This window comes from Pogona vitticeps, chromosome 3, assembly GCF_051106095.1.
Source record: "Pogona vitticeps strain Pit_001003342236 chromosome 3, PviZW2.1, whole genome shotgun sequence".
Lineage (NCBI taxonomy): Eukaryota > Metazoa > Chordata > Lepidosauria > Squamata > Agamidae > Pogona > Pogona vitticeps.
This window is the reverse complement of record NC_135785.1, coordinates 32,958,398-33,018,375: the sequence shown is the minus strand read 5'-3', so window position 1 is coordinate 33,018,375 and position 59,978 is coordinate 32,958,398. Positions and strand designations below refer to the sequence as shown.

Below are 59,978 nucleotides of genomic sequence, written 5' to 3'. Positions count from 1 at the left end.
TTAAACAGAGTTAAAGCCCCCTTTCTCCCATATATACACAGATTTCTGTATATAAGGTTGTGTACATGCAGAGAATTTAAAGCTTGTACACTGGCTTTGACCCATGCCTCAACACTCATGGAGCGCAATACCTAATATGGTAGGCTTAGTTGTTCCACTGGTGGACAGATAACTTACAGCCCTGGATGCCCACATACAGTTTTAAGTTTAAGTCCTATGTATTGCACCCCATCCACTTTATAGGCTATTAAGGGAACAGCCTATGTCAGAACTGGGGAATGCAACTCCCATCTACCCTTCAGCGCCAGCAGTGAAGGATTTTGGTTGTCCCAGTCTAACAACATGTGATGGCCACATATTTGACATTCCTGGGCATATGCATAGATATGAAAGTGGGTGTCCTGTCTCCATGTGTATAGGAGGGAGGATCATACAGCAGGACCAAACTGCTAAGTGCTTCCAGTATTTTTATGGTTAATTACCTGCTTGTAGGGAAGAATCTAAGTTCTTGATTGGAGAGAGTGCTTTTCACCTTCCAAAATCCAAAAGAGATCCAACATAGGACTTCTTACCATCTAATTTCATTTCAAGTCAAACAAAGTCACAATAATCAACAAGTTATCAGTTATGAGGTAATTGTTCTAAACTGTCTCCAGTAATGATGTAAGTAGAGTGGATAGGAAATCTCAGATCAATTTTTGTTCAGTTTATGACTCATCATCCCTATTAGAAATTTATTATTTCAATAAAACAATCTCTGAAGAGTTATTTTTCTAATTATTTTACATTTATGAGCAAATGATACCACCCTGATTTAGCATAGGCATCCTTCAGTCTCGAGAGACTATGGTAACATGCTCTGAATCGAGGAGTGTCCTCTCCAGAGCATGAAGCCCGGGTAAGGTAATATGGAAGACAGGCTGTTACCCAAGCAGCAGATCCACCCTCTCCACATTGCTGAAATGGTCCAATGGAAAGGCAAGGGCCAATACAACTGGTTCCAGCAATGATTAAGTACAGGAAAATGGTTTAACCTTTTCCTACTCACCCATCTCCCATCTTCATGTCAAAAAAGGATGATGTAGGGCTTATTGTCAGGCAATAAGACTGACACACTTTTACTGTTTTGGAATAATGTAGTGAGGTTATTTTTGAACAATTAATAAATCCATCAATTAGAAACATGTAACTAATCTTCAACTGAGCACTGAAATGTACCTGCATGTTTTTTCAGCTGCAAAGTGAGGGGCTTTAACTTACTATAAATGCTCTTGTTTTTTCACCTTTTTTTCTGAATAAAACATTTAGCAAATTAATAAAATATGAGGCTTGAATAAGACTTTAGCGCTGAAAAAACCATTAGAGTTACCACAAGGGTAAAGTGCTACCAGGAACCAATTTGGAACAAAACACCAATACTGTTTATAAATATTTTTAGTTTCAAGGACATACACATTTATTTTAAGTGCTTTGAATTTTTAAGGTGCTGCTTTTGTGATGATTTCATACTTGCATTTCCTGAATAGCTGCTTATTTCCCTCAAATCCATGCCATTAAGTCTATGGGAAGATCTCAGAAACTCCTTAAGTCCCGATATATTTTGCTTTCACAAGCAATACCTATGGTATTAGTTGCTGAGCTGGCTGCATAGCTCAGAGAGTTACGGTTGGGAATTTGATTCCCCACGATGCCTCCCAAGAGAACAGCCAGCTTATGTAGCCTTGGGCAAGCAGCACAGTCCCAGAGTGGCCCCAGAAGAAGGGAACGGTAAACCATTTCTGAGTATCTGAGACCTGGAAAACTCTGGAAACCATCAGTCCTCCTAAGCCTGAGAGGTTGATCAGACAGCCAAAAAAAGAGAAAAAAGTATGTGCTAGATTACATTAGAAAGTGTTGCTTTAATGGGAGCAATCTCTGTTAAAGCAACCTTTCTATCTGTTGAGAATTGCTCCAGCCTGGCACCCCCTACTACTGGATCATTAAAGTCCAGCTTGTGCACACAGAGGGGTCATGTTGGAGTGCTAGTCCCGATAATAATAATAATAATAATAATAATAATAATAATAATAATAATAATAATAATTATTATTATTATTATTATTATTATTATTATTATTATTATTATTATTATTATTATTATTATTATTATTATTATTATTATTATTATTATTATTATTATTATTATTATTATTATTATTATTATTATTATAGCTGATTTATGACTCAGCAATTGTTTAAACCCAATTATTTCAATGATGCTATTCCAGTTAAGGAAAGCATACTCTGGATTTGCATCCCCAGGCACCTGAGAATAACAGTAAGGTAATGAGAAGACCAGATTCCCAGTGTGGTGTAGAGCAGTGGTTCTTAACCTTTTTGAAAGAAACGCCCCCTTGAGCCATTGAGGAAGTTATCATCGCCCCCCTCCCCGTGATGATGATATCTTATTTATTTATTTATTTATTTATTTATTTATTTATTTATTTATTTATTTATTTATTTATTTATTTATTTATTTATTACACTTAAATCCAATGACCCCTGAAAACAAAATTAAATTCCAAGAAAATGAAATGCCCCCCCCCCAAAAGTAACATTTAATGATTTAGTTGCAAGTGAATTTTAAGATGCAAAAAGAAATATAAAAAGGGCATAAAAACAAATGCAGGAACTAAAAATGTCAAGACAAAAAGTCTGAAACTAAATTAAAATTGGAGGAAAATATATATTCATGCACACTGTAAAAAGGCTGCAGCCATCTTCACAGGTTTGGCTTGCTCCAGTGCCCCCCTACCGCCCCCTTCTGCTCCAGCGCCCCCACGCCGCTCCTTTTCGATCTACCGCCCCCCTGAAAAATGAAATCGCCCCCTGGGGGGCATTATCGCCCACGTTAAGAACCACCGTGTTAGAGTATTGAGAATTTTATAGGCCTGAACAGGTCCAGACTGTAATATTAATGAACTGCCATGATGATCACCTGTGCAAGTGCTGAGTCACAGTGACTATGAAGAAGATGATGCAACATCTGTGGATGATGCAACACCCATGTAAAGGAGATGATGCAATACATGAAGTGATTGGACAGAGGCATCAGTTCAAGAGTACGGTGGTGCCTTGCATGACGACGTTAATTCGTTCCGTGAAAATCGCTGTAAAACGAAGACGTTGTCATGAGATTTGAAAAAGCCCATAGAAACGCATTAAAACCCGATTAATGCGTTCCTAGGGGTTTCAAACTCACCGTCCAGCGAAGATCTTCCATAGCACGGCCATTTTCACTGCCCGTGCAGCAAAGAATCCATGCCAGAAAACAGCGGGCGGCCATTTTTTAACCCGGCAGCCATTTTGAAACCGCCGATAAGCTGTGCGAAAATCATCGCTTTGCGATTATTGGTTACCAAAACAGGGGACCGATCATTGCAAAGCGAAATTCCCCCATAGGGAACATCGTTTTGCGATTGCTTTTGCGATCGCAAAAACATTGATGTAAAGCGATTTCGTCGTCAAACGGAGCACTCGTAATGCAAGGCACCACTGTATATAAGTGAACATTGTGAATGTAAATGTATCTCCTTCTCTTTTCTCTATGCTACTATCCTCTATGCATTTTGACTCTATTTTTGCTGCCATGCCGAAGGTCTGCTGCTTTGTATATATGTATAGATTTTTGTTAATACATGTGTCTTTTTGTAGAAGAAGAGAGAGTGTGTGTTTTTCTTCAATCAGAACTCTGCACATTAACAGCAAGAAGCTGACAAACTAGTAAAACTAGAAGGAACAGCTGCAATGAGCTCACTTCCCTTCATCCAAGCAGAAAAAAATCACAACACTACAAGACATGACAACATGTCTTGTAACGAAAACATACATGTGCCATTCATAGGCTAACCAACAACAGTGGTTATTTAATAGTAGAGCATAAGCAAGGAAAGATCAGCCTGGCCCAGACTAGGATATAAATACTTGCATTTAACTTACCATTCTTTTCTGATGCTGAAGAACTGACCATTTTCCCTTTTCTTTAGACTTCACTTCCCCTACGTGCCTTGTCTTTTTGGTTTTTGAGTCCTATGGCACAGCCAATCTTATTCTCTCTTTTCATTGATAATAGCTACCTTGGAAGACAAAAATTTTCTGAATACTCATTCAGTATCCTACCTTTTTTCCAAGTCTGGCACTCAAGGCTATTTACAATGAAAAAGAAATACAAGTAACACTAAAATAAATTATAAAATTAAAACACAGTTGGACAGATGATCACACTGAAATAATGAATTAACAGCAATATTAAAAAATATGAAAAATGAAATACAAATACAGCACATCTGTTGAAAGCCCCTTCCTCAGCTGTCAGCCAGTAATGTGGAATTAAAATATAGCCAACAATAACAATAATAAAATTTCAAGTGTCTCTCCTTGCTCTTAATCTACAAGTTTAAACTATTCCCTTGGAAATGTTAGTAATTTTGCAGATCAGAAAATCCAACAGTTTTATATTTTTTCTGCGTTTTGGTAGCTACAGATGTGCTACTATTAGGATGTCTGTTTCTCCTTCTGCTCTCCTTTGCCCTTGTCCCTTCCATATGCTTGTTTTCTGTGAAAGGGCATCATCTGGTAGAAGGTCTGATGCCCCTGCTGCATGCAAAGAACAGCTAAAATGTTCAGCATAAGCACATCTTCTTTCAATAAGCAGCATCTGGGCAGCTGAGTTGTAATAAGCTGACTTCAAAAAATTGAAGCATTTGAACATCCACGTGGCCATGGATATTTAATTGTTATACACAGTTATTAATAACAATGTACAGTATTGTAAAATGCATTTCATGAATGCAGACTGACAATGCTTAGCCATCCAAAGAAGCCATCTTTCATACCAGTAAACTGTGATGCACGTCTTACAGTTAAATGGATAAATCTAACAGAGAACAACTCATGCCAGTGGCTTATTCAGTACACTGATCTTCCTTCTGAATTGGCATAAAAACTACCTTGCACCGATTAAACCCTTGTTAGGGATTCTTGTATGCACACAAGGTCTATTAATAGGCCCACATGATTCACAAGCATTCATTTAGAGTGCCACTGGATAGTATTGCAAAAATAAAGCATTGCGAAGAGAGAATATTTGACAAGCTAAATTGCATGTTGTGTATTTCAAACTTAATTATGTGCATATCCTGTACAGTACCATGACATATCATTTATTACTCGTATTCTAACCAATGTAAGAATTTATAGAGCTATGTACATCATTTGGAAACGTGTCTACTTCTTCCTCCACATTTTTATTTATCACTTAAATAAGCATCCAGAGTACTTGACAGCATTATTTGCCCTAACAACAATCCTATGAGAGCTGGGCTTTCTATTGACAACCCAGTTCTATCATTGTTCTACCATTGCAAATATAGCTAGGACCAGTATTTCAAAGAAAAATAATCATCACGTTCCAATGCGTTTCTGAGCCAACTATTCTCTCAGATACACAGCTTTCTCACCATTGTCCTGATGCCAGAACAGGACCTTGCCTTAGTGCAGAGGGAGTATTTATGGGAATTTATACAATGCTCTATTTTGTTGTGCACTACTCATCTGATCTGGTGGCAGTCAGCCAGACCTTTGCAGTTGTATTCCTTTCATACTGACAAAGAAATTTACATCCTTGCTTTTGGCTTATAATGCAAGATCTTTCATTCTTTTGGAGAGACTGTGAAAGAAAGCATATGGCTTATAACTTTTGGGTTTTTCATACATGCAATAAAACAAAATCTTCATAATTTTCATTGTCATCAGAGCTGTTCTAAAGCTAATGCTTTCTGTATTTACCATCCGAGTACTGTCTGAGCTCCTCCTTACAAGACAGCAAGGATAAATGTTTATATTTATATAGGAAAGCCATATATTACTCAAAACTGAGGTGGATCTACTATGAAATTAAATGAAACCTAAGCTTTAGGGTCCCTAACCTAAAATGGCTCCAGAAGCGAATTTAGTCCATTTTTTAAAAATTGGTGGAACAATCACAAATAACCTATCATGGAACTACCACACTAAAGAAGATAACAGTGGTTATTCAGACGTCATTGCTGGTTGCAAAGGGCCCCCTGTAACAGAACAAGGTTCAAAGCCCAAAACTGTAGGCCTGATACTGAGTAAAAGTGAGGAAAAATACATCGTGTAGATCAAAGTTAGGGAACCTATGACCCTCCATCCTTTGCTGCACTTCATTATAATTAGGGCAAGATTTTATTCTGATTTTGAATTTTAAAATATATCTTCTATTGTAGTGACTTTCTCCTCTGGCTTGAGCTCAAAATCTCTGGAATTATATAATGTTCTGTGGAATATCATTGACTTGTTTGTGTGTACACATCTGTATTCCTATTTCCTTTCACATGCTTTATTTTCTCCTTCATTTTATCCACAATACATTATTGTAAAGGAATGGGGTTTAACTAATGATTTTTAAAATCTCTGCTATGCTGCATTAGAACTAATTTAATCACGATGCTATTTTCCAGAACTCTGGATCTTTTATACACAACGTTCTCCTACAAGTTCTCGTGTGAAAGTCACATCCTCCTTCTAGTCATGCTGCTATATGTTGTTCTTTTACTTCTGTCTCTGTCTTTTAGATCAGATCAGCATTTACTGTGTTCTTTTTCTCACCTTGTTTCTAAATATCTCAGATGAAGCCTTATGGGGGACAAGCTTCATAAGAAAGTGGTGTATTGAATACATAATAGTATACTACACGGAATACATTTTAAGCTTCTACGGTGTTTTGGCAAAACTCTAGAGACTTGCCTACAAAACTGTAATATTAAAGATCACTTTGTTCATACCATCAATGAAAATCTGATTATTGGGTCTACATCTAGAGAGGTAAAGTAATTAACTGTATCATTAACTGTCGTAACTTCTTTAGTACTTAGTCTCCAGGGTACTTTAGAAGTTATGACAGTTAATGGGTTTCCAGGGATAATAAGAATTCTGTACACAGAAAGAAAATTTGCACAGTTCTGTGACAGATAAACTGTCATAACAAAGACCAAATGTGATATCCATTACTGATGTTTGTACATCTAGTTGACACTAATAATGTGCTGTTACCACAATTTGTTCAGATATGGAGCCTTGATTCTGAATTGTGACCTTTCTCTTACGTCTGATGACAGCTGGCATCCAACCCAATCTTAGCACCACATCCTAAGATAAAATATTTCTAACTCTAACTTGGTATACAAGCTAATAGGGTCTGAGCTGGTGGTGACTGATTAGGAAACTGATTTTGGATAGATCTTGGAAGTGGATTGTTCACCCAGAGGACAACTGGCTATAAATGTCAATGCAGTATATCACAGCTGTGAAAGAAAGAAAGAAAAAGCAAAATTCATGCTGAGAATAACTAGAAAAGGAAAAAATAAAACTGTCAAGTATCATAATGCTTTCTCACAAATCTGTTACCCAGCTATGTCTTGAAAATTGTACAGTTCAATAACTGCAACTCAAACATTGTATTTGTAAAGCTGGAAAAGGTGCAGAAAATGATAGCCAAAAGTATGAAGGGACTGGAGGAACTTCCTTATCAAGAAAAGTTAAAGCATTTGGAGCTTTTAACTTTAGAAAAAGCAAGTAGAGGAAGACATGATGGAGGCACATGAAATAAAGTAAGGTTTAAAGAAATTTTTTCCCTCTCTCATAATATTGCCTATGGTAATATACTGAAACTTAGTAGCAGAGATTTAAGACAAATAATAATAAGTATGTTACAGACGTCACAGAGCCTGGATGCAAGTAGTAACTAGAGATGACAGTTTCTGGAAGTAATTAATTACAATTAACTAGTTCTGTGTAATTTGTTCCTTTGCACAATAAGAAATTATAATTACAATTCAGAATCTTAATGAGGGATACTTTTTTGCAATGTTACGGTAAATTTTTAATTCCTGTTATAGACTGTAGCCTCCGTAAATAGTGAAGGAAACCATATCGTTCAATTGCTGACTCATATTGTGCCTTGTGCTGCTGTCTCATGCACCCATTGAGGGTTATGAAGCAATAGTAAAATAGACAAGGGTGTTTTGTATCACAGGCCAGAGGCTTGCAGCATTAAGATACAAGAACTAAATATTCCAGTTACAGTGGTGCCCCGCTTGACGATTACCTCATTAGACGAGGAAATCGCTTAACAATGAAGTTTTTGCAATTGCTTTTGTGATTGCAAAACTATGTTTTAAATAGGAAAAATCGCTTCACGATGATCGGTTCTCTGCTTCGGAAACTGATTTTTCGCTTTACGACGATCAGAAAACAGCTGATTATCAGTTTTCAAAATGTCCCCCCACTGTTTAAAATGGCTCCACGATGTGCTTAGGACAGATTCCTCGCATTACAGGCACCAGAAAATGGCCGCCCTATAGAGGATCTTCGCTGGATGCTGAGGTATTTCGCCCATTGGAACGCATTGGGTGGTTTTCAATCTGTTTCAATGGGCTTTTTCATTTCGCTTGTCGAGGATTTTGCTTAACAGCGATTTGAACGGAATGGATTATCCTCGTCAAGCGAGGCACCACTGTACTTTTGAGAAACTTAGAAAGGAATACTTCCTTTTAAAATAAATAACTATGTTGTTGTTTAGTCGTTAAGTTGTGTCTGACGCTTTGTGACCCCATGGACCAGAGCATGCCAGGCCCTCCTATCTTCCACTGCCTCCCAGAGTTTGGTCAAATTCATGTTGGAGCTTCGATGACACTGTCCCACCATCTCGTCTTATCTTATAGAAATAACTATAAGAATAACTAATTACCAGGTGCTGCAAACATAATTTTAAAAAGTAAGCTTTCAAGATTTGGAACTTCCCATTGTTAGGTGTAGTGATGCCTAAATGGCAATAAAGTAGGAAATTAAGACAAGTTTGTAGAGGATAAGGCTGTTCATGGCTGTGAGAAATGATGGCTTATATTGTCTCCTGTATCAGAGGTAGTACGCCTCTGAAAACCAGCTGCTGAAAAGCATAATCTGGATGGCGCTACTGCATTCATGACCACCTTGACAGCATCTCATAAGAATATGAATGGCCAGTCTGTAAACAGCATGCTGGATGAGATAGGTCTTTCATCTGATCCTGCATCATTCTTGATCTACTCAAACTGGATGCTAATGAAAGATGAAGCAAAAATGGTTGTCAGAGGAAAAATAGCTCCAATATTGCATTTTTTTGTTACTCCTATAGCACATGAACATGCAAAGAACTTAACTGTGATTTCCATGCATAGTTATGTGTAGTATGAATGTCCTGGCAGGAAAATTCCTTGAATATATACTCAACTCATAGGAAAATGCACAGTAGTCTACTTAAATGTGCAGAAAATCCCAGAGATGTGTTTCAATTATATACAGCAACAATTTTTGGCTGGGTATAAGTAAAGAAAACTGAGTTCAGATGAATGGTTAATCTATATCAGAATCAAGGAAACACTGATAGAGGTCAAGATTGCTCTGTCCAAACTTCTTTATAGGCTGGATGGCATCAGGTCGTGGTGCCCAGCTACGTACCTTCCCTAAAACCATCTCATACTTCTCATACCCCTTTAAACCTTTTTAACATGGAGGAAGTGATTTGGATAGTGTCTGGAGAAACAGCTCCTGATATAAGTGGCTGAGTCAGGCAAGGGGTTGCTATCCCTCCAAGGGTATTGCTGTAGCCTAGGAGAGAGGATCGGGCGTGTGAGTTGGCCCAGGCCAGATTTGGAGTCTCTGAGGGCTGGAGTTTCCTCATCCCTCATCTATGTGCTTCCCTGTATCATGATTAAATGTAATAAAAACAATTTCTCGGGGCGCATTTTACTAGTATAGAAACCAGTGATGTTGAATAAATATTAATCCTATGGTTCCCCAAGTGTGTGATGAATTGACTGATACAATTCATACAAATGCCTATTGTTCATCTTTTTCTAAATAGTTAAAGAATAGGGGTATTTTTTCTGTGTGCTTTTTAGAATAGCCATTCTCAACAGGGGCCATATGGCCCTGAGGGCCCTGACATACAGTATTTGAAAGGGGCCACAGACTGAAAAAAGTGAGAAGTTTCTGGAAGGTATCTGTTTGTATCTTGTTTGACAGGGGCCCTGAAACCTGAGAACAGCTCCTAAAAGGGTTGTGACTTCCCCAAAAAAGGTTGGGAATGGCTGCTTTATATGACCTATACTGTACAGGTATTTGGAAAAATATCTTTAAGTGATGAGACCATCAAACTGTCATAGCAAGAGCTATTCAGGTTGTAAATTAGCTACTTTGTATTGTGATACAGGAGGTAAACAAGGCTTTGTTTGGAAGTATGACTCCAAAGGGCAGCTATGAAGGAACTATCAGAGATAATCAAGTATAAAGATGTGTCACTGGAAGTGACACTATTTTAGTTCCAGTTACTATGTATGAATGTGAACGCTGTACAGGGAAGGAAGATAGCGAGGTGAATCAATTTGTTTGAAATATGGTGCTGGAGGAGAGCTTTGTGGATACCATGGGCCACCGCGAACAAGTGGAGGTAAACAAGGCTGAACTGAAAGATCGAATAAAGCCTGAACTCTCTATAGAAACAAATGTGTCAAAACTGAGGGTGTTGTACTTTGGGCACATTGTGAGAAGACAAGATTCACCAGAGAAGACAACAGTGCTAGGAATAGTTGAAGGCAGGAGAAAAACATGGATTGACTCAATAAAAGTTTGGCCTTGAGTTTGCAAGATGTGAGCAGGGCTGTTGATAACAGGACATTTTGGAAGTTGCTCATTCATGGGTCACCATGGGTCAGAGGCTACTTGACGGCACATGATTGCTAATTTATTATCATCTACCTGAATCATTAAACTGGAACACTAATAGATTTCACCCTCTGATGATAAACTATCTGCAATACTGTAAATTGTTTGGCCTCAGTATGTATTTATTTCAAACAGTAGTAGCAGAATGTCAGTCTGGTCTAATTTCTTTAAGTCCTTTTCCACAGAGTTATTTTGTAAGTAGGCAGGCAGAGTGAATACCACCCTGTATATGTTTTTTCTCAAAGCTAAGATGCTCCCAGTATGACATTGTCATTTAATTTAGAGAAGTCCTTTAATCACAGCAGGTTGTGATACTTTATGCCACATGTAATTCACGTGAATATGTATTCGCGAAGGCTTTCACGGCCGGGATCTAATGGTTGTTGTGGGTTTTTCGGGCTCTTTGGCAGTGTTCTGAAGGTTGTTCTTCCTAACGTTTCGCCAGTCTCTGTGGCCGGCATCTTCAGAGGACAACAAACAAGAGCTCTGTGCCGGCCACAGAGACTGGCGAAACGTTAGGAAAAACCACCCTCAGAACATGGCCAAGAAGCCCGAAAAACCCACAACAATCACGTGAATATCTTTATTCTGCTGCTGCCAAATTCCTGATTTCTGTATGATCTAAAGTTAATCCAAACCAGCTCCTCTATATGTAACTGTGGCTAAAAAATCTGCCAGCTAAGGAAGATACCTACTGATTTGTGGATGGTCCCTGAGTATTTTCATCCATTGGTTCAGAGAGAAAGGTGCAGGAGACACGCATGCACCTAGATGGCAAGGATATCAGCAGTTCGGCTAAGGAAAATGCCTTCAACAACCTGACAGGAAATCACCTGACTGAATTGTAAGAAATAAGAGGTGGAAGCCACCAAACAACTTATTGAAAACTTCTAGTGATTGACAGGGGCACTCTGAGGCAGTTAGACTGGGGTCCCCAATCCCCGGTCTGCATCCTGGTGCCACTCTGTGGCCTTGGCAGGACAAGGCCATGGAGACAGATTTCCTGCCCCCTGAACACACTCCCCCCACGCACGCCCACCGACCCACACGGCCTACCCACCTGCACCATGGGTGCCCCGCCCATCTGTGCATGTATGTGAGTGTGCCCCCATGAGTGTGCTCTGCCCACCCATGAGTGCGCCCTGCCCACCCGCAAGTGAGGAGGTGCCCTTTTGCACACAGACCCCACCCCCCAACCAGTCCATGGTTCAGAAAGGGTTTGGGACCACTGAGTTAGACAATCTGTTAGAATCTAGTACTGTAAAGGCAACGAGAATGAAGGAGAGGCAATTATACTTAAGGAAGAAAGAGGATTTATTAATCAAAATAAGCATAGGAGACTCTTTTTAATTTTTTCTTAAGAGTTTCAATTTGGTTTCCATTATTATTACTACAGCATAGGATTAGTGGCTAATACAGAACAAGTTCACTCTTTAGTTCCTCAACAAGTGACAAGGTCTTCAACAACAATTTTGCCACCTCTATGTATCAAATTTTCTGTCTGCACCTTTCCTAGGATATTGAGACAAATCTAATACAGGAACTAAATACTGTATAAGATAAAGTATGGGGGTTAGTTTTTAGAAAGTGTAAGGACAAACTAGCTTTAATTTGTATCCAGAGTAAGAAGAGAATAAATTCAATTGATAAAAGGACTGCAAATCCCCATGGATAAGGATGAAATGAAAAATGTGCACAATAGACTTGTGACTACCTGTCTGCCATCTATAGTTTATGATAGAAAAAAGCACAGGAGGAATCATTTATTCTGTTCCTTAAAAACTCACACACTGTAAACAAAAAGCAACTTTCCAGTATTTTAATTTTGTTCCTAGTCTTGTGCCTTGAGCAAATATTTTAGTATTCTGTGTGGTTCTTTATTTTTTATCTTATTCAGTACGTAATTGCCATCTTGAGCAATACTTCCAAACATGGAAACCCCAGGGGTAGATGGGTTTGTTAAGCCCAGCTAATCTCTTGGAAATCTCCTACCAGGGAAAGGAGAGTGGATAAAGTGAACAAATATGTTTCAAATAGAATTCAGATGAAGGCAGGAATATACATCTGAATGGTACAGCCTCCGCTTTTAAAATGATGGCTGTATCACAGGAGATGAAGGCGTCCAGTGCCCTGCTTCAGCCAGCACACTATCTTGGCTCCAGGGTGGATTTAGAAACTTACATTTAAAAGAGAAAGAGACAGAGAGGTTTTAACCTGTGTGAATGGAACAAGTTCTTCTGTATCACAATTACAAATATGGAATCTCTCTGTGTCGGCTATGTAATGAAACTGTTACATTATAATGGCTAAATACTTGAGAATACAGTACAGTACGTATAAGCTGCTATCTTATACTGGAGTCTGATCATTAGTCCATCTAGTCTAGAATTGTCAAAGTTCTGCAGATTTCAGGCATGATTCATTCACAGCTCTACCTACCTGGTACCCCCTGCTGGTCTCCAAAGTAATCAAAGCCAACTCTGCTTACATATTAACAATTTTACACATTGTACTACCATAGCAGGGAAGGAGAACTTGTGGCCCATACAAATGTTGCTGGACTGTTAACTGCCAACATCTTTCACAGTTGGTTATGGAGATGTAACCTAACATGGCTTGTGCGAACATGTTCCCTTTCACCACTATGTGAAACTATTATAGATTTGCCAACTTTTCTTTGGCGAGAGAGCTCTTCTTACAACTGCACATCTGGCAGATTTCTACCCAGAAGGAAGGTATTTAAGTGTTGAACTGTGGCAGATTAATATTCAGGGCCCCTGCTTTTTTTTTAAATCAGAAACTAACAGACTCAGAGTATGAGTTGAACCCATAAAGAGAAACTCCGGGGTAGATGTATATGAAGTAACTTGAGGGCAGCCAGCGTGTTTCTTCACCATTTATTATTTAAATTGCATTTCACAACATTCTGAACTTGGAACGTACGTGTGTGTGTGTGTGTGTGTAAAAGTACCATAATTTGGAACAATTCATACAATACCTTATATGGCCATAGCAAGGGAGAAGTCCCTCAAAGTGTGAGACCCCAAAAGCTCCCCCTCCTCACCCGTCTTGTCTCTGGCCTACTTATGGCACCCAGAGTCCCTCCCCCCGCCGTCTGCTAGGCACCCACACGAGCTACCCCTGCCGCCATCTCGTGCATGTGCACCCCGGTCGTCTTCCCTTGAAGACCCGTGATTGGAAGAAGGAACGCAGGGGCGGGCTTTTAGGTTCGCCTCCTTTCCGACTCGCCTCCGGCCCTCTGCCCTCCCCACAGAAGAAGACGCGGGCGCTCGGGTGCCGCTGTTCAAGCCCAGGCGCCTTCGACCCGCCTGCCTACCTTCCGTCGCCTCCTCACTTGCCCAGCAGGTGGCAGTGCGAGGGGTCGGGGTGGGCGGCTGGGCTCCGAGGGGACACGTGCGACGATAGGCTCCTGAGACCATTGACGTAGGCGCCGGGGTGGGGAGAGGCGGCGAGAGCAGCCCGCTCCGCTCAGTGCGTGTGAGTGAGTGGCCCTGCCCCTCTTTCCTTTTCCTCTCTTCTGCTCTCCCGCCGGGCGCCTGAGGGAAGAGTTACTTAGCGGTTCTCAGGATCCGCGGTGGTTTCAACGAGGAGCCCATTCCGGCTGCTCGCGTGCCCGGGAACCAGGCGCCTCCACTTCGCCCTTGCTTGCCTGCCTCCGCTCTGCTAGCTATGGCCAAGGAGGAGAAGAAGCCCTTCAGCCAGTCTATGGCCGAGTGGCGGCGATTCATCTACAATCCGAACAGTGGCGAGTTTCTGGGGCGTACGGCCAAGAGCTGGGGTAAGGGAGAGCGGAGGGGAGCGGGCACCCGAGGAGGAAGGAGCTGAAGGGGAAGGGGAAGGGGAAGGGAGGCGCGGCGTGGCGGCAGCTGCCTCGCCTCGCTCGGGCTTGTGCCACCACCGTCTCTCTCTCTCTCCCCCCCCCTTCGCCAACCTGACGGGGGGGCCCACGAGGCGGGCAGCGGCGCTGGGAGCTCTCAACACGCGCCTTATTGGCGTCTAAAAATAGACGGGACATGACAGCGCGGGGCGGGAAGAGGAGGAGGAGGAAGAGGAGGAGGCGGCGGCATCTCGAAAGAGGCGCCCCCAAAGAGGTGGCTTTTCCCCCCTCCGCTTCTGAGGGAGGGGAGGCTGCCCGGCCGGAGTCCCCTATGCCAGGAGGGGTCCATTATGGAAAGCCGGGGTGGGGGGGGGTGAGAAGAACTGGTTCCTTAAAGCGTGTCCCCAGCTGACTCTCGCCGCCTTCCTGCCTTCCTCCCCCCTTTCCCTCCGTCGGCGTTACAGAGGGACCACCTCCTACCCCCGTCAGGGCTCCTCCTCCCTCGCCAGCTGCGTCGGGGGGGGGGGAACGGAGCGGGGTCCTGGTAGGAAATACCCTCCCTTCCCATGTGAGGGACTCGGAGGGCGAAGGGAAGGGTCGCCACACACACACACGCCGAGGGCAGATGCTCTTGGCTTCGGGGGGCTGAGGCGGCTCTCGTTGCCGCCGGCGCCAGGGTGCCTTTTCCCTCGGCTGCAAAGAAAGAGAGGGTGGAGGGAAAAAGCCTTAAAACCCCGATAACGGGGGACCCATTTTCTCTTCTCGCTCGCCTTCTCGTTGTTGCCATGTGTGCTTTCTTCCTATTAGGAGGTAATGCCATCCGGCGTCGTTATCTGCTCGGAGTGTTTAATAAAAGAAGCTTAAAAGGGACTTTTCGGGTGTGCCTTTTATCATTCCGAGGCAGACCTAACCAGAAAGGCTTGATGAATAGCGTTCACATTTCCTATTGGCTCCAAGGGGATCCCCCGACCTTTTAAGGGCGAGGTTTCCTTCGGGTTGAGCAAAGTGTGAATTAGGAACTTGTACGTAAGAACAACGGCGATAAACGTGCATGTCAGGTGACTCTGGCAGTCATCCAGTGTTTTGCTGGTCGACTGAAACGCAGCACAAGTGGTGCTCGGGTGGATTTTGATGATATACGATCCTTGGGCTTAGGCTCTTGAAAGGCAGAGGCAGAATCTTGTGTAGCATGCCTATGTGTACTCTGTTGCTAAGGCTATTTGTCAGAAGAGAGCTTCCTGTAATGTGAAGTTGTCTTCATTCACGTGAAAGTAAGATCCTCCTAGTTACTTTGCAAATAGAAGTCTAAAGAGGAAATTTCCATTCTGCCCCCTGTCTTTAGCTTGCAGTCCAGTCACTAAGTTCCCTTAAAGTGGGTGGGTTGAACAAAGGGGAAGTGGCTGAAAAAGAGTACATCATGTTGCTGTGCCTCCCACTAATTGTGGAACTGCTTAATTTTCGTCTAAATTCTTTGAAAGACAGGTCATTTATAGTAAATGGGTGTTTTTTTTTTCTCCAGCTAGTGGGCTGAACTTTTAAAATTCTGACAAATACAGTGTTTAAATGCCTTATTGTTGTCTTATTTAGTTAAAAAAGGGTGTTTTCTAATTTCAAGAATGAATTTTTGTAACAGTTATTTGTGATATTGCTTAATTGCTCTTTGGTGAACATCCTGTTGATTTATATGTAGTTTATATATGGTTTATATTAGGCTTATGATAGGATTGGCTAGGTTTTCAGATTGATACTAATACCCTGTTTCCCTGAAAATAAGACCTAATCTGAAAATAAGCCATAGTATGATTTTTCAGGATGCTTGTACAGTAATATAAGCCCTATCCCCCAAAATAAGCCCCAGTTAAGTGAAACTCCACCCTCCACCATTGAGCAGCAACCAGAAGAAGATGACATGACTGTATTTGAATAAATGTAGATAGTTGTACATGAAAAAATAAAACATCCCCTGAAAATAAGCCCTAATGAGTTTTTGGAGCAAAAATTAATACAAGAACCTGGCTTATTTTCGGGGAAACACGGTATTTCTGTAAAAAACTGGGGTGGCTTTATTCATGCTTCTTGTGTATTTGTGTAAACATAAAATGTCTGCATGACTTTGTTGAGCTTAGCATACTATATCTTTTATATACTGTAGAATGACTATGTTTTTGCCAAATTTAGTTTGATTTTAAATGGATGAGTAAAATTGAAGTTAAATTGAATTTTACAACAAGATAACTCTTCTCTACCTGATAGAGAGAAACTGAGGAACTGAGAGCAATGCAAATGTATATGATAGCGTTCATGTTTAATATCACTCATGTTTAATATCACTCAATTTCTATCTGATTGCTGCTTGTCAAGTCAGACTGTTCCTATCTTAATCCATAGGATCAGACTTTGAAAATATGATTTCTTTATTTAATTTATTTTCTCTGTCAATACATAAAAAGGTCATGAGGCCATTTATAATACAGTCATGCGCATGTCTGCTCAGAAGTAAACTTCATTGAGTTCAGTGGGACCAGAGAATGAGTGTTTGCATATGATGTAAGCGTTGCAGTGATAAATAATATACCATTACTTGCAACTATGTGGTGTGCTACAATGAAAAAAAGTCCTAGGATTATAAACATGCAGGTTGTGTGTGCTGTATTAGGAAGTGTGAAAATATAACCCTTCTCTCTTTCCAGTATAGAAGGGTATGCACAGTCTTGTTTTCACTCACCCCCTTAAATTACTGCACTTTTCTTAGCCAATCTTGGCTCATTCATTAAGTGTTTTAAGCTTTGAGAGAGAATAGCTGAGAGAAAACAGTTTTTGTATATAGCCTTAATATTTGAGGTGAAGAACTCAAACTAACCGACTTCATTCTTCATCATTTAATGTTGCTGTTTTGGATTCTGTGCAAAGTAGAAACACAGAAGAGTCCATTAAGAAAGGGAAAACTCCCAAATTGGTGGTCAGAAATTGAAACCTAAGGAAGTATGTATGTTGAAATGCTTTGGCCAGTATGAGCACATTGTCCAGTTTTGAAGCATTAGAGTAGACCAAATCACACAATTTTTTTGGTCTTTTTCCTTTAAGCAGTATCTAGTTTTGTTCTGACCATGCTGTTACAGAGTGTGTATAGTGTTCGGCAGACCGCCGAAGAATTGATGCCTTTGAATTGTGGTGCTGGAGGAGGCTCTTGAGAATCTGCTGGACTGCAAGGAGAACAAACCTATCAGTTCTAAAGGAAATGAACCCTGAGTGCTCATTGGAAGGACAGATCCTGAAGCTGAGGCTCCAGTACTTTGGCCATCTCATGAGAAGAAAAGACTCCCTGGAAAAGACCCTGATGTTGGGAAAGTGTGATGGCAAGAGGAGAAGGGGACGACCGAGGATGAGATGGCTGGACAGTGTCTGCGAAGCAACCAACATGAACCTGACACAACTCCGGGAGGCAGTAGAAGACAGGAGGGCCTGGCGTGCTCTGGTCCATGGGGTCACGAAGAGTCGGACACGACTAAACGACTAAACACACACAATAGTGTTGCTGTGTTGTGGTGTTGAAGAAGGGTTAGTGAATAGTGAAACACTATGTATACAGTAATTTTATCTCCTTGCAGGAAATCTTGCAAGAAATAAAGCTTATGCTTCAGCGCAATAACTTCGCTGGTGTGCTCTCAAGTTTTGTTTGTTTGTTTTTTATTGGAAAGGCTGTTGAAGTGGTTCAAGTGTGGTGTTAGTATGATCATTAAGAAATCAATGTGAGTCTTTAGCTTAGATACAGAATTGTATTTGCATGAAGAAATGCTGAGAGTTGGAGTGACCCCTGCCTTATTCACTCATCCAAACAAGAGGAGATAGGTACTGTGTTCCATATAGGCAGGAGCCTTTAGCTGCCCAACTCTGGGAACTTGAAGGAAATGAAGGACCGCATGAGGCTTGCCTGAGACTAAAGTGACTGAGGCAAGCTGAGAGGATGCATGTCCTTTGAGCTGGTCTTAGAGTGGAAGGAAATAAGTGTTGACAAGTCATTTACCTGCAAGTAATTTAAGAGTGGCTATCATATTTCATTTGAAGTTTCATTTTTTCCATCTCAAGGGAAAATGGTAATCTGCCTGCTAAATTCTTAATTTTTGCCTCCAGAAAATTCTGTGTCAATTCCATAGTAACAGTTCTTTACTGTTGTTCTCTAAGGAGATAAAATTATACATAGCTGAAGCTGGATGGACAAGTTGAGCAAATGTTCTGGGGAAGGATAGCTGCCTTATAGGTGGTATAATAGCACCGTTTTATTGATTTCAATTGACAGATAAGAGTCAGTGAGTGTAGTGGATAGAGCTTTCACTAAGTATCAGTAGTATAAGTTTTCCAGAAAATATTGATTGGGAAATTCTCCAGTGCCCAAAACCAGTGCAGTATGTTTGAGCATCTTCATTTGACTTGTATTTACTAAGAAAAACTTTTAATGTCTCACTTGTCCATTATATTTGAACAGAAATATTTGATATAGTCATTTGAAGTGTCAAATAAGAGTACAGCTGGGGCCTGGGTTCAAATTCACTTTGGCCCATGAGCCTCATCCTGTGATTATGGTTTAGTCACTCTCTCTTACTCACATATTGCTCACAGGAAACCTTAGCATGCTTGCATTTTTTGCCTTGTAAGTCTAAAACACATTGGTGGGCCGAACAAAATCTTAACTGGAGAACCAGCATGGTGTATTGGTAAGAGACTTATAGGATTGTTGGAATGCTGTGTTTATTGAAAGTGGAACAATAATTAATCTCTGTTTCAGTTTTTGTTTTTATTTGACCTGCACTTCCAACAGTTCAATTTTGATATTATTTTGTTTATTCTGTCTGTGTTTTATTTCTTACCCCTTCATTGTTCACAGATCACAATAACATACATACATTTCTTAGCATAATCACCTCAAATATCTTAATCTTGTCACAGATAGAGTTCAGGTATTCTGGTTTTTGTTTTGCTTAAAAATATGAGACTGACGTTGATGGCTCAGATAACTTTGAAATTGTTAAGCTTGCCTAATATTGTAATGGTCTCAGCTAGTTTGGATTATTTGACTTTTTTTAAGAAATGAAAAATTTGGAATATCAAAATAAAGTACTGGAGTTTTTATATTAAATGTTACATTCTTGATTTTTTTCCTGTGGCAAGTTTTGCATCCTACATTACTGTTCAGTATGTGTAAGAAAGAGCACAGGTTCATCTTATGATTTAAACTGCTGCTTTGAATACACTTCCATAAGTCTAACCATTTGTTGGATATTTCCAGAAGGGTAGCCATGTTAGTCTGTATTTTGCTATAACAAAATCAGCAAAGAATCTTATGACACTTAAAGATTAACACTTTTATTTCACGTCAGCTCTTATGGCTGTATCTAAAGAAAAGGACTGCAGTCTGTGAAAGATTATTTCAGATATAGCTTGTTAGTTCAGATGCCACAATACTTTTTGTTGGTTTTCTCCTGCAGTGTCTTTGGAAATGTGGTTTCCCTGTGGTTGAATCTATGGGGAGCTGCATTTATACTTCCTATAAACTGATAAATATTGCACAATATCCTGTGCAGTAAGATTCATTTTAAAAGGCTCTAAAAGTATGTGCTATTGGGTGTAATGACTCTTGTGATTTTGCTTGAAGCTAAAATGTATCATAGCAGTCTTTTCAATTCATTCTCCATGGCTGTTGAAATAAAAGAGATAACCACAGAGTAATGACTCTGTTTAGTAATTCTAATATCTATTCTGATATGCTTACTGCAACTTTGGCATGGAACTTGAGTGACTATGTAAATTAAACCTGGAGTTAGTCTTTAATCTGTTTGGGATGTGTGTAAATAAATATTTGTTTCATTTTGGATTGTTTTATCATAGGGTTTGCAAGATACTGTATAAGATATTCAGAGGCTGTTTACCATTGCTGCCTTCTTCATATTACTGTACTGATAATAGTTAGCTTGAGCGTCACTGCCGTTTTCTATGAAAGATCTTCCCTAGTGTCCTCTACTGCTGCCGCCCCATAGCTGTCCTTCAGGAGTACATAACAGCAATAGAACTATTATTTCTTCTGCAGATGTTAGCATTAATTCCTGAAGAGGGCTGATGCCTCTGATTTGGCCATTTTGCCTTGGGTCCAGACTTATAATAGAAGTTTAGACTAGAAGTCCAGACTCATAATAGAATCCAGCCTTCTGATGGCATTGCTGCCAGCTTCCATGACTCATTCAGACTCCCTTTTCATTTTAAGGTGTGTATCCAGTTTAGGATGAAGGCAGGAGAAAAAGAGGAATATTGAATATGATGTGAATTAACTCAATAAAACAAGCCATGGTCTTGTATATGCCAGATCTGAGCAGCATTGGAGGTCACTATTCTTGGAGCCTCTGTAAGCTGGAAGCAACTTGATGGCACATAACAAAAACAACAAATATTACTCGCCAAAGAGTTTTTTGTATAAAGGAATGATCTTATTTGTGATGTTTAGGTACCACTAATTGGCCGGAATCCAATTTAAAATTTATATCACATGATCATCAGCATAAATTTCAGCTGTGAATTGCTGCCTGTTAAGAAGTCAACATAGGCATTTCTGTTATGCAGAGAGTCATGTGACTGGTGTGCTATAACAACTCTCTATATAGACTTTAAAACTTGCTGCAATTTGCATATGAGATGTACACTGATGAAGTTGAATTGGCAAATGTAACTTGACACGTTTATGGCCAATATATTAAAATCTTTAAGCAGCTATATTCACCTATCAAGTACCAAACGAATCAGCTTAAGTATTTTCCCACACAAAATCCCTGTCTCTTTCAGATCATCTTTCTCAGAGGCCTTTTTATAGGTCCCACATCACCATCAGGTTGGTGGCAGGGTCAGGAATGTCCTCATGCTTTTTTAGAATTCTGGGTTTAATTTCTGTTTTGTGTTGGTTTTCTAGTATACTGTGATATTTTAACTGATTGGTTTTATTGGTTACTGAAGTGTTGATAGTATCTCTTATTATTCACTATAAGACGTTGTAAGGACAAATCGTAATGGAATAATTCAATATAAATGTTGGTGTTTTCAAGACTAGACTAAATTTCATATGGGACACATTTGTTTATACATTTAGATACATTGGCTTTGTTACAGAGATTTATTTCTGATCTGTATTCAGCATTCTGTGTTTACTTCTGTAAATACAGGTTGTAAATTCTGATTTTGAAATGAGAATGCTAGGGACCAAAGCACTCCACAATGGCATGAATAGAAAAGAGTGTTCCAAATATGGCTAGTAGTGGGGGTGTCCTTGGTGTGTTTTAGATTTAGAGCACAAGGTAGGCCCTGTGGATTTTGGGTACATGGAATGGAGTTTGCAGAAGTAGCTGTAGTGCTAGCTGGTTAAAAAGTCACATGACCAGCTTCTCACCAAATAGCCCTAGCTATTTCTGCAGCTTCTATTCCATGCATCTGAAATTCAAAAGAATCCTGACTGTTGTGTTTGAATATGCATATTTTGTGGTGATGTCTTTTAGGTAACTTTGATGTTTCCGTGAATGGTTTGAGTGACAGGTGAGTGCTTTGTGAGTGATAGGTAAGACAGTTATGGCATTTGGATGGTGTGAGGAATAAAGAATCTTATTTTCATTTACTATTGTCCCAGCCCAGTAAGAACACAAATGAGTGTATGTGTGATTGAGTATGTGTTTTAGTAGGTCAGAACTTAGATTAGGGTTAGACATAGATAAATATGTACATAGTAATAGGTAGATAGGGAGTGAGATAAATGAGTGTTGTGATGAATAGGATGAGATAGGAAGAATGCTAGATCAAGCCTGTGACTAACTGGCAAGCCAAATCACTCTGATTCAGCTTTATTGTTATTTGATTTGCAGTCTATATTATGATTGATTCACCATCAGTGATCACACAGGGGCTGCTTATTTATTCAGAAGTTCAGTGTTCACACTCAGTGTGATGTGATTTGCATTTTAACCCTCAGCCACCTTTCCTTCCTCTGGTCCTGCCTCTGCCAGTCCTTTTAAGGTTCACTGTCAAGCTGCTTGGTTTTGAAAAGGTTGCACAATTTTCTGGAAAAGGTGGCAGCATTCCAAAGTTCTCCTTAATGTGTACAGAAACAACCACATACCACAATGATGTATTTTATTTCATCTGTCTTATCTCTGTTTTATTTGTAATTTTAATTTTTTTCTCATCTGGAGGTGATCTAGCACTAAATTATCAATCCTAGTGACAAGGTGATCTAGCACTAATCTCATATACTTTATATATATAAAAAGGAGGAGGACTGGGAGAAAGAATGTGGGGGCAGGTGTTCCTGTGGTCCTGAACATTGCACCTCAACTTCTACATCACTGAAGCATCACCCACATGCGGCCTATCATTACAAGAATGAATCAGCTGATCTCATGTGGAAAACTTTGTTTCCAGCTTGAAAAAAGTAGAAGCTCCCTTAGGCATCCTTCAGTCTCGAGAGGCTATGGTAATGTGCTCTGTATCGAGGACTTGGAACAGTGTCTAGTGTGGCTGAAAAGGCCAATTCAAGAGTGACAATCCCTTCCACACTGAAGACAAATACAATCTGTCCCCTGTCCAGCTCCCTGATTTTGCTGCTTCCGGGACTGCCTCTTTGATTTGGCCTGCTGGATAAGGGTCTCTTCAAATTGGGAGAGGCCGTGATGCACTGCCTGCCTTCAGGCTGAACGGTCAGATGTCAAGGTTTCCCATCTGTTGAGGTCTGTTCCTAAGGCCTTCAGATCCCTAGAAGCTCCCTAGCAGCAAAGAAAAAAAAGCCATGTTGAGAGCAACAAGATCTGGACCAATTTGAGTTGGGCTTTTTGTCTTGTGATTAGAAAAATATGTACTTTGAATCAACCTATACTATAACTGCAGTAGGTTTGGAGGTAAATTGTGAAGATAAAATTAGGTTTAAGTAGATAAAAAAGCAAGATGAAGTATCTTTAACCTGTGTTTGTTGTTTGCCAATTCAATTCTTTTCATTTTATTTTTTCATTTTAAAAAGTTTGCATATTAAACAAATCTTTATGTAAAGGGACAGTCATCACATAAAAATACTCATGTTGGCTGTTTTCCATTTTAGGGATTGGTGGTGATAGCATTAAGGTTTAATGTTAATAAAATACTTAAATAACTTCTTCCACAGAGTGAAGTGGAATGGCAAGCCAACTGAGAGAGGCTTGAGGGTGTCACAGATGAAATGTAGTTCTGTTCATTTTCTAAAATCACGATGCTAATTCCATTAGCAGAGAACGTTCCTTGCCTATTTGCTCCACTTTTGATAATGGCTGACTTAGCATGGACGTAAGAGATTTTTTCCTCTTGTCTTCAACTCTCCTGTTGCTTATTGATACCATTGTCATGGGTTTTAAAGGCAGCTCATCAAATCTTTGTTTTTCTACCACAACCTTCAAGAAAGTTCTGTTTACATATGCCTGCATGTACACTAGATGTATTTGGAAATTGGGTTCTTTACTTCGGCTGTTGAACCCAACTTGTGGGGTGTTTGAAAATATACTCCCCCTCCTTTTTTTCTTAATATGTCTCTTCAGAGGAGGCAATGAAAGAACTTTCTTTTGTTACCTTGTGAGAGTGAGTGTTTGTTGTGGCTAGAGATGATGACCACTAGTCAAGTATTGTGCTTGCGTTTTCTCCATATAATTCACAGCTGCTACATTGTATGGGACAAGATAAAGGAGCATTTGTAGATAGTAGGGCAGACACAAAAGGTAATGGCTCTCAATAAAGATTAGGCTTGATCCCTATCTACAGAGTTTCATCCTGTTCCTTATCGTGGTAGAGATAGATGGAACTTTGGGAATGTTTATTGGAAAGTTGAGAGTTGGCATGCTATAATACATATAATGAAAGACTTGTGGTGTCGTGTAATTCTGATGTTCAGAAAGGCAATAAGCAGATGTTTAAAGTGAAGCAATCACTTGTTTTCCTGGTGGCCATTTTTGCCTTCATCTGGACCTTGGAGAGCTGCACAGTTACTACATCTGCCTGCTTCCTAGTCAGCCCAGAAAAAGAAGTGTGCCTCCTAAATGAAAATTGTAACTCCCAGAGCTCTCTAGGAGTGTAAGGTGCAAACTTCATCTGAATTTGCCTTGTCTGTGATTTTTTTTAGGCCTAAGAGGCTCTTTTGAGAAACAGAAAGTGACTGGTTTATAATTGTTGCTTTCCCAAACAACCCCTGGGATCAAATTCAGTGTACAGTGCAAATTGTTCTCTCAGAGGTTTCAAGAGGCTTTTATGAGTAAGTTCATAAGAGGCTCAGACAACTTTGCAGGGTACAATCTGCTTACTGCTGGAGTAAGCCAAAGATCTAAAAATCTCCGTATCTTTTTTGTAAGAGACTTTATGCAGAATGTATTCATAGAGCACACTTGTGGTTAAAAATTACTTTCCTAGTCAATAAGAACTGCCTTCTAGCTCATTCTTTAAGCTTAACTGCTAAGACAAATTATTTAATTAATTTCATTTTTCAAGATTGTGCTCTTCTAATGTTCACGTGAAGCAGTTCTGCCTACATGTTGTTGACAAAACCTAAGGCACTACCACAGAATTCCTTGTCTTTGACAGCAGATACTTCTAATGATAATCGTACAGGTAGGTCCACAGTAGTATGCTTGTGAATGTGCTTCATTTGTGTTGATGCAAACCAGAACCAAGCCATGTCTAGGAGATTCTTTGAGAAGAGATGCAGCATAGCTTGACTCAAGTTGGAATGCTTGCCTGTGAGAGAACTGGTAGAACACTATAGGCCGAATAGTATTTGCAGCCAAAGGTTGTAAACGGCTTCATTTTGGAGGCTGCTGTTGTTTTTAAATAAATTCGCCTTTTATTTTAAGATTTTCACTTTGATGGCGGAAAACTAATTTAAAATAAAAACTTATATAGTAAGCAGTTAGGTTTGATGGAAAATCTGAAAAAGAACATATTCAATGTAACTTTTTTTTCTGTTTGAAAAAAGTATAATGTCATTAGTAATATAAACCTGCCAAATTAATATTTCCAGGTGACTGTCCTGAGATGGCATATTTTTAAGTGTCTTCAGGTGTGCTAAAAATGGCTATGTAATAGTTTTCTGTTCTACCTTTTACTATAGGAATGCTTATGCCATTACGTATATTTCACATTAAAACAATTTTAAAAGGTCCAATACTGTAATTTACTTGCAAGTAAAGCTTTGGATTTATACGAATTTAAAGTTTTACTGTATCACATAAGCTTTTTTGAGTTGTTCTTTTCCAGGCACGTATTTCAGATTTATGCAGTGTTTAAACTTTCTTCAGTGTTTCAAATAGAAGTCAAACATACTAGAGCTGTAGTTAAGCAGAAATATGTGAGGCCAGACATTATCTAGGGTATAAATGAAAATTTCCTTCTAAGATCTTTTAACATTTTAAAAACGCAGTCCTTCTATTATTCTTTTAGGTCAGAACCATCTTAATGAATTATGCCTAGAAGCAAATTAACAACTAGTCTGCTGTGTTCTTTTAGTTTGGTTTTCTAGCTAGGGTCACATTTCCTCTGAAGGGTAGATATGAATGATGAGTTACATGTTTCTTGTAGGTATATACAGTAGATAACAGCTGGGTCTGGAGTGCAAAAGTTGAACTTAAATTTCAGTGTACCGTATTTTTTGCTCCATAAGACGCACCTGACCTTAAGACGCACCTAATTTTTAGAGGAGGAACACAGGGAAAAAAATATTCTGAACCAAATAGTGTAATAAAATATTTAATAAACTATAACAGAATAACATTTGAACCATGAAAAGTGAACTGCAGTCAACAGTGGCATTAAGAGCCATTACCACTGTCATTAACAAATGGAGAGACTTAAAGGTTTGTGTATTCTAGTTTATGTACCATAAATTTGTGTACCATAAATTGAAGTCAAGTACATATAGACTATTATCAGCCAGTGATAAGACCTATACCACACTACAGTACCTATATTTTACATTTCCTTTCATCCACTTCCTCCCCATGCTTATAGAAATGTCTCAATGACAGATGAGAGTATTGTGCAACTCTGCCCAGCTACAGCTCAAGCCTATATTAAGTTAGAAATGGTTTGTCTGATTTGACATTGCATTGAGTTGTGTGGAGGATAAATAGTGGAATTAAACTATTTAACAGCTGGTTTTCCTTATTTACTTTAGGCTATGCAAAAGAACAACAACACAAAGCTTAACCTGATCTCATTCACCAGCAGTAGCACATGCTCAGCATAAGACCAAATCTTGGTTTTCTGACATAATTGAACGTTTATAGCATGCAAGGCACAACAGGTTAGGCCACACAAAGCCATGAACAATGTTCTTAGTGAGCCAAAAAAAAAAAACTGAATACAAACTATAGCTGAAATCAGGAAGCAGGTACTATAATCCAGTTAGAAGTCCCGTAGAATTTTGACTTTCTTAATTTTCAAACTACTGTATCAGCAAATGTAGCATGTGCTACAGGCAAGAACTCTGTTCCAAAAACACTAACCAAATAACTATGCCCTGTCTCTGAGACTTCCTGGCCCTGTTCTGATTTAGATACATCAAAGAGATACCACAAATATAAGGACTTGGAAACAACTAAAAGTAAGACTGAATTTTGCTTTCCCATGTATGCAGGGTTATTTGTGATCAGCAGCCAAGTTTGTGTTCTGGCTCATAAAGCACATTTTACTTGCTGCAACACCCTTTGGAAATACATTCTCTATTAGAAGCCCAGAACTAGTTGAAAACTTTGCAAGTCGAATCCAAATTTCCCATAGAAATGCATTGAAAATTAATGCATTCTTATGGGGGGGAAAGGTCAGAAACTTTAAAAAAATTAAAGAAAGTCACTTGCCAGGTACTGTATACTGAGCCTGGCTATTCACAGTGCCTTGGTAGCCCCCCAAACAGCCGAAAAAGAGCACCAAACAGCCAAAAGCCGGCAGCCAGCAGGCAGCCAGCAGCATTTTGTGCTCTTCTCCACTCCTTCCCCTTCACCTCTCCCCACCTAACAGCTGATCGGCGCTGGTCTGAAAGGCTTCCCAAGGCAGCTTCTAAAGCAAAACTAGCAGCTTTTAAAACAAGTATGCACGTTTCTAGACAGGTTTCAACTCAAATGGAGCACCTTTTCACCCAAGCACTAACCTCAAACAAGCAGCTTTTAAACTAAAATTTACATTTTAATATGACAATACGAGGCAGTCCCAGGTCTCTCTCCCAGCTCTCTAACTGCGAGGAAGCAGACAAGCAGCTTCTTCACTAGCTGAAAGTTTGAATTTCCTGCTTTCCCTGCCTTCCCCGCATATTAGGTATGCTAATATTTGTGCACTGGAGGATTGTGGGAGAAACACCCAGCCCCTAATGGGGGTCCTGCGGGACACCCCAAAACACTGAGGAGCTCTCTTGGGCTCTGGCAGGACTGGGGCTGTGCAGCCCTGTTCTGAGCAGGAGGTCATCATGCCTTGGGGGAGCATGGCACAGAAGGGGGTAGGAGGTACAGGGGCCATTTCAATTCATACCTTGCAGGGGAGATACCATGATCATTGAAGTGGTTTTCCCAGGGTGAGGCTCAGCCATTGTGCTTCAGGTGTGTTGATCCCTGTGATTTCCCCAAATGTGGGAAAAATCACCTGCCTAAGTGGGGGATTGCATTTGTGGTTTCCCCTGGTCTTTCAAGAATCAGTATTTTCTCTTTGGTCCTTGGCTGTTTTCACTACCCTCTGCCATTTAAATTTCCTGCCATAGGCCTGTTGGCCCTGTTGGTTTTCCAGGTTGGCTCTAGGAGCAGTGCAGATGGCAGAGTGGTGGGGTCCAGTGTGACTGCCAGGGCAAGCAGCCAGTTCAGAGGCCTCCCAGCATGGTCGTGGGAGGCTTCTGGGTGGTGGTGGCTGAACCCTTTTTTACAGTATACACTCCATAAGATGCACATACTTTCTCCCCCACTTTTTTTGGGGGGAAACTGCATCTTATGGAGCAAAAAATACAGTATCTGTTCTTGCAGCAAAGATCTTCCCATTCGTGCTCATACTGAAATAATCCCTAGATTAATTATTGGAATGGCCTCTTAAAGAGATTTCTTTCGGGAAGATGTTAGTATAAAATGCCTTAGGTAGTTCTCATTGAGAACAGACTCGTTAATTTGCTTCTAGGCATAGTTCATTAAGATGGTTCTGGCCTAAAAAGTCAGTTTTCAGCTACAGAAGTACTTGAAACATACACCAGCTCCCATGTACAGTGGGGTCTTGACTTAAGAACGGCTTGAGTTAAGAACATTTTGACTTAAGAACCACTCTCATAGGAAAATATTGACTTGACTTACATACTTAGATTTGAGTTAAGAACTGAAAAAAACCCACGTGGGAGGCAGGGAAAGTGCAAAATTTGAACTTTCAGTTAACTGTTGGCCAGTGAAAAGGGTGCCTGTCTGCTTCCTCACTCCTCCCAGCGTTTAGAGAGTGGATTGGGAGACAGTCTTCAGACTGCCTGGTACTGTACTACCTGGACTGTATTTTCCCTGCCTTCCCTGAACCTTTCTTGACCTAAGGAAAAAAAAGAAAAAATATCCCCCTCTAGTGGTTGAAGGCAGAATAGCAGCTTCCCATTAGTTTCTATGGATGGAAAAGAGCAGATACGGATCAAATGGTTTTCAATGTATTCCTATGGGAAATGCAGATTTGACCTGAGAACTTTTTGACTTGAGAACCGCCTTCCAATACGGATTACGTTCTCAAGTCAAGACCCCACTGTATCAGTATGGCTCTGTGGAAGTAGCAAATGTTGAAGTAAAAATAAGCTGCTGTGATCAATGGTCTATATCAGAAATTGGAGGTACAGAAATAGTGATCTAGGGGAGCCAATGTAACCCCACAAAATCTTAAGTGGATGGAGTCCTTTATAGGTGCTTTGACCTGCATGATGCTAAACTTACTGACTAGCTGATTTTCTTCCAGTTTTTAACAAAAAGCTGCTTCTGTACTGATAATAAACTGCCATATGAAAGTGAAAGATTATAGGAGACAGACTGGTCTGCATATGTGAAGAAAGAGCCTGTTCTCTTGAGATCTGTCTTGGTGAGTGAGGATACAATTGAGGTAGAGGACACTATTAACACTTTTATTTTTACCTGATATTGCCGCAAAACAGTACTATGAACTTACACGTTTCTGTCTCCCCACCCCACCCGCCCTAGATGGTGCAGTAGAACATGCCCTCCCCTCAGGAATTTTAAAATCTTTGAAACCGAGGTCAGGGACAGAAATAGGTTGTATCCTTCACTGACTAACAACATCATATCTGTGGTGTTGCCTGAACATGATTATAGCCTTTCAAGGCTTCAGAGGAGAAAGTGGCATGGGTATCTTGTTTTGTCTTTATTACTCTGTATACAGTCCCTGGTAAAATAATTCTTTGTTTGGTCTCCTACCCTACCCCTCTTGCCATTTTGCTGAGTATTTTCCAGGAATTTTTACCATTAAGTTACATGTTGAGTAGGATTTGAATATCTTTTTGTTGTTGTAGGAGTAAGTGACAAAATACCTTTATTAAATGTTGTGATAGCATAAGACTTGCTTTAAAAAGTCTGTAATAAAGTTGATGTGCACATTTGTAATTTAGTGCCTCACACTGATAATGTAATTTCGCAGATTAAATTTAGCAGTTTAATGTATATAATATAGAAGTGGGGTTTATAGATTCAGAATCAAATAAAAGTGACAGCATCCTGTTGGCATTTGTGGACAAGCTATGTAACTTGCCACAGCTAATTGATTCCAAATCCAATAGTTTTTAAGTGCAGTCCCAGCTATGAGTACTGGATGCAGAAATTCAGCCTCTGGAACTGCATATATGCTTTCTGATCAATTTTATTGGAAGGATATGCAGTTGTAGACTAAGGTTCTTCTGTACATTGTTATCATGTCTGTATTGACGAGAAGGTAACATGGAATGAAGTTATGTTTCATGTGTTTAGCAAATTACTTGAATTAAGTGTATGTAGGAGCAGCCCAAATATATCGAAATGCTAAGTTTTAAAAATATCAGCCTAAAGGTTTTTTTTTAGTATATTCTTAATTAAACAAATAGGAACTACTGCTGTGCTATATACGAAAGTAGAGAAGTTGAATTTTTGATAATCCCTAATCATATTTCTCCACATATTATTTAAAAGGGAGCTGCACACTTGATTTCCACAATGATTTTTCAGGTAGGACTATGTGTTGGACTGTGTCATAAATGTTTTTTTTCCATATGTTCAGGAAAGGGAAAGGGGAACAGGATTAAATCTCTTGCTCTGCCTTTTCTGCCAAACAGCTGATATATTTTATAGATTAGATTTGTTTTTGGAAGGGTCATAGTTACTTTGGATCATAGGCTGTTCCTGGAAGATGAAAATGTTTCTTCAGATATTTCTGAACAACAACTTCTGTCAAGCCTGTTTGTTGGCTATCTAGGCTAGGACTGATGGATGTTGAAGTCCCAGAGATGTCTGTAGTGCTGTGGATTTCCCAACCCCTGTTGTGTTTTGCAGGCATACGCTTTCTTCCAAGTTTTTAGCACAGCTTTCTGTATTTGTGGGTTTTGTTTGTTTGTCTGCTTGCTTGTAAAACTGCTGTTGTTTTCCACTGACAATAAATGTGACTGCTTAAATGATGTAAACTTGTGGTCTGTTATGAGATAAAACTTAAAATTTAAAAATATATCTTAATAGCTGTATTGGGAAAATATCTTGAAGCTGAAGCATTTTATGCAACATGAAGCTGACTTTTGAACAAATCATAGTTAAGATTCAATATTGATTAGAATCCAAACAACATACTAAGATCTCATCTCCTTCTTCTGCTCCTCCTCTTCCTGTAGATGTTACAAGGCATTGCTGCTGTCTTGACTTTGGATGCAGCATAGGTCTAAAGAATGTTTAGGTTTAAAGGTCTAAATGTTTGTGTTATACCCAGTCACAAACATTGAGTATTTTATATATGTTATGATTTCTTGGATTTTATTAGTTTTTAGTACTTCTTAATGCAAGAAACCCTTAATGGATTGCTGCCTTGTCATGGTGAAGGGGCTTGAGTAATTCAGAGAATCTGTGGGCTATGCCGTGCAGGGACACCCAAGATGGACACGTCATAGTGGAGAGTTCTGACTAAACGCAATCAGCCTGGAGCAGGAACTGGCAAGTCACTCCGGTATGGCATGAGACAGACATCCTGGAGAGTGAAGTCAAGTGGGTCTTAGAAAGCATGGCTAACAACAAGGCGAGTGGAGGTGATGGCATTCCAGTTAAACTATTTAAAATCTTAAAAGATGATGCCGTTGAGGTGCTATACTCAATATGCCAGCAAGTTTGGAAAACTTAGCAAGGGCCAGAGGATTGGAAAATATCAGTCTACATCCCAATCCCAAAAGAAGGGCAGTGCCAAAGAATGCTCCAACTACCGTACAATTGCACTCATTTCGCACGCTAGCAAGGTTATGCTCAAAATCCTACAAGGTAGGTTTCAGCAGTGTGTGGACTGAGAACTCGCAGAAGTATAAGCTGGATTTCAAAGGGGCAGAGGAACTAGAGACCAAATTGCTAGCATGCTCTGGATTATGGAGAAAGCCAGAGAGTTCCAGAAAAACATCCTGGTTTTTTTAGCTAAAGCAGGATTTTAGCTAGCAAGTTCTTTTCTGAAGATGTGCTTGGAGTAAAAATTGCAAAGCAGTGGCGAGAGTATGCTTGTTAAACACTTCCTTTGTATCACTTATATTTTCTATAATCTGATCTTCATTTTTGTTGCCAGTACAGGTTGACCATGAACAGATACATCTTGAACCAAGACTTTGATGTAGTCTGCCCATCTGATTAGTTCACTGTGTTGTACTTTGTCAAAGCCTTTTTCATAGGCAGTAAAGTAAACATTATATATCCATGTTCGTCTCACAATATATCTCCTCAAGTACGTATAGGAAGAATAGTGCTTCTTTGGGTTGGAATCCTTTTCTGGATCATAATATTGTGCCTACTGCTCATTCTTTGTACTTCTTACAAATTATGCCATATATTATTTTAAAGAAAACTTTAAGCAAGTGCCTCATTAAACTTAAGATTTTGTAGTCTCTGTATGCTTTGGTGTTTCCATTTTGAGGTATTTTAGAAATGTGGATACATTGAATTGAAAAGGTATACTTACACATCTCATAGTCTTCAGTGAACTTAAATACTTATACAAAAAAAAATCATGTCCAGGAACGTTGCTGTTTTTGTTATCCATATTGCATATTAGTTTTCTGGAGTCTGGATTTCTGATTTAGTATTGACATTCTATTTCTGTTTTGTCCTTGATGCCTGGTGTCAGAGAATATTATTTTCCATTGGGATAGACATTGTTGCCTTTGGAATATGTCTGCACAGGAAGTTGTAGATCTTCTTTTTAGTTTTCTATTTCTGTACAGTGTTTGGACATGTTTTTTTGAGTTCCTTATTTTTATGGAGAAAATCAGAGAGTTCCAGAAAAACATTTACTTCTGCTTCATTGACTACGCAAAAGCTGTTGACTGTGTGGATCACAGGAAACTATGGCAAGTTCTTAAAGAAATGGGAGTGCCTGACCACCTTATCTATCTCCTGAGAAACCTATATGTGGGACAGGAAGCAACAGTTAGAACTGGATATGGAAACACTGATTGGTTCAAAATTGGGAAAGGAATACGACAAGGCTGTATATTGTCCCCAGCTTATTTAACTTATTTGCAGAATACATAATGCAAAAGGCTGGACTGGATGAATCCCAAACCGGAATTAAGATTGCCGGAAGAAATATCAGTAACTTCAGATATGCAGACGATACCACTCTGATGGCAGAAAGTGAGACGGAATTAAAGAACCTTTTAATGAGAGTGAAAGAGGAGAGTGCCAAAAATGGTCTGAAGCTCAACATAAAAAAAAAACCAAGATTACGGCCACCGGACCTATCACCTCCTGGTAAATAGAAGGGGAAGAGATGGAGGCAGTGACAGATTGTACTTTCTTGGGCTCCATGATCACTGCAGATGGTGACAGCAGCCATGAAATTAAAAGACGCCTGCTTCTTGGGAAGAAAGCGATGAGAAACCTAGACAGCATCTTAAAAAGCAGAGACATCACCTAGCTGACAAAGGTCCACATAGTCAAAGCTATGGTTTTTCCAGTAGCAATGTATGGAAGTGAGAGGCAGTGGAAGACAGGAGGGCCTGGCGTGGTATTGTACATGGGGTCACAAAGAGTCAGACATGACTTAACGATTAAACAACGACAAAATTTTTATTTAAGATATTTTTGCGTAATTCTCTGCATTTGTTTTTGTTTTTTATTCTCCATTTTGTGCCTGTTACACTATTTCTAATGTATTTCTTGTCAGTAATTTCTTATATTCACTTACATTTCTTCTTTTGAGATTCTTGGTCCTATCTATTAACACCTCTGTAAGGCTAGAGCAAGCAGCATTTATATTTGAATATGCTATCTTATTGGTACGTTCATGAATTAACTACTTTACTACAGTTCATACCAATGTAATTTTTGTGCTCATATTTCATATTTCTTTAATTAGAGGAAATTAAAATGATAGAAGGAATATGATTTGGTTTAATGTAACCCTAATTAACTAGGATATAATATTTTTATTTCTTTCAGTATTGCTATCTTGGGTCCAGAGGAGGACAAGAGTGTAGGGTAAATTTGACTATACATGTACAGTATATGTATTCAGTACAATTTGGAAACCCAACTGGGGAGAGCAGAGGGTTAAGGAGGCTAGAGTCTCTGACTCCAAAGGGGGAGGGCTTAGATTAGTAGAAGGGTTTTTCTTCTTCTTCTTTTGTTTTGTTTTGTTTTTGTATGCTGATGTTTTAGTTGAAGGAAATTTAAATTAAAAAAAAACACAGAACTGCCAGGTTTGTGTGTGTGTGTGTGTGTGTGTGTGTGTGTGTGTCTAACTGAGGGGCGTTAAACTTAGAACTGCCAGATTTGTGTGTGTGTGTCTGAGGGGCGTTAAACTTAGAACTGTCAGATTTGTGTGTGTGTGTGTGTGTGTGTGTGTGTGTGTGTGTGTGTGTGTGTGTGTGTGTGTGTGTGTGTGTGTAAAATTACACCTTTCAGTTCTTCATAGAATTTGATTTCTTTGTCTTCAGTGACATTTCAGTCATGCACTTATATGACGTTGGTGGCTGTGGTCATTGAGCATTGCCTGGTCTGAATTTGTAATAAACTTTATAACAGCTTTGCTTAATGTTGTTTGTTCCTGTGATTGTAACTATATCCTTTTAAATTTCTGTTGAGTGTAGCGTCCAGCTAAAACAGTGTTGTGGGCTCATGCCATCTGTCAGCACTGCCATAAGTTAATGGAGAGCAAGCTTTGTTCATGGAGCTCACTGTTTGTGCAGTGGCACTGCTTGCATGTGTGGCATAATTCAACATTACTATCATGGTGAGACGTGTCAACTCAGCTAGTAGTTCAGAAGCTTAATAGGATACAGGCCAGTATACCCAGTATATATAGATAGTACTAATCTGATGCTAGTCTGGATATTCTGAGTACCCTCTGGCCATCTAAAGCCTGCATAGACTGAGGGAATTTTAACATTTCCGTCTAGCCGTGATAGGTGTTCTTGGCAGATAAAATATCATTGTTTTTCATTGCCTTGCAAGAATACTGCTATGGATTTTGATGGCTGTCATAAGACCAGCAGTTTTTCCATGTTGGAACCTGACCCATGTTCTTCGCCTTTGGCCTCCAATTGTTAAAAACATTGTTTTTGTCAGGTGGGGTTTAGAGGTGATTTAGTTCCTCAGAGCTCCACAGGGTTCCTGGTCTCCACCTGAAGCCTTTGTTTTTCCATGGGTCATGTTAATTAACTTCAATTTGACTGAGGTATGTGGTGATGCTATTCATCTATGCTGGTCCAAAGGCTGCTTTGCAGCAGTACTATGCTTTAATTAATCTAAATAGAATCAAAAGCTTTGATCCTGCAAAAGAGAAAAGTTAGGAGTCTATAATATGCTGCAGGTTGTTCTCCTAATGCAAAACTATGGTTTACATTTGCATGTGAACTAGTTATGGAAAGGACAGTAACAGTGATCTAGTAGTTACATAAATGTAAAATTAACTTTATTTTCACTAAGATTGTTTTCAACTTTGTTTCTTTGTGTAAGACTTCTTGGTGGCAAGGAAGATCTCTTACCATGAGAAATGCTTTTTGGAATGGTTATTAATATTTTCAGCAGGTGATAGACAGGCATGGGAAATTTTTAGTTTTTAAATAAGAAAACCAGAACATGACATTTTTTAAAATTTTAAATGGTTTTAGTACTTTTATTTTGCAGGCCATAGATACCAACATATAGATATTTACAAATCAGTTCCTGCAGATGTGATCGACTGCAGCTCCTCTTGGGGTTAGGAGTCAAGTTAGTTGATTGGTCTAATATTAAAAGTATAGTCAAATACTTTATGAAGGCTTCCCATCTATAAGTGGTAGTCTACCTCTTTTATTGCACCATGTAGTTCTCTCAGTCCCATTGGTTATTAATTCTTGCAGTGATCAGGATTATGCTCTCTCTCTTTGAGTCTGTGTTACATGCACCCCTGCCTACCTAATTTAGGATCTGATCCTGACTTATGCTAGTGTTTTCCCCAAGAATTTATTTTTGTTTTCTCTTCGATTTCAGCCATATGTCTTTGTTTCTCCTACTGTCTATTTGCTGCATCAGGAGTGCAGAGTCTAAGAATTTAAATACAACCTAAACACAGGAACATAGGTCTACCTAACCAGAAATTCACAGCACATGGTGGTTGTGGGGATGTATTAATTTGCAGTGTAATGAATAATAGATGGGCCGGTGAAAAACAAGGGACACAAGAACAAGGAATACAATACTAGTTTCTGCAGTATCTGGATGAGATCTTTGGTTTTGCAATGGACTGCGCACCATAAGGAATGATCTGGTCTGCCTTGGGCTAGATGATTTTCTAGTCTGGGAACCACTAAAGACTAACTATCCAAAAGTGGCATTGCTGCACAGGTGATAAGTACTCAAGGCTCAAAGCTATGATGGAATCCATTGAATTATGTTGTACCTGAGCAACTACCCACCATCTTTGCTAAGCAGTAAAGACAGTGGGTAGTTGGAGGTTGCACTTGGAGAGCAACTCACTACTGTATACTGTTATGCTGGCACAGTGACAGATTAAATGTAATCTTTCTCTGCTAAAATAGCAGAACTTTAAGATAGGATAACTTGGTCAATGTGGCTTCTACAAAATTTAAATATTTCGCTCCAGCAGACTGGGATATCTCCTGCACACATTATAAAATGAATATTTATCGGCTCCGGTTCTAAAATAGATGTAAAAATTGAAATACTGTATCAGGATAGAAATTGGGGAGAAAGAATATTGCAATATTTTGATTACCATGTGGTTGGTATCAGATTTCAACTGAACGTTTTGGCTTCCAAATGCGAATAGTCAAAAGATAAAAAGAACTTTTCATGAGTTTACTTGGAACATTTTCTAACTTTTTCTTCTTCTTCCAGGCTTGATTTTGCTGTTTTATCTCGTATTTTATGGCTTCTTAGCTGCACTCTTTACATTCACAATGTGGGTTATGCTTCAGACATTGAGTAGTGATATACCCAAATATCGTGATCGGATTGCTAGTCCAGGTAAGAATATATTCTTCTTTTCACATAAAATGTGTGTTCTAAACTTATACCACTGTGACCATTACACTGAGCTTTTGAATTTCTTGTGTGCAGTATTGCCATTTGTTTTAGAACATATGTGATAAGAGTTGGGCAGGCTGGTACAAACATTTTAACATTTCTTTAAAAATTAAAATGGATAAAGGAGAACAGGAGACTTATGGACAGCTGTCATATTATAACTAGAGGTGGGCATGAACAGCTAGTTTTTGGTGTGGTTTGTTTCCTGGCTGAACAGCTGATCTGCAGTTGGGCGCCTTGCTCCCTCTAGTGGGTGCCCACTCAGTCGCAGCGCCTGTAGAAGGTGGGGCAGGATGCTGCTGCCAAGTGGGCACCCGCTGGAAGGGGCAGGTTGCCAAACCAAGGATCAGCTGTTTGGCTAGGAAACAAACTGCACCCACCGAACTGCTAAACCAACCATTTGTGCCCATCTCTAATCATAACACTTTACTCAAATTAAAACAGAAGGCTTAGGACACGTTGGTCAGTAAATGCTTAGCATAAGCCAGAATGAGTTGGGCATGTCCTTATGCTGTGCAGTGCAAACTGTGTAATAGATTATATATATAACTTATATGCCGCCCACTCTACCCAAAGGTCTCTGGGTGGCTTACAACAATTAAAATTCAATTAAAATACAATGAAAGATAAAATGATTAAATACAATTAAAATTGCCATCAGGACCCACAGTTGATGTTATTTCAATTAAAAGCCTTCTGGAACAGGACGGTTTTGACCTGGCGCCGAAATGTCATCAGTGTCGGCGCCAGACGAATCTCAGTCGGGAGGGCATTCCATAGTCTGGGGGCAGCTGCCGAAAAGGCCCTTTGTCTACAAGCCGTCCCTCTTAGCTCCTTGAGGGACGGCTCTTTCAAAAGGGCCCCCTGGCTAGATCTTAACTGCCGGGTAGGCTCATATGGAAGGAGGCGGTCCTTCAGGTATAATAATAATTATAATAATATAGAGATATATACACTCCATCTGAAAATAGAGGTTGACCAGCTTGGGGGTGCTTCTGGATTTCTGTGTGAGCTTGGTTGTACAGGTTTTGGCAGTGGCCAGGAGTGCCTTTGCACAGTTAAACCTAGTGCACCAGCCTCACCTGTTCATGGAGATAACACATACTTTAGTTACATTCCAGCTTAATTGGTTTAACATGGTCTATGCGGGGCTACCTTTGGAAAGTATTCAGAAATTTCAGTGAGTCCAAAATGCTGCAGCGAGATTGTTAACTGGGAGCTGGTTATAGGGATCACTTGACTCCCTTGGTACAGCAGCTTCACAGGCCGCTGATCCTTTTCCAGTCACATTTTAAGTGCTGGTTTAAACTTATAAAGCCCTTAATGGCTTGAGTCCAAGGACTGCACCTGACTTTATGAGCCTGCCCATTAAGATAATCACAAGAGGCGTTTCTCTTGGTTCCATTACTTTCACAAGTGCATCTGATAGGGACACAGGAGAGGGCCATCTCTGTTCCTGCTCCCAGACTTTGGAACTCTCTTTCCACAGGAAGCCAGAGTGGGTTCTGCAATCAGGCAAAGATCTTTCTTTTCAGACAAGCTTTCCCTTAGTGATTGGCTGTCAGAGGGGGGTTTAAATCGAGTGTTGTTTCATTGTTGCTTTGAACGTGTTTTTGATCTTAATTTTGGTTATCATTTTTAGTGTGGTACAGTATTTGATTCTTATTTAATATTTGTACATGTATGTGCAGATATTGAATATTGTTTCTAATGATGTAAGCCACTTTGGGTTCTTTTTAAGGAGAAATGAGTATAAACAAATTTTAAATAAAATTAAAAACTTAATATAATTTTTCATAAATAAGTAAGAGGTTGTGTTTCTGGCTACTTGATGGTTCTTCATCCTTTGTCTTGTTCAAGCAGACTATAGGGTTGTTATTTCTAATGTGGTGGCAAATGTGGGAGTCTACAGTACTTGCTTAATTCATCTAGTTAGCTGAATCAGATCCTCCCCTTGTCCTCACATAATGGAAAGAAATGCCTCTACCGATAAGCAAAGAAACTCTCTTTGGGAAAGTCAGGCAGCAAGCATGCAGGCTTTGGTGATTCTTAACAGAGATGCTCTGAATCTCTCTGCCGAACAATGGCTGAAGAGGTCGGAAGCCTACTGATATCTGCATTGCTACATGCCAAGTTTCTTTCATTGCCAACCAGAAGCTCCCTTCATCCTTGTGTTTTCCTGAGCAGGAGGGCTTACTATTTTTGCTTTGTAATGTCAATGCATTCCTGGTGCTCTGAGGCAGTCAGTCGCTTCACATCTCTATAGTTCTAGAACTGGAAGGAAATAGTGCTGCATGTGAAGACTCACCTTCCTTGAGGAGACGGACATGTAGAGTCACATAGGAACAAAGATTCAGGTGTTTCAGGTCAACCTTGTTTAATGAAGGAATCTTCCCTATAGAATATGAGGTGTTACAGTTGTTTTGGCAGAGTTGCATGTCCTTCACATTTCCAGATATTCAAAAGTACTAAAATCTGACCATCTGGTTTCAGCTTGTAAAAATCTTTTAGCAGAATTAGAATTGTCATCATTCCTCAATTACTATAAAAATTTCACTGATTTAAAAAGTAACATCTAGATTATGAAACTGCATTAGAGATACTGCATTAGAGATACTGCAAATTTGCATATACTGCAAATTTGGAAAGCTATGGTTCAGTATAGATCACGATACAAGCAAGACTGCATGCCTCACTTTTAATATTTGCATTTCATTTTCTAAAGCATAAGCAGTAGATAAGCTCTAGCTATTTGAAGGCTAATGCTTATTAGTAGAATAAGTGTTTAGATGGTTCTGTTATTACTCCTTAAAAAAGAAAAACACATCACTTAGTATAAAACAGTCTGTGCTCAAATCGGTGTAACTGTGGCATTGAAATTATTTGGATATTCATTAATTATTAAAGAATTATTGCTTAGAGATTTAATGTATAATATAGAAATTATGCAGTTCATTATGATTATATCAAGTTGGAAATCTGGAGTAAGATATAGCTTTGGACTTCTTTTGATAGGGCTTATGATTTCACCAAAGCCAGAAAATGCACTGGAATTTTCACTTATCAAAAATGACTCAGGAAGTTACCGTCACTATGTGGAATCCCTTCAGAAATTTCTAGGAGGTATGTATTAATATTTTGTTTAATGTATTGCAGTATTTTCTCTGAATGATTTCAGTAGGCCAGACTGACTTTTGTAAAAAAAGTGATAGGTAATTTTGTTAAGATTTTCAGGATTAATGGCAGTTTGAACAACAACTCTATTGTGATATGGGTGTACCTCGGTTTACATAATTTTCGGTTTATGAACCAAAATCCGTAAGAAATAATGCCTCAGTTTACATTTTTATGGGGGGTGTGTGTGTGTGTGTGTGTGTGTGTGTGTGTGTGTGTGTGTGTGTGTGTGTGTGTGTGTGTGTGTGTGTGTGTGTGTGTGTGTGTGTGTGTGTGTGTGTGTGTGTCACTGTATGAAAAGGATGGAGGTTTCTAGCGCTGCCCCCATTGCTATGGCAGTCCATGTTCTGGTTTGCATAATTTCCACGTTACATAATGTCCTGGATGACTGATTAATTTTGTAAACCAAGGTACTATACTGTACAGTCAATGTAACTTCCTCCTTTAACTGAAACATTGTCAGCATGGTTAATAACATCAGTTAACAGGTGTTGGTCAAAATGATAACTGTAGACAAATTCACAGATAAGTTATAGTGTATCTCTAATGGCCTGAGTAGAGATCAACTCTTCTCAGCATACAATATATATTAATAAACCAGTTTTCTGTGATATAATATGGATATAAAAGAGTTAGGTACCCAGTATGTTGTAGTAGGTAGAGTGATGGACTGGGATTCAGAAGACCGGGATTTGAATCCCTGCTCCATCATGAAAACTCATGGTAGGTGTGTGTGTGGACCTGGTAAAACTACTCTTTAAATATATCACTTACCTTGAAAGCTCTGTTAGGGTAGCTATAAGTCAGTTCCAACTTGATGGGACAGGACAAAAACAATAACATAATACGGTTGCTTCCCTTTACAGACTGTCCTCTGTCCCAGAGACGTCTCTTAGTATTCATATGGCAACCAAGTCCACCTGTCCCACAGCTATTGTTGTGGCCAGAATCTATTAATTGAGTAATTTAACTGCTCGATAGTTAAATTGTTATGTTATTTGTATCCTAATCTGGTCATGTGGATATTCATACATGTACAGTATAGGCCATGTATTTATACAGTGGTGTCCCGCATGACGACGACTCCACAGAACGACAAAATCGCATGACAATGACTTTATTTCCTATGGGGGATTTTCGTTTAACAAAAATTAGGTTCTTCATGAACCGTTTGTTCGCAAAACGACTATTTTTCTGGCTCCGCAGAATGGCTGCCCTGTGTTTTCCGGACCCATGCTTCACAGGGCAACCATTTTAACAGCTGGTTGGCGCTCGAAAAATGGCTTCCCTTATGGGCGATCTTCGCTGGATGACGAGGTAATTTCCCCATTGGAACGCATTAAATGGGTTTCATTGCGTTCCAATGGGGAATTGTTTTTCACAGCGATTTTCCTGGAATGGATTATCGTCATGCGGGGCACCACTGTACTCCATTGTCTTGTTGAATTATAATTCTAATGTTTTACAACTTTAATGGCCAAAATCGTGCTGTTTAGTTACACCTGCAGAAGACAAACTGTGTAATTCAGTGACTTCTTGCTACTAATTAACAAGTCCCTCCTTGTATTATCAGGTGTACACTAGTCCAGTGAATAGGTGCATGTTTGAAAATCCAAGTAGGATCTCCTCAATTGCCAGCAAGAAACCACTGCAAGTTACACCATTTGCCTTTCATTGGCGTAGTTATGCCATGGAATATTTACAGTTATCTGAAATGCTGTATATTTTGAAATGTTTATTAAAAATATTTTAAAATAGGATGGAAAAAAAGAAAGGGAGTTTCTGGGGGCTCGCTGGTGAAAGGGAGTGAAGCTGATTTGACCTTTCCCTGAGGCAGGCAAAGGGTTATCTATCTATCTGTCTGTCTGTCTGTCTCTCTGTCTGTCTGACTGTGTTTGTCTGTCTGTCTCTCTCTCACTCTCTCTCTCTGTCTCTCTGTCTCTGTCTCTGTCTCTGTCTCTGTCTCTCTCTCTCTCTCTCTCTCTCTCTCTCTCTATCTATCTATCTATCTATCTATCTATCTATCTATCTATCTACTGTCTGTCTGTCTGTCTGTCTGTCTGTCTGTCTGTCTGTCTGTCTGTCTGTCTGTCTGTCTGTCTGTCTGTCTGTCTATCTATCTATCTATCTATCTATCTATCTATCTATCTATCTATCTATCTATCTATCTATCTATCTATCTATCTATCTATCTATCTATCTAGCTAGCTAGCTAGCTAGCTAGCTTATATGCTGCCCATTTAGACATAGTCTACTCTGGGCAGTTATTCTCTTACTTGTTTTAAAAATGTATTTATATAAGAGATTGCTGCATGTGTCAGGTTGGGTAGTGGCAGGACAACACTGTGCATATTTAATTCTAAGTCCCATTGTGGTCAGCTTTACTTTCAAGTAACTGTGCAAAGAGTTGCAGTCCTAATTTTGCCATGAGGAACTACATAGGATCCCACCTAGACATATGTGTCAGATATGCTGCAAACAGCCAAGTATTCCATCTGCTGTGGTCTGCTTCACATATTTGGGCACCCTCAAGCTTTTTGTTATTTTTACTTGTTGCAGGCATAGGAAGGTCAGGGTAAACACAGAGGAAAGTCAGGGGGCAAGTCAGACAACAGAAACCGAAAAAACGAGAGGAGTTGGCAGACAGGATAACAGGCAGAAAAGATGAATTAAGGTGGCAGGGGCTTTAACAGAATGAAGGTGAGATGAGAGATTAATCAAATGTCTATGTTGTTTCTGATTTCCATTTGAAACATCCAATAATTTTACCAAACTTTTACACATTCCCAGTTGCAGTACTAGAAAAGGTAGTGCATACTTTGGACATTAGTTAAAAGCTGTCCTTCTACCTATACAGAACACAGCCTTAGAAACAAAGTTTTTGTACTGTACCAAGGCCCTCAGAAGGGCCAACAAGTTTCTCCCCAATGCTTGGCTAAATGGATAGTGACTACCATAAAACTGGCATATCAGCTTACTTGTGAGCTAATGTTAGAAGCAGCGTATAGTCATTCTGTAAGAGCTACACCTTCTTCAACTGCATTCAAAGTGAATACGGTTACAATATTTATAAGGGGAATACTGTTAGAGGACGCATGTACAGCAGCTGCATGGGCACTATTGTTAAATTTAATAACCCAGACTTGATATGAGAGCAAAAGAGTGAAACCGCTTATGGGCAGTCCTTTCAGCTAATTTAACATGACAGATAACAAGCAGTAAGGAAGATAATTAACTGTGAAAGTTGCTTGCCTGTAACTCTAACTTTGATTCTTCAAGTGGTGATCTGTGATCTCATACAATCCTCCTGCATCTTGGGCTTCCTAGATTTTAATGAGGTAGTAGATTGAAACTGAGTTGAAGACTATCTGGTGGTCTTGGACACACATGTTGGACATGGGGTTGGGCCCATCTGAAAAACTGGTAGCCACTGGAACATTCCAAAGACAGCTGCGTACAGGCACATAATGTGTGTGAGAGTTAACAGATGACCACTTGAAGAACCACAGTGATAGGTAAATGATCTGTTCTTCACATGTTTGACTCGTATTATATTAAATATATGTTTAGCCTGCTAGTGCTTTAAGGTATTCTAGATATACTGGCAAATAAATGTTTGAACTATCAAAGGTATGGAGACCCTTAGCAAGAATAATGTACAATCAGTATGAGAAGAGCAGGTGAGCTACTTATTATTTTTATGAGAGAGTGCACTACTGGTATCATATTGGAATGCAGTTGGAAAAAAGACTACATAGTTGGAGAGAAGGTTTATTGCCAGCTGCCATTGATATCTGTACTTGTGAGGGTTCTTGCTCGAGCTCTCCGTGTTCTACTTTTATTCCTTGTTTTGCTTCATCACACTCAGGCTTAGGTCCATGGTGTAAAAACAATCAAGATTTATTTCTGGAAATTAAATAAAACTAGGTACAGTACATCAATGTTGTATTAATGTTGATTTTCTCATTCTAGTGGGTGAAGAGGTTTCATTCTGGATTGAGAAATGGATTATCATTGTTATAGTCCCAAGGTCACTGTAATCCAGAATGGTCCCAGCCTCTTCCTGCTGGCTCTGATGATACCAAGTTCAGGGGCATGGTTGTTTCTCCTGGGTATCCTCCTCTCCTCATCTGCTCTCCTGGGTTGTAAAACTCTCAGGTCTCAGATATTCTCTCCTCCAGGTCCCATCCATCTTGCCCTTTCTCACCTTTATCTCTCTATATCTTGGCTTTCTCCTCTCTCAGTTTTGTTCCCTACTCCCTGGCCTTTCTCTCCCCAATAGTAGGGTTTCTGTGAGACTTGTTCTCTTTTTCTCCTTGCTGTCTCCTCTCTAAGGATCATAAGTATTTCCCACTTCTGGGTCCAGGCATTTTCCAGTCATATCCATTCCCACCCTGAGGGGGAGGATCTTTGGTTGTCTCTGACTTTCTCCTCCTGCTTCTGCTTCCTCTTGACACTCCTTCCTCTTCTATATGTTCATTTCCTCCAACTCTCTTTTTCTCCTACTCTTTTGGCAGTTTCCCCTTCTCTATCTTTCTTCCTGCCTTTTCCAACTGTTCCCCTAATGTTTCTACCATATCCTGTTTACTTTCAGTCTCTTTCCTGAGATCTCCCCTAGGGAGCTCTTCCCTATGTAACTCTCTCTTTTCAATTGTCTTGGTGTGTCCCCCCCTTCTGTTGGAATGGATGGCACTCAGGTGAGAGGTGTCACAGTCTTGCCTCCCATCTCACAGTACAGCAGTGCTTCCAAAGCTGGTCTGGTTTGTACTTTGGGTCAAGCACCAGAGCTAAAGAACTAACAGCATTTCTGATTATTTAAGATTGTGGTGCAACTAGGCGAACCAACAGCTGTTCATGTGTTGCCTTTGGATCCCTGTTGTTTCTGAGCTATTCTTTTCTGCAAAGTGGGCATTCAAATGATTGACAGGAGAGTGTTGTTTACCTATCCGGATGCATGGCTTTTGGAATTTGAAGACTGAATGCCATTGAATTATGCTACATGAGTCTTAATAATTATTTGTAATGGAAACTGATTCTTTCAATCTCTTCCATCATATCCACTGCTCTTGAAATCATTTATTTTACCTAATCCCTTCTGTATTTCAACTGGCATTAAGAAAAAAATGCTCAACTATAAATACTGAAGAAGATGCATCATTATTATAATTATTTTAAAGTGTGAAAATATATCTCAAACATATTTTGTTAAATGATTCTGCCCTATGTGTATGTATTTAATGAGATAATATGATAAACTTCATTGTTTTTCCTAGCATATAATAAATCACAGCAAGAGAAAAACATTAATTGTACTTCAGGAAGCCTCTTTATACAAGCTTCTACTAATAAGTCAGCATGCAGGTTTGATCGTGAACAACTGAAATCGTGTTCTGGACTGGAGGATGAAAATTTTGGCTATGACAAAGGAACACCATGTGTCATTGTAAAAATGAATAGAGTAAGTTTAAATAACTCTTTCTTATTTCCTAAGACTCCCAGATCTTTTTGCTGGCAACTTTTTTCAAAGTTTGCTTTCCCTGGGTGAGGTTTGCAGTCACTCTGTTCTTCGTGGCTTCTGTGAATCTACACAAATGGGTTTAGTCTGCCCTTGTGCTTGACTCTTTGGAATATTCTGGAGCTTAAAATAAGTAACATCAATAACATGTTGCCTCCTATCACGCATGCTCCGCCCGCCCGTTATACCTCAGTTCCATTTTACCTCCACTGCGATAGGAACTTCTCATCCTAGAGCTCGTGATTTCTTGTCTTTTCTGGTTTTGATTTTGGTCTGGTATTCTGATTATCCTCCTATCTTTAAGGGTTTGATCTTGGATTCCCTATCAACTATGATTTTTTGCCTTTTGGACTTGGATTGTGCGTTGTCTCCTGGCTTTTAATTTCGAACCAAGTGCTCTATGTTCTGCTCTCGAGCAGGAAGAGGCAAAGCATCATTGCCTTCATGGTGGAATGGAAGGACTGCCTCCTCTACCTCTTTTCTCCCATCCCGCTCATCCAGGGAACACTAATCAAAATTCGTCAAGTACAGGCCAACGCCATTCTTATATCACCATGGTGGCCTCGGCTACCATGGTTTACCATGCTCAAAATGATGGCAACCAAGTTCCTAAGACTGCCAGCTCTGCCACATCTGCTCACGCAGGATGCAGGCAATATTTGCCACCCAGATCTGGACTCACTACACTTGACAGCTTGGAGGATTCTCACATGATTAACGAGGTTCTAGACAAGGCGAGAAAACCATCTACAAAACTCTTATATTCATATAAATGGAACAGTTTTCTAAAATTTGCTGAGTCTAGAAATTTGCAACCTGTACCGGTGTACCTTAATACTCTGCTCACCTATTTGCACCATCTATTCGACCAAGGCTTAGCCTTTTCTACTCTAAAAGTTTATATATCAGCCATTTTTTTTTTTACTAACCTCTTGCATCTGAATCATCATGTTTGTTTTCACACCCAACACTGAAGCTGTTCTTAAAAGGCCTGCATAATATCGGCCCACCCACTTGACCTCTGCTGCTTCAGTGGTCTTTACAAATTGTTTTGCCCTTACACATCCTCCATTTGAACCTATGGCTTCATCAGACTTTTGACGGCTGTCCTTCAAAACTTTATTCTTAGTTGCAATAACTTCTGCAAGGAGAGCAAGTGAATTGGCTGCCCTCCGGGCTGATCCGCCTTACCTACAGTTTTTTCCGTATAAAGTGATTCTGTATCCTGACATCTCCTTTCTTCCTAAAGTTGTGTCAAGTTTCCATGTTAATCAACCCTTGACTTTACCAATGTTGTTTCCTGATCCTCCTTCAGACATTGAGTGCATACTCCATTTGTTAAATGTTCACCGTGCGTTGGCATTTTACACATCCAGAACTAAGACTTTCGCACCTCTCCTAGGTTATATGTTTGCTTCCATGGTCCACATAAAGGCTGTGCTGCATCCTTGCAGACAATTTCAAGGTGGGTTGTGTCTACGATTGCTCTGGCCTATGAACCGGCTGGCAAGGCCCTGCCAGAACCGTTAAAGGTACACTGTACAAGAGCCATGGCGACATCAACTGCCCTGTTGCGTGGTGTTGACGTTTCGGACATTTGCAGAGCAGCCAAATGGTCTACTCCATCCACCTTTGTAACACACCACTGTTTGGTGGTGGAAGCAAGGAGGAAGCAAGTTTCGGGAGAGCTGTGCTGACTTCGTTGTTGATGTGACGGCACACATTTGTGTGGATTCACAGAGGCCATGAAGAAGAAAGAGAGGTTGCTTACCTGTAACCATAGTTCTTCAAGTGGTCTTCTGTGAACCCACACATCCCGCCCACCCTCCCCACTGTCCGTCACGTATTGTCTTAGCTTTATGAAGTTCAGAGGTTTGACAGCGGCAGACACATCGAACTGAGGTATAACGGGCGGGTGCAGAATGCGCGATAGGAGGCAACATGTTATTAACGTTACTTATTTTAAGCTCTAGAATATTTCCAGGAGCCCAGTACAAGCACATACTAAACCCATTTGTGTGGATTCACACAGGACCACTTGAAGAACCATGGTTACAGGTAAGTAACCTCTCTTTATAAGGCAGGCCTTTGTGTACGCTTTCCATGCACATACAGAACAGCCAAATTCCATGTGAAGAGTGCTCCCCACAGGAGACATTTAGAGCTGCTGTCACACCTGAAATTGGTGAAGAGGTTTTTGAATTATCTTGTCATTGGAATATCAGGTTCACTTTGACTATATTAATGGTTTATTAAATAGATGGGTATTTTGTCCTGTTTTGCCACACTTTAATTCCTAGCTATTTAGAAAAACATGTAACTTCTGACTTTAAAACAGTAGTTATACTAGGTGTGTATTTCTGGGCTAGATCTTAGTATACTGTAGCTACTTTTAAGAGCAATAGCCCACCTGTGTCATAAAAAAATAACTATTGGATAGCTCAGTAGTTTAATCCACGTGGCTGTGGAGCCAAAGGTTGGGAGTTCAATTCCTCACTGTGCCTGCTTGACAGGGGCTGGACTCAGTGATCCATAGGGTCCCTTCCAGCTCTTCAGGTCTAAGATGATGATGATGATAAAAATTATCTACTCATTGACAAAAAAGTTTTCATAAAGCATATGCAACATAGCGCCAATTTGTCTTTCTAGAAAAAGAAAGTGGAGGCCTGTGATTTGATTTCTTGAAAACTCTGCACTAGACTTATTTGTAGTTCAGCATTTCATTTTTGGCAGTTGACTACATGTTATGTGACATGTTGTTTGCATATGCCATCTGGATTCAGCCATTAATGTTACATGCCTAATTTGAAGTAATGAACTACTGCTGCTGCTTGAAGTCACGTGGACATGTAACACTGTCAAGTGCTGCTGTGACTTTAGTTTAAACCTCTGTGATAGTGGAAAACCTCAATCTTCAAACTCCTTATTGAATCGCCCCCCCCCCCCGTTTTTTTTACTGGACACCATTTTTTTACCTTGTAACCATTGCAGAGGTAATGAATGAATTGCAAATTTCTTGCACATCATGACTGAGTGAGTTAATATAATGAGATTGCAGTGTTTGACTTGGTCCCCTTGCTAGGTCTTACTGACAAAGGAGGCAAGGGGCTTTACATGTGGATCTAGCATGCTAAAGCTCTTTACTTTCAGTAGGCACATGAATAGGCAATATGCATGGAATTGCATGTGGTGGTATCTACTGATAGATGGTATCTACTGATATTGAAAGTGATAGCTTTGGCATTGCTGAACTTGTAATGCTCTGTCCCTCATTTCCTAGCTCTTAGAAGTCTGAATATATTGGTTTGAAGTTGGGAACACTAACTTTTGTGTAAACTAATAATGAATCATAGGAACAATCTACCAGTGGAATGAGAAAGAGAGAGCTGGCTGGATAGCTTAGTGGATACCAGAGGTTGGGAGTTCAATTCCCTGCTGTGCCTCCAGGGAGAAGAGCCAGCCTGTGTGGCCTTGGACAAGCTGCACAGTCCCAGGATGCTTTCAAAAGAAGGGAATGGTAAACCACTTCTGTACCTGGAAAACTCTGCAAAGAGTCGCCATATGTCAGAATTAAATGGATAGCACCTGATAATTATTGATGAGATAGAGTATTTGTGAGTAGTAGTGGGGGTATTTATATTCATATACAAATATCCCCTACAGGTGGTGATAATGAGGGTACGGGCCTACGGGGCTGGAAGGTCCAGTCATGATTCTGCTGCTGATGCGAGCTCGATGGAGCCTTCCTATCTCTCTGTTGCTTGAAATGGATTAGTCATTCTGTTACTGGCTAATATGAATACGAATACTCCCATCTCTATTTGTGAGAGTTCTAGAATATTTCACTGTATAACTTCTGCTGTAACTTTGTGAAATTTACTCAGTTCATCCAGAAAGGCAATTAATGGAAATTATTTTCTGCCTTTCAGATAATTGGATTAATCCCTGAAGGAAAGCCACAGATAGTCTGTCGACCTAAGGTAAGTACGTTAAAAGAATGCGCATATTCTTGTGTTCTTAAAGGCAATGGGAAAACAATCAATTAAAAATACTCTCTTATTAGTGCTTAGTTTACTCCTTAAAAAATAAAAGTCATTATTCTTTGATTGAACAGCTCATCAAATTTATTATTTTGTGTTCATAGTCTTCATTGAGAATAAAATATTTCTTCATATTTATTTTATAATACACATTTTATTAATTTTATCAATAGTTATTAAATATTTTAATTTAATTTAATTTTTGATTTGTTTCATTTCATAACCAATGTTTTATTTTTCTCTCCATGCTGCACATGCATCTTACACAATTTATTTATGATGGGTAAGAAAATGAGCACTGGAATACGTTAGTGTTTGCACTGTTAAATTGTTGACTTGTGAACACATTTCATTATCTTTATAATCTTACTTTCATTAGTATAAATAAAAATTATTCAAAATGTTTCATTGTATGCTTATGGGTGTAAATGCAGTTGTGAAGGTCACAGACAAAAGTGTCAGGGTACCTGTGATTAGAAGTCTCATTCCAGTATGAAAGTTTGAGCAAAATGTGCTCCTCTCTCTCTCTCTCTCTCTCTCTCTCTCTCACACACACACACACACACACACACACACACACACACACACACTGATACTCACTCACACACACATATACAGAGAGAGAGAGAGAGAGAGAGAGAGAGAGAGAGAGAGAGCAAGATCTATAGAGACTATGTCCTGAGTACACTCCTGTACTGCAGTGAGTTCTGGACCCTTTGTGCACGGCAGGAGACGTCTCCGACAAATTTTTGGTATCACATGTTTCTTCTGATTGAGTTGATTAACTCTATAATTTTTAATTGGACTGAACCTTTCCTGGCTCACAAAATTGTGAATAGTTGTCCTTTTTTTTGTCATAGATATCAGGATAGCTTTTCTTTCCCCTAATTGTTCTGTACTGTTGAGTCATTTCCAACCTATGAAAATTCTAGGAGCTAGAAGGCCATGTCATTAATAGCCCTGCTCAGGTGTTCCAGACTCAAGGTTGTGACTTTGTTTTTTGGCTGTATTCATTTCATGTTTGATCTTCTTTCCTGCAGTCTGCAGCTTTTCTTTTCTTTTTTCCCTATTTATTTTGCAAATGCACAGTGCAGTTACTGTGAGCTTCTACATCGACATGATATGCCAGACTTTTTGAAATTACTATTCTGAAATTTGTCTGGGGCCCAATATGGTAGTGGGTAATGTGATAGGCCAGGGTTCAAATACCCACCCAGCTATGGAAATATTTTTCATTAATATTCTACTTTACTTTTGTGAAAAGATATCATTTGGTGGCACAATCTGTGTTCTAAGCAGTTTAATTCCTACTTTTTAAAAAACTAATCTTCATATTTCACCAGCAGCTTTTTATCTTCTCAGCAAACAAACACATATATGTATAACTCGATACTTCACCTGATCTACTGTTAACAGTTTGGTACATCTGAAATCTCACATGATTTGAATCAGGAATGTGTAACTGGTCCTCTAGAGCAGCCATTCTCAATCTTTTTTGGGCACAGCCATAAACACAATATGAAAGAAATATAGGTTGAATTAGGATTGTATAAATTGCATAACAAACCTTATAGGGTAGTGTGTGAAGTATTGTTTCTAGTCTGTGGCCTCTTCAAATGTGGCAGGGCCCCCAGGGGGCCATATGGGCCCCACTGAGAATGGCTGCAGAGGTTACTATTTCAACTCCCATTATACCACCACACCTATCAGTCCTAGGGAGCATAAGGAGTTGCAGTTTGGTGGCATCAGAAAAGCCACAGTTTTTGGTCCCTGGTTCAAGCTATCTGCTGAAAATCTTCATTATATTTATAGGGTGCTCTCTTGGTCCTGTTCTACAAATTGCTGCTTGGTGTAATATATGTAATACTTACATATGTAATACTTATATTATATATGTAATACTTAGCAAGGGTGGACCACAGTAATGTACTCTTCTGCAGCATTCTCACTTGTATTCTGGTAGCTAGCTTCCTGATTCCATATAATTCCTGATCCTGTGCCATTTGACAAGCCTTGTTCGGTAGAAGTCACACACTCACCCTTTGTCTTTTGAGACAGACTAGTAGCTAATAGAGTACATTCAGGCATTCACTGAATTTGTGTTTTCTTCTTATGGAATGGATTAAATGTGATACTCATGCAGAACTCTAAACTTTTCCTTCTACAGCTGTGGATTACACACACACACACACACACACCACCTCTATTAGTGCGAAATCACTATTCTGGGAGGTTTAACAGATAAAATGCAAGCACATTAAAACAGTCACAGTGTAAGAAAACCATGGTCCAAAAACAACTTACAACGTAGCAAATCAGGAGACCGGGAGGGGGCTGATGTGTGGTTGTAGGAGCCTCTTATCTCCATTCTCAGCTTCCTGTGGTGATTTTTCCTTCATAGTAGGTCCTTGCACGTGTAGGATTCAACCTTGAAAGCAGATTTGCATTGGCTGCTTTCATATGAAGAATGTCTGTTCCCGTACTGAGATTTGGGTTTAAGCAAATTTAAAATACAGAATTCTGTAGAAAAATAAAAGTTAAGCTTGCAACAGAATGTACATTATGAGTTTATTAGAGAATACTCCACAAATAAATGTAAAATGCTACAGATTTCTCGAGTTTTTCTTTCCTATTTTATTATCTGTGTTGAAGTTTGGAATTCTTGAAATAAAACCAGTCCATTGTGTTATATAACCATGGCTGATTAACAGAACATGATTTAAATTAGTTTTATATTATAGCTGCAGGTCTTTACCAGTAAGTAAAGATTAAAATTAGTTTATTGTATTTTGAAGCAATAATTGTAGCATAATTCCCACTTTCTGTAGCCCTGTGTTATAAATGCCTTTCCATGTCATGCATTGTTTCAACTGTTGTTTGGATACATTGATTCTACAGGAAGAAGGCAAGGCTGAGATAAAATATTTTCCTGACAATGGATTTATTGATTTGATGTATTTCCCATATTATGGGAAACGCCTACATGTGAGTATTTCTTTACTGTGCATTTGTTAAATCTCTATTTTCACAGAGGCAGCAATTTGAGGGGGGAAAACAAGCTAGGTTTGCTAAGTACTGTCATTCAGTTACACTTTCCCTTAGCTGAAAATTGCTATGACAGACCAGCTACTTCAATTTGTGTTGAATCTATTACTAATACAATTTATTTCTGTTAGTTTGGGGTGAAACAGGCCAGTAGTAGGTTATAGCTAACACTCATTCTTGTAAATGGCCGGCCAAGGAGCCATTGTTCAGTTCACAAGAAACATATGATGGTGAGGTCTCATCTCTGTCAAACCTCAGCATCTGTTGTTAAAATATTATGCATATGTACCTAGCTTTTGCCAGGACTATGGGAGTACAGTAGTGCTTTGACTTACAAACGTCCCAACCTATGAACATTTTGAGTTATGAACAGCTCCGGTCGCAAAATGTTCCTGTCCTTTGATACCGCTCACCTGGTAACCTCTGGCTCTCCTTTCTTTTTTTGATGTGCAGAGGTAATCTAGTTCTAAACAAATGTATCAATGTATTGATAAGGTGGTAAACCTGGTAGATTTTTTTTAAAAAAAGCAAAAATTATTTGGGAGTACTAGTTCCCAGTGTCCCAAAGGATCACATCATGGCTCAATATGTTCACCCCAACACCGCCCAGAGTTGTGCCCCTTATCCTTTTGTAGAATAAAAACTTAAGATATTCAGGTCTCCCTAACAAAGTGTGAGGAGCTACATATTGTTTTTGGTAGCTTTGTGTTTAAAAAATTGACCTGCCTTTCTTCATTTCTTTCTAATCAGCCTGGCTACTTACAGCCACTAGTGGCTGTTCAACTAACATTTAACACAACCAGTACCAAAGAAGATGTAACAGTTGAATGCAAGATCAAAGGATCAAAAAATCTGGAACGTGAAGATGACCGTGACAAGTTTCTGGGACGAGTTTCCTTCAAATTTCAGATATCTGGATAGAAATTGTCAGTATCATCACAAAGTAAACTTTTTTTAAAAAAAAAAGTATCAGCTGGACCTGCCATTTTGAGAAATGAGACCACTTTTGAGAAGCTTAGGGCGAAACTTGGCATCCCGGGTAGCATAATTATGTGCTTCCAAATCATGTTTTGAATCCCTCACAAAGTAAAGGCCCGTCATACTCTTGTCTGCCCTCTTGGACCAGTGTACAGACTTAGTTAATATTAAGGCCCTGTAAATAGCTTCCAAACATGTAATCATGGTGGTCTTTGTCCTGTTCCAAAATGTGGGCTTCATCCTTAAGTGAGTGTCTCAAATGTGCTGTGCTGTGCTATGTAAATATTGTATTGGTTTAACACTGGTTTAACTATCATGTCAGTACAAACACAGTCTTCTAGGGGGGAAAAAGAATTTCACTTCTCTCATCCAATATAGTGAGTTCTGTTTGTGCAAATATGCTTTAACTCCCCTATTGGATGGGAGGCTGTGGAAGGTTTTGAGTGGATTTTAAGTGTTAGTATTGATTTTGGACATTATTTAAGTACTGAAACTAGTCTTGTTGTGCTTGTCATTGTGCAAGTATTGTATGTACCTATAATGTTTGGTCTAGATTTGATATTTTAGTTGAGATATTGACTGTTGTCATGTTGTTCATTGCTTGCTATTTTGTGAAAGCACAGATAAAACCAATACAATGCCACTTTTAAAACTTTTTAGTTGAAAACTGTCAGTATGAAACAATTTCTTTATGATGTCTATGGTTTAGAAACCTAGTAACAATTGTACTACAAAGCTGCTTGAAAGAAAAGACCTCACTATGTGGGAGTAGACTTACACTTTCCAATAAAACAAATCCCTGAATGGAGAAACGTCTGTTAAAATTTTAAAGCTCAATAAGGATTGTCTTTATTAAACATTCCTTTGTTTAATTTATGTAGCTTCAAATGAATTTTGTTTTATTCAAGTAATTTATGAAACTGAGTCTTTCTGCCAGTTACACACATGCACACACTTCAATGCACTTTGTATACCCAGATTTATTTTGGAAACTTGTCACTCTTGAGTATATTTCTGATGTTTTATTTTGTTATATAGCTGCATAAAGAAGAGGGGAAAGGTTATCAGAATAAGTCACATTGTGCCTTAAGAAATCAGTAAAAGTTATTACAGTGCAACAGTTAAAAAGAGCTCCAACTAATAAGAACAGAAAAAGAAGTTTTAAAAAACTGTGCCATATTGGGCAAAGCCAGATTTTGTTGGGAAAGGAGGTGGAACACACAAGAACGCTGCTGAAATCGAAGCTTAATCTTGAAGATTTATCTTACTAGTGGTATCTACCCAGTGGATGGTACAAAGACTCATACATAGTAATGTCTCTTGCAGCAGGTGTGCCTAGGTCAGGTGGATCAAAGCTAATACCTTAAATTAAACCTGGAGGATAATTTGCAAGATTTCCAGTTATGTTGTATGGTCTAAGAACCTCTGCCCCTTATTAGGGGGGAAAGCAACATTATGCTGTAGTGAAGATACACTTATAAATTGACCTGTATTGATTTTGTAGTCCTTTTACATGCATGTTCTTTGTCTTGATATAAAGTTTGTTTCTGCTGCTTTCTTAAGAAGATGTTGGGTCATCTTCCAACATGGACTGAATCTTCCACACAGCTTGTCTCTTTCTTCCTCCTGCTTCAGTAATATGGCAAAGAACCCACCCATGTGTTTTGCTGCTTAAGTTTCTGAGTTAGACATTAGAGGTTCTAATGTATGTATAATGTTGCAGTTCATGCCTAGGAGTCTCATGGTGCAGTGGTTATCCTGCAGCCAAACTCTGCTCATAACCTGGGTTCAGTCCCAAGTAGCCAGCTCAAGGTTAACTCAGCCTTCCATCCTTCTGAGGTCAATAAATTGAATACCCAACTTGCTGGGGTGCAGAAGGCAATGTGTAGCCTGAATAATTAATTTGTAAACCATCCAAAGAGTGCTATAAAGTAAGGCAGTATATACCGTAGGCAGCATACTTTGTGTTTTTTTCTTCATGCTGCAGTTGGTATTACTATATGGCTTCGCTATTACCTGCTTTGTTCCTTTGTGCTCACCCTTACTATCAGAGAATGGGCAGTTCAGGAAGAGGCACAGTATAATTCCATTATGCTGTAATATGAAGTGCCATGAGTCAGTGAAGAAAGCAGAGTATGGTTGCCCATCAGGAGAGTAAAGGCAGACATGTACAGTTGTTCCGTTTGGCCAGGCTTTGCATCTGGCTTTGGTCAGTACAATGCAAGTGAGCTTGTCTTTCTTCAGCTGTGAAATTTTGCTGCCTGGTGATCCAAGACCTGGGCAGCAAAAGAGAGCAGAGCTTATTTGCTTCTCTTAAGCTATGGTTCTGGCCAAACAACAAGGCCTAATTCTGTTCATTTGATGCGTTTTCCAAATGCTTTCAATTTTGGGGAGTGGCTGGTCATAAGGTACGTCAAGGCTGCAGTCAGAGAAGCAACAGTAAGCAAATAAATCTCTTACTGGACCCAGTGATTCATCTCGGGATATGTACAGGATCACCCCATGCAAAGAGAGAGAGAAAGAAGTGAGAGAGGGATCCCAGGCAAGAGAAATAATAATAGCAGCAGGATTAGGAAGGGGTGCTGTGGAAAGGGCATAGGATCTGGGGCTTTGTGCATGGATAGCAACAGGGGTGTACATGAGAGAATAAAGAAAGTGGGCCAGTATTTCCAATTAGATAATGAGAGGCTCTGTCTATCCATGAAAGTAGTCAGGTAATGGAGGATGTGTTAATCTGAGGCATGGATAACAGTGGACTGGGGAGAAAAGTGGCAAAATTTAGGCACTCTGGGCCAGTGTTTTGGATGAACTGGTTGTCTCTGAGTATTTGGCTCAGGCACTACAGTAAACTCTTGAGCACCTACTTGAAACATGGGTTGCTTATCCTTTAACCCATTGGATCCACAACCAGAATGGTGAAAGAATTTCTTCTAAATTTACGTTCTTGACTGAAGATGATAATGGTTTTGGCATTATTAACCATTAACACAGAATCTGTTGTTTTCTTGTGGGGTTGCATACTATTTTCAGTTGTGTGATAATGTGAGAATATGTCTAAGGAAATCCTTATTCATCTTCAAGCTGGATGCTTTAATTGGGATAACAAAAACATCTCATGGTTCCCTTTTTTATCTGGTCATTCAGCTTGTGGATAACAGGAAGGTACTTTTGTGAGTGGCTGCCTTATTTTTTTTTTTACTGAGGTCAGACACCACATCCAGCATGGAGTACAGCATGACTTGCACATTTATATATCTGGTATTTTAAGTTCTATTAATCACTAATTTAAAATCCCATTGATTTCAATGGGTTTGTAGATCCAACCATGGGTATACTATTCCTGTGAAGTGCAGTTTCCTATTGTGTGCCCCACACAACAAATTGTGCATGGAAATCAGGCCTGTTGACCTTCAATTATTTCAGGTTGCTCACAAATGTGTTTGTTTCTGGAGGAGTTCTAGGCAAACATATTCACTACAAATTAGGAGTCCTGCAAATTAATGAAAGTGAGTGTGAGTCTGGTGCTGATCACAGGCTTCCAGAAAGAGCATTCTCCTAGAAGCATTATGATGTTACATAATTTGTTATACAAGTCTGCCTATGTCCACCGTAATTTTGGATCTACATGGGCTGTTGCATCTTGGGGTTTTAGTAAAAACAAACAAACCATAAACTACAAGCCTGAAGTTTACCCACTGTTGCCCTAAATAATGACAAGGCTACACTGTCTCATGTTGTTACCAGGGAAGGACAGTTTTACTTGGCATTCCTCACCCTTATTTTTTGTCAGTTTTCTCTCTTTGCTCCAGTGACTTGCTCATCTTCCTCCGTTTTTACACCTTTTGAAAAAAAATATAAAGAATAACATTTTGAAACCTGCCTAAGCCTTGTCCTTCTGGCATATTCACCTCTCTTGGAGAAGAGAGGAGCATGGATGAGGCTCCCTGATCTTAGCCTTTCTTTGAATCCTCTGCCAACAGATGTGTCACTCTGTTTGTTTTTCGGACCTATGACTACACTTGAGACTTCTCCCACAAAATGCAAGGACTGACCAGATATTTTATTCCTTAAAGCTGAAGATGCTGCATGAATAAGCAGCTATGACATGAAAGGTTTACACAAAATTATAAAGCCTTACAGCCATTATGGCAGTGTATTCAGTTAATACCTAAGGCGTGGAGCATATTGGCTCCCCCCCCCCAATGTTTTGCTTTGCTGAGACTTTTCTACATAAAAAGATGCCCATCTGAACACGCTGACATAACATCTGAATGGAGTGCTTGCAAAGAGCTTGATTTGCTTCCCTTTGCATAGGCTTTCCTACCTTGAGGCTAGAGGACTTTGCATGCGATTTCTGCATCATTGGGCATTTTGGTGATTAACATATAAGAGAACTGCTGCTGGGACAAGTAACTATTTCCAAAGGGCACTTTAAGTGGATTCCCCTTTATCATGTTGAATTGAAATGTGTGTGTTTTTTTTTAAAAATGTACTTTTATTTTAAACAACTTGCACAGAAGACAAAAACAGTTCCAGCTTAGTACAACTAAATTTGTAGAACAGTCTGAGTAGCATGGTAATCACATTCAGGTTAAAGTTATGTAATGTGCCATTGCTTGAAACAGCCATGGGCTGCTTTTATGATGTTGGGAGATATACTTTGACAGAAACAAATGCAAATCACAGCTAATGCAGAATGAAGCTGACTTCCAGGATGAAACCCTGTTTGGTATCATTACTGGTGCTTCTCAGAGAGCCTCACCTTGCACTGCTTGTGTGCTCCTGACCTAGGGAACCTTCGGCCCTCCAAATATTTTGGAATACAGCTCACATGGTCCTTTCCCATTGACCATGATGGCTAAAACCTCTGGAAGGGCCAAAACATATCCAGTAGATAGGCATTCCTCTATTACTGCCATACATGTTATGTCTATAAAGAACAATTTGTCACCATTGCTTTTCTGCTCTACAAACTATTTCCATGTTTATACTTGTGTACTTCTAGTTCTCGACTGAAGCTTTTTAAAAGACAATCATTTTTATGGTAATAGAGGAGGATTATCTTCATTACCATTGGTACTCTTGCAGCAAGCAAGGCCAAGCCACAATACTTGCAGTTCATGGAGTTGCAGCCAATGACTAATCCAAAACAGCAGCAGGCTAGTCAATCAAATTTCAGCCCTTTACTGTCCAGTTCCTGAAGTCCATACTTTTACTTTTCCATCCTGAATATAGTCACACTGGTCTGTAGGACTGGTGATACTTCCCATGTCAAGGGAAGCAAATATGCTCTTTTGCACCACAAACATTTCCCCTCATCAATTTATTCTGTGAAATATCAAGAGCCTACTTACCAGGATAATTTTCACCTTGGAGAACATATAACATCAAAAATTTTAAAATACTTTTTGCTTCTTCAATAAAATAAAATAAAACAGTCCACAGTCAACTAATATAATTACAATTTTCACACACAATGTCTTGCAAATAAGGCATATGTAGAATTCCTGCTCATACACAATTTCTTCTCTTTATATACTTCAGATTCTATGCAATGACCACATAAGTGTCTTTTCTTTCAGGTAGAATCTCTCCAAAACAAAGACCATGTGATCATAAATTTTGCTCATTGTTAATACTTAATGGAAAAGAGTTTTCTATGAATATTTTGTTATGTCAACACAGACAGACTCCCCATCATGTTTGTTGACTTTATGTTCTCAACTCCTTGCAGCAGAGTTCAGATATAAAGCCTGGTCACAGAAGAAGTGAACTCTAGAAATGAT

At 39.5% G+C, this 59,978-nt stretch overlaps 1 protein-coding gene and 1 non-coding gene across 3 annotated transcripts; both read left to right on the top strand.

The window, feature by feature from the left end:
* Window positions 1–14,138: 14,138 nt before the first annotated feature.
* Window positions 14,139–55,068, top strand: ATP1B3 (ATPase Na+/K+ transporting subunit beta 3). Of its 2 annotated transcripts, none has more exons than XM_020792586.3 (7): window positions 14,139–14,623; window positions 37,252–37,380; window positions 40,456–40,563; window positions 45,888–46,072; window positions 50,059–50,109; window positions 53,068–53,154; window positions 53,965–55,068. In XM_020792586.3, the coding sequence occupies exons 1-7, from the start codon at window positions 14,515–14,517 to the stop codon at window positions 54,133–54,135; spliced, it is 840 nt and encodes a 279-aa protein (XP_020648245.1). In that variant the 5' UTR covers window positions 14,139–14,514; the 3' UTR covers window positions 54,136–55,068. The 2 variants fall into 2 exon arrangements, with proteins under 2 accessions (XP_020648245.1, XP_020648246.1); XM_020792587.3 differs by lacking the exon at window positions 14,139–14,623 and adding an exon at window positions 15,338–15,472.
* LOC140706139 (U1 spliceosomal RNA) lies at window positions 28,209–28,364 on the top strand. The gene has a single exon (XR_012085860.2). It is a non-coding gene; the product is annotated as a U1 spliceosomal RNA (small nuclear RNA).
* Window positions 55,069–59,978: the final 4,910 nt, after the last annotated feature.

Bases quoted from the DNA above. Each gene is read 5' to 3' on its own strand.
- ATP1B3 (XM_020792586.3), top strand. From the start codon at position 14,515: ATGGCCAAGGAGGAGAAGAAGCCCTTCAGCCAGTCTATGGCCGAGTGG. The intron at 40,564-45,887 runs GTATGTATTAAT...TGTTTTTCCTAG, and splicing joins CCTTCAGAAATTTCTAGGAG to CATATAATAAATCACAGCAA. The intron at 46,073-50,058 runs GTAAGTTTAAAT...TCTGCCTTTCAG, and splicing joins TCATTGTAAAAATGAATAGA to ATAATTGGATTAATCCCTGA.